General features: G+C 45.0%; 1 protein-coding gene and 1 long non-coding RNA gene across 4 annotated transcripts; one reads left to right on the forward strand and one right to left on the reverse strand.

Moving 5' to 3' along the window:
* Positions 1–17,020: 17,020 nt before the first annotated feature.
* Positions 17,021–57,884, reverse strand: ets1 (v-ets avian erythroblastosis virus E26 oncogene homolog 1). 3 transcript variants are annotated; one of them, XM_030398370.1, is made up of 10 exons: positions 57,773–57,884; positions 56,188–56,388; positions 51,516–51,663; positions 29,894–30,013; positions 28,973–29,173; positions 28,598–28,675; positions 27,389–27,586; positions 25,840–26,100; positions 20,815–20,933; positions 17,021–20,508 (listed from the first exon to the last, which is right to left on the reverse strand). In XM_030398370.1, the coding sequence occupies exons 2-10, from the start codon at positions 56,254–56,256 to the stop codon at positions 20,293–20,295; spliced, it is 1,410 nt and encodes a 469-aa protein (XP_030254230.1). In that variant the 5' UTR covers positions 56,257–56,388; positions 57,773–57,884; the 3' UTR covers positions 17,021–20,292. The 3 variants fall into 3 exon arrangements, with proteins under 3 accessions (XP_030254230.1, XP_030254222.1, XP_030254238.1); XM_030398362.1 differs by having other exon boundaries at positions 27,389–27,634; positions 57,773–57,882; XM_030398378.1 differs by lacking the exons at positions 51,516–51,663; positions 56,188–56,388; positions 57,773–57,884 and adding an exon at positions 41,763–42,272 and having other exon boundaries at positions 27,389–27,634.
* Positions 22,468–25,909, forward strand: LOC115570109 (uncharacterized). Its single transcript, XR_003981701.1, has 3 exons — positions 22,468–22,549; positions 22,856–22,994; positions 25,808–25,909. It is a non-coding gene; the product is annotated as an uncharacterized LOC115570109 (long non-coding RNA).
* Positions 57,885–72,089: the final 14,205 nt, after the last annotated feature.

Below are 72,089 nucleotides of genomic sequence, written 5' to 3' on the forward strand. Positions count from 1 at the left end.
TTTTTTCAAATTACACTGCCATCATAATAATTATCAGCAACATGATGTAAATGAAATCACTTGTTGTCAGTGCGGCTCAGTGTGAAAGCAGCTGCTCAGCCGGTGTTGTGTTGTGAAGTCATGAATATGCAGCACTTTGAACTTTCATGTTGGCAAATAAGATCCCTTTTATTTCAAGTCTGACTCAATTACTAAAAGTAACCTTTAAAACAGGAACTGTCAAAGCGAACCATCATAGGCTCACATGACATTATGCTGTGTTCTGAAATAATCCTGCCTCCTTGGTATGATACAGTGCAGTCTGCGTTAGTCAGTATTCACTGACAGTGTCAGTCTTATCAGTCAGATAAGTTCAATGAAAACAAAGCGCGTGTTGGTTTGTGTTTTTCTTTTCTGCAGAACAGTTGTTCTGGGGAGGATTGTGGTGATGGGGAGTCACAGCACTAATATTTTAGCGCTGGCTGAGGGCGCTTAGCTTTGCAGAGGCAGCAGAAAAATTACTTGGAGGGTGGAGTTTCTGATAAAGGTGGTTTCCTGTATTTGCTTCTTTTAGCGAGAGAGTATGTTTCTGTGTGAGTGTGTGTGTGTGTGTGAGAGAGAGAGAGAGAGAGAGAGAGAGAGAGTGTGTGTGTGTGTGCGTGTGTGTGTGGGTGGGTGTGTGTGTTTGAAAGAGAATGAGAGTTACTGAGGAGAGCAGTTCCAGCTAAACAGAAACTGGAGAAGACTGTCAGATCAGCGGAGTACATCCCCTTGGTCATTCAGTGTGTGTGTGCGTGTGTGAATGGAGGTACATGTGCGTGCTGATATGCATGCGTGAACACTCCACCTCTAATGCACTGTGTTTACAACTGTAGAGCTTGTTGCTAATGGTTGCCTGGTCAATGACCCTGGAAAACAGACCACCTCCTCCTGCTCACCAGGCCTTATCTCGTCACAGGGAGGGGGTGACTGACTGTCTGACTGTGCAGAAACTGAGAGTGTTGTTGCTGCTTTGCACACAGACGGATCATTCTACTTTAAGAACCTCAAGTCTGTGCCCCTCACTGTGAGACGTTTAAGGGACGTGAGACTTTAACTTGACTTTTATAGTGTTTTATCAGTGAGTAAGTTTCCGTCATCAAGAGTCATGTTGGACTTCCATCGGGCTTTTGATCACATCGGAAAATTACTCATAGTAATCTCGATATTTTGCAATGTAATGAGGCTGGGAACAAATTCAGTTGATCACTCTCCAGATCTAGATGAACTTTATGCACATATCAGACTGAATATACCAGTCATACTGTGACTAGAGGAGTGCACTCAGTATGGTCTCCTCCAGGTGTGTCAAACTGGAGCAGTCGTTGAGTGATCTCTTGTGTCCGCTACTGGCCGGTTAAAAAGAGCAAGGACTCTGTTGTTAATAGTATGAAACAGAACAATCCATAAAGGATTCGTGAATGAATGAAACTGAAAGAGGTCCTTGAACAGGCCGCCGTAAATGTGCACAAAGAATACAATGCTGATGGGTCCAGTAGTGTGTTAGATTAGCCGTGGGCTGCGGACAGATGCACACACGACACGACGCACGATCCCCTCCAGGCTCACGCCTGGCAGAGATAACAAGGGCAACTCATAAACATAAATGGTTTACTTAATCCCTCCAGCTGCAGTCGTGCCCACAGTTTGGTTTTGAGATTGTAAACTGCTGAAAGACGGCCGCTGTGTTTGTGAGGGAAAGGCAAACGGTGTGTGAATTACATGCTGTCAAACAACCACAGGTTATGCTCTTCTGTGCTGTCTGTCTGTGAGTGAGTGGTGTTAGTGGAGCATCTGAGAAATATACAGTATGGTAATAACAACAACAACAAAAAACTACTACTTTTAAATTGTAATTAGATCTAATTTATCAATTGATGCAAATATTAACTCTTTACTTCAGTCTTTGGGTCTCCTTTGACGGCATAATAATAAATACTGAGTTATATGTATATATATATATATATATATATATATATATATATATATATATATATATATATATATATATATATATATATTTATATATATATATGTATATATATATATATATATATATATATAGATATATATATATATATATATATATATAGATATATATATATATATCTATATATAGTGCAAAAGAATATATAGAGTTGGAAAGTAATGAGAGTTAAAAATAGAGAACAGAAAGTGCAAATAGAGGAAGCAATGAGTTTTAATAGCAGCAGCAGTCTTAGTGCAGAAACAGTCAGAGGTAAACAGTCAATATAACTCCTGAGGTTATCCATCCAATCAATTAGAGACTGACAAATAAAAACTGTTATTCAGCTGACACTAGAGTACTTTTCATCTAATTCTTAGGAAGTTGACTTTTTCATCAGTCGGATATACTGGTGCTTTTTCATCCAGATCCAACTTGAAGTTTATTCCTAGAACACGTTGAATCCATTAATACCCTTCGCAAAACATCATCGCATGTGCAAACAGCCAATAACCGGTAAGATTGATGAGTGAAACAAATGTACGCAGAAATGTGAGCACGAGGTCCACATGTTGCGTAGGCACACTCGGTTGTTAATGTTATGCAGCTGAGTCACTTGACAGGATGACTACAGTTTAGCTTTGGATACGGGAATAGACATAAACACAACTTCTACGACAGCAAAACATTGACGTTAATCTAATTTAGTTGCTATCTCTCCGAGATCACAATAAACACGTTTCCCCCACCACTGAATTCAACAGGAGAGTCTCTTTTTGCCCATCACTCCGCTCTGCTTTGTGTCGCTTTGTTATCACCTGACAGCGAGTCCCCCTCCCACCACACGTCAGCTGTCCTCTGACTCACCAGTCTCCGATTCTCTGGCCACACATTTGCCTCTGGGTATCTCTTCCTCTCTCTGTCCATCCCTCTCCCTCTCTCTCCCTCTCTGTGGGGTTAGTGACTACAGGGGGAGATGGTGAGAACAGTGGGCCATTGCCTTTCCCAGCCACAGCCCACAAGATTGCTGTGGAGCGAGGAGCCCACCTCTCGCCTCAGCCCCTGCGCCCCCCCTCCCCCCCGGCCCCCAGTGATGTGGGAAAAGCCTGGGAGGGTGTCCCACTGAGTGCGCTCAGGCACTCGTCCCAGGCTCCAAACCTGTCACTGCAGCCCTCGTACTCGTAGCAGCAGTCAGGCTGAGCCAAGCTTGTTAAAGATAGCTTGCCTCTTGAGTGCCTCTTTTTTTTTTTTTTTTTTGCTGTGTTGTTTCACCTTGCCTCAAACCAAACAGAAAGTGCCACACAAGTTGCAGTGGGAGTCAGTGAGGTTGAATTGCACCAGTGAGTCGTGACTTCTTGTTACCACTTTAAAAGATGTGTGTAAACATCTGTTTGGCTAGCCTGAAAGAATCACGAGAGGGCTATTGATCGACAGTTGTTTTGCAGCGTTGACTCTCTGGTTTCTACGTCTTTTTCTCCAACTTGTCACTATTGTTTCTCTTTCTTGTGGGGGGGCTTGGTCTTTGGTTTTCTTTGACTGCTTTTGCAACAAGCCATCACTGCCATGGCAACCACTTGAAATATAATGACTCCTGTCCAGCTGCATGGATAGAACTTGAGAATTGCACAACGTCCGTGTGGATCGAGAGGGACTAAATGGTGGCTTGGTGAGTAATCTCTGGCTAGCCCCCCGTGTGTTCAACTGATAACGAGCAGCAGGATCTGCATAGTGTCAGACCCTATAACAAGCCAAACACGCACATGCACGCACATGCCACGATAAAACAACTTTGCATCGCTGCAGCGGGCGAGGGCGCCAAGATATGAGGCAAAAGAGAAATAAAGAGAGATCATTGACCTTCGTCTAAGCTTAGAGAGCATTATCATTCTAAGATCCTTGCATGTCTCCGGCAGAGGTTCTTGCCATGGGAATGGATATTGCTCCACAGCTCACACCTCCTCTGTCACAACGCTCTCATGTGAAAGGAGATCAAGCAGAGTAAAACCTCCAGATCCAATGATTTTTTTTTCTTTTTTTTTTTTTTTTATCTCCTTCACAAAATACACAAAGAGGCGTAAATCATGACTGCTATATGTCCACATGCAAAACCTCAGCCAACCTATTACACTGATTCAGCGACCATATGCGAGGGAGCAGATCTTGGTATGGGAAACTCTGTGACCTGAGGAGCGCTCGTCTCCTCTGCAGCGTGTGAACGGCCGGCGTCCTCCCTCCTTTTTCCCCACGCCCCCCGTCCAACCCTTCATGCTAAACACAGCATTATATTTTCCTCTTGTCATCGTATGTAGTTTTCATCGTCTCATTGGAGCGTTGATCACTTGGCGCCAGACCAACATGCGTCTGCTTTACATTAGCTGTGAGTCACCGGGAGAGCCCTGTTTACAGAAGCCTGAGACAAGGACACTTAGGAAGACAGCCAGGAGAGAACTTGTCCTATTTTTATTTATTTTTTTCTCCCTTAAAGTTTCATATGGGATCTTAGGATATTTGTGCACTGTCAGAGTCTGGGGGGGGTGGGGGGGGGGTGGGGGGGGGGGGGGGGGGGGGGGGGGGGTGCTGGCAGCATAAACTGGGATTGCCACAGTGTGTGTTTGTGTGTGATTGCGGGGTGGGGCGTGGGGGAATGGTTTGTGGTTATATGAGCAAGAACCTCTTGGCATATCATCATATGACTTTATCCTCTCTCACCCGGTGAGAGGAAAGGGGATGTGCACACACAGATTGTTTTATTGTGGAAAAATCTCACTGTTGCACAGTCACAGTAAACACATGATTACATAGCAACCACATGGAGTTTTTTTTTAAAGCAGGTTATGTAAATGTAGGTGAGATGCTATTGACTCTGTGGGTTTCCAGGATATTAAAAATACAGTAGTGATGTTATCCTGCGGCTGTCGTTGCAGGAGAAATATTCTGCTGATACCGCTTACAGTACACTGCAACGGAAAGGCACTCACAAGGAAGGCGGTCATGTAATTTCATCAGTGTTGTAGACAAGACCACCTAAACTGAGACTGAATCATGACCAAGACCTGATTGCATCGAGACCGACACAAGACCAAGACTTTTAGGGGTTGAGGCCGAGTCATGACCGAGACCGAGGAAAGGCGTACTAAAAATACAGTGGTGATGTTATCCTGCGGCTGTCATTACAGGAGAAATATTCTGCTGATACCGCTTACAGTATACTGTAACTGAAAGGCACTTACAAGGAAGGCAGTCATGTCCCACACTGCATGACACACTTACAATAAAACTGTGGAAACTGCAAACCGTAGGCTCTCCTTAAACTGATCTGAAATATCTAAAAGATACATGACAGCACTCACAGGAGACAAATGCAAATTCATCTTTATTTTACTCTTTCTACAACGCAGAATTTTATGTCTTGAATTTCGGAACTTTAGTTATTGAACTTCATTTCGTACAGTCAAATAAAATAGAAAGAAATGAGACAAAAAGGGCAGTCAAACCCATGAGGACGCCAAGTTAAAGTATTTACGGGAGTTGAACATTCTTGATGCCTGCTTGAAGATCGGCGTAACCTCTTAGTGAAAAGTGATTCCTCCCACTATCCAAAAACATGCAAGTTAGGTTGACCAGTTACTGTAAATTGCCCGTAGGCATGAATGGTTATTTGTCCCTATATGTCATCCCTATGATGAACTGGCGACTAGTGCAGGGTATACATTGCCGCTCACCCAGTGCTGGCTAGGATAATTTCCAGCCCCCGTGATCATGTAAAGGACAACCGGTTACAGACGATGGATGGATGAATGGATGGATTATGTCATGTGTCATTGTCTCTGCAATTAAAAGGGTACAGTAGAACTTTTGTCAAGGCTTTTACACAGTAGAACACTTTTTTCCATGGTTTGTACATAAAGAACACAAATTTGCTTCTTCAACAACATTCTGTGTCAAACAGTGTTGACACCATTCTTACAATAAAATCTAGAGGCTTACTATTGGTCCCACATCCAAAAAATGAAAACCAAACACTCAGTCACAGATTAATGCTACACTGGTTTTCCCAAGATCAGTTCAGCTCAAACTCAATTTAAAAATGTCTCCTCTACCCAGCATTCCCAGGGGCTCTCTGTTTTCTATAAAATCACAGACTGGCTACTTCTGTCCTCAAGTTCCTTTAGACGAATTCAGCTGCCAAACACAATTACATTTCTAGAGACAAAAAATATTAGCACTGGAGACTTACATGATATCACTGAACCGTGTCTTACCCAGCCTGATATATATCAGGCCAGCGGTGACTGTACATCAGGGGATGGTGTTTACGGTGTTGTTGGAGAAGAGTGGAGCTGACCTTGGTGCTGCACAGGTGAGCTCTGCAACACACCTGCTTTAATCTGCCCAAGCTAATGGAGCGCTGAAGTCTCCATGGTCACACAACACTCAGCTACACATGATTTGGTTTGCTAAATTAAGTTTGAGTGGATATTGTTGAGGTTATGTAACAAATCATTCACTGGAGCGTGGTCAGACTGTCTGCTTTGGTAAATCACAAATAATTAATCACAGACATTATCAGCGTGGGAAAGTTTCTTTAAATGGCTCAACAAAGATCGGAATGACTAGGTCTCTATTATTATGAATAATTCTACTGGTGTCCATAAAAAGCTTAACCAACGATCTGTAAAGAACAAGACTATGGCCAGATTCCATTTCCTAGTTTTACCCCTACCCCTTGTTTTTCAATTGAACCTATTGCCCCTTAGAACTGAGGTTCAAGGTGTGGTAGAAATGCCCCACTATGAAATGGGCCAACTTTTGAAGACCCTCATATCTCATCAGTTTTTTAAGACCGGACATTCCCAACATGGCGTCGTCCATTGTGGTGATTCTTTTATTAATGTTGTAATACTGGAACCAGTTTGGTACACATGTTCTGCCAGTATACACTGCTATTAGAGGAGTGGTACCAAGTGCAGAACTAAGGCATCAGAGGGGGGAATGCAATATTGTGTGAAAATGCGGGACTGTCACGCATCAGTAATAACGATGTAACTTTAGCAAGCTAGCTTGTTAGCTACTGAGACATCAGCAAAGTAGCCATGATAGTGTTATGCTTGTTCCAAAGAAAAGGACTATAATACATTAAAATGACACGTCGTCACCTGTGCCCTCAGTTTGAAGTGCGCATCAGAAAAAATATCTGTTTGGAGACACTTTGCCCTACCCTGCTACCCCATCGAGAATCTGGACAACCTACCACTTCGACATGAACATGCAAACTGGAGTGGTAGGGCTTACTGCTGGTGTATTGGGATTGGGCTACTACACTAGCTGCTGTCTGAGTCTGTTTGCCACCGTTGTGTTTTGCGCTAAATGGTAATATCAGCAGGTCAGTGTGTATACAGAGGCAATACTAGCATGCTAATGTTTAATCCATTTATTGATGACTGTATTCACCATCTTAATTTAACATGTTAACATGTCAACAATTAGCTTATTAACACTAAACACAAAGAACAGCTTTGGCGACCCATCCATTAATAATAAAAGATACAATGACTGCACATTTTTATGTTGTCAAGTTATGTTCTTACATTATCCCAAATGTTTCCAACTGTAAAAAAAAGAAAAACCTTGCTTAACTGCTCAAAAGCATTCAACTCGTATGCAGTAACTAGAGAACATTTCATTTTCAGAATTTTATACTCTTGTTTTTCAATTGCCCTTCTATCATGGTAACATCTCCTGACCTGTCCACTTCTCAGGTCTCAGTGACCTTCCCCCCTCTGAGCACAATGATAGCTGCTCCTCTCCTTTCTCCTCCACTCCCTTCCTCTAGAGCTCATAGCTCATGTACTTACTGTGTTATTGCTACAAAAATAGTTCATTCATGTTGTATACATGTGCCTTCACACAAGCCCGGGGTGCTGCTGTCCTTTCCCACAAAACCTTAACCTCTTGAGTGCCAAAGGTCCAAACAGCTTACTTCACTCACTGTGGTCATCGCAGAGGGGGCTGTGCTCAAATTCCTCATGGAGACAAGATATTTAGTTGTTCTCTGGTCTGTCTAATCAGAACGAGTTTTACAGGGGTTTTTCCAAAGCTTCCAAAGAACTGGAAGGTTTGATTATAAACCAAACTATCATTCCCTTTTTCCAACCTTTGGTAGCTCAGATTTATCTTGTAAAAATCCTGGTCTGAGCTCATCTCTATGAGGCCATTACTCAGCCACCTCCTCTACAAGGTAAGCCAAAACAAAGCATGCAACACATCATGAAGCACATCATCGGCCAGTTCTCATGAGTCACTGCAAACAGTGGGACAGCAGGTGTTGAGAGTTGGCTTTTCACAGTCTCCAAGAATTTTGCACCGAGCATGTTTTATGTTTTTCTGTGTTTTGGGTTTGCTTTGCTGGTCCCAGCGAGCCGTGTCAGAAGAAGCAAGTCAAACAGAGTCAAACTTTGCTTTTGTCCGGCTACAAATACTGTATTCATGCAATACCTAGCTTTTCACTACTTCTCTTGACTTCCTCCTTTTCAGCTGTAACAATTACTACAGACACTAGAGGTCACCGCCCAACAACAAACATAAATATGGGGCATATTAAGCCACTTTGGGTTTCAACCTATGTGGCCATTTCTGTCTGATGAGGACTGGTACACATACTTTCATGTCAGGAGTTGGAAAGGATCGCTGTAGTGTCACAGCTAGGCGAGAAGGCTGCCTTGCCGGGAGCTAATGTCAGAGACTGGTTATTTTAATATATGACACAACTGGATGTTTTCTAACAGGATTGCAGGGCGTTTTTCCGGCTGCATTTGTTGTTTTTTTTTGTGCTTAAACCTAACCAGACCATTAGCACAGCATGCTCACAACATACAATTTAAAATTCAACCTAAAGAAATGCAAAGTTTCACCATATCCGTGGTCTGTAGACACATACATTGCAAAAAATGTAGCCTGGCAATTGGTTTGGAACAAATGAACGTATGTTTTTTTGGTCTACAGTAGGCTGGTAGGTAGATGATTTAGAGTTGGTGACTACAATTAATGCACAGTGCTGCTTTTGATCTTTTTTTGCATTCGCTTGCCCATTTAAGCAAACGTAATTGTAAGGTATTTTTTGTTACGCAGGTAATAGAAAGGCTGACAGACATATGAAGGCTTAATGTGTAATTGGTACTTACATGCTGTTCTATAGAGCAAGTAGCCAGCTGGGACATCAAATCCCTCCTTGCACCACTGGGCTATTAGCTTTGATTGGCGTTTCCTCTGTAACTGCATTGTTGATTTAGACATCTTTTCACTGGTTACATCTGTGCATTACAGAACTTGCATTTTGACACCACCCCGACTCACACTCTTGACAAAAGAAGTTTCATTTTAACACAATTATGTTTCACATCCATTAAACGATGTTCTTTAGATTTACTGGCACAAACGCCTGTCCCCATGTAACTGTAAAAGTGATTCTTGAATACATAAAGGCAGTCAAGACCAGACATTTAAACCAGTACATTTTTAAAAGCAGGATAGTGCAAGAAGGAAATAAGGACAGCGAACCCATTTCATGAATCCTTAGGGCAGCAAACTTTAGGTCAGGCTCACCCTCTCCTGGAGTGGCACGCTTCAGATTTATTAGCACGGTCTGACCCCGGATTACTCCTGAAGACCAGTCAGCACTACTGCGCTGTAAATCAGGCCTTGCCCAGCAGGAGCAGGACCACAAAACCAATGGTGCTATGGGTCAAAGGTGAATGGGGAGGAAGCTCAAAATCAGGCAATCACTGGTAATATCTTTATCTACTCTGGAGGTGACATTGCTTTCGTCAGCAACTGGTTTACAGTGTGGTTTCTGACTCTAATGATGGTTATTTATAGTAGTGAGTATAAAAGCAGTAATTGGTATTCAATTCGAAATATCCTGGAAGCAGCATTTGTTTTATCGTATAATTAAATAAAGACATGACTTTCATGTCTCTTATTTCTGTCTGTGAGAAATCTTTGGAGGGCTAGCCTAGCTGTGATGCAAAACTGTTTGTAATAACTCCCAAATTTCACTTGACCAACCTCATAACCTCCAAGTTATTTCTCCCATGATTGTTTAGCCGTGAGGGCCAAAGCCTATTAAGCAGTTTGCTGGCAAAAACAACACAGTCAGCCTTACTGATAATAGCGAGCTGTTGCGAAGGACTGAAGAAAACTGCTGCTTACAATGTGTGTTTCTCTTTGGCTACAGTGAATCATCATGCTTATTTCTGAATATCTGTGGAAAGTACCTGCTATAATAAGCAGGATTTTCTGCAGTTTGTTGACTTGTTGTAGTTGAAAGTCACACAAGAGGCGCAATGACCACACAGGAAAGCCCGAGCCGTGAATGAATGAAAGAAAGTAAGTAAGAAAGAAAACATGACACTTGTGAAAGTTGACCCTTGCTACTATTTTCTCATGGAAAGGCTGGGATGAAGTGCTGCAGGCAGCAGTTTACAAGTGGGTTTCAGTGTGTGTTTGAGTGTCTTTCCGTGTGAAAATATTTGCCTCTTTACCAATCACTGCCCTTTTTGCTCCCAGTCAGTCCAGTCACATCTGATTCATGAATAAAGATGCATCATTCATGGCAGTCAAGTGTTTAGAAGTTGCATATGAGATCCCTCACGTATAAAGACCAAAAAATATATATATACTATACTATATACCAGTCAAAAAAGCAGTTGTATAAAGTTACATCTAAAAGACACTGTAGATAATGCCTGTATAATTTTCCTTAAAATGTCAAATATTCTGACAGTTACAACAAGAAAGCTGTAAGAAAAAGGTTGCCTGGTGGGTGTGTGTGTGTGTGTGTGTGTGTGTGTGTGTGTGTGTGTGTGTGTGTGTGTAACCCAGACAGCAGGGAGAAAGAGAAGCGGTCTTTTCACTAACGTTGATTAGAAGCAGATGTTGGCGAAAGCCAAGACAGAGGAGAAAATGTTTCGGAAAATTCTCAGGGCTCAGCCTTCTCTTTCTGGGCCCTGGCCCGGGCAGCCAATCACTGCACAGCACCCGCTGGTCTTAGGGGTGAAGGAAGCACTCCTATTGGACGGAGATTCAAACGTGGGCGTCAGGAGCAGATGTCCTGGGAAAGTTGCTGAATCCCAGTCGACTCACAGTCAAAGAAAAGCGAAAACATTTGCTTGTTCAACTGGACAGTGACCAAAGCCTGTTTTAATCCAGCTGAACTCTCCCTCCCCCTCTTCTCTCTCATAGTGCCTGTGCAAACACTACTATAACATGTCTGTATGCCACAGCTATGGATGTAGACCTTGAGATGGCAAAATAAATAGCTTTCAAATAGTTGTTTATTCAATCACATCACAAAAGGCGCTAGACTTTTGATAAGATTCTGCAATAGAAGTGTTGATTCAACATCAAGGCCACTTACGTGGTGTTGTTGGATTGAGGTGTACACACCAAAGACAAACCAGTTGTGTGAAATGAAAGCTGACTTGAAGATCTCTCTGTTTTCTTCTGTCCCCTTTTGTCTAGTTTGAAATGAATGAATGCAGTCGAGAGCTTTCACACCTTTGCCATCTCCCACCGCTCATCTCCCCATCCCACCGCACCTCTAAACCCTCCACTCCTCCTTTGCTCCGTCTCACCCCCTAACCTTCACCCTCCCGTATTCAACCCTCCATTCCATTTCTCATCTCTCCTCGCCTCCGTCCCCGAGCCCCCTCTTCCCTCCTCTCACCTCTCCCCTCCCCCCATCGTCGGCACCCTGATTCAGTCACACTCTAGTTCACACACGGCTTCACCTGCACACAAAGCCCCATCTCACTCCTTTATTGTGCCAGTCTATTGCCTATTCACAGCAACAGCACGGCACAAATCAATCATCTTTCCTAATGGAAAGTCCACATTAACATGAGAGGACACTCCATTTCCGTCCTAGAATGCCAGGTCGACTGGTACCTGTGCTGCAGTCGATGCAGATCCGGGGGCCACCAGGCACTCTCATTTCAGGTGGGATAGCAAGGTGATGCCGTTAGGTCCAAGGGTGGCTCTGGGAGTCAATGGTGTATTAACTGAGGATGCGACAACGGCAATAAAAATGCAAATTGCCAGCCAAAGCAGGGGACGGCCTGGATCTGCCCTTCATAAGCCTGGATAATACAGTCGCCACACCTGCCAAGACATGTGGTTCAACACATCTCAGACACAACAATACATTGAAGGGGAGGAGGGGAGGGACAGGAGAGCCATAGACTGTGTGATAAACCTTGAGACCATAGGTGCTAGAGCTAAGACACATGCTGTTTTATCTGTGACAGCCATTATTGGAGTGTCAGTTAGCCTCCATTATGTGTCATTTGTACTCCGTTAAATAAGAAAGTTAATAAATGCCGTTGAAGACACTCCACTTTGAACGTCTTTTGTCATTCTTTCAATCCTGCGTTTTATAGAAATTCTAGCACTTGTCAGTCACTCGAGCTGGCGTTTCTCGATTGACGGACAGGTGCTGAAACTAATGAAGTGAAAGCTAAGACTTCAGCTGCCGAATTACAGGTTGTCAAACGTTACTATTTGTGAGAGAGCAAACACCCCTGAAAAACTTGTTTTAACAGTTCGGCACGTACCTCGGTTCTGGAGTCACATATTGGTTAAGATCCAATGTGTGTAAAGCTAGGTTTCTTTTTACCTTGAACTGCAGTGTTTTCCATGTAGTGTCCTTCAGTCCTGCCGCAGATAGTTGTGAGAGCTTGAAGTGCATTAAGCGGTAAAGGCATTTTTTACGCAGGGCTGATAAAAAAAACAAATCAAATGGCAGTGTGGATTTTGTGTCTTTGGCTCTGTCTGCTTTCACATCTAAAGGCTTGAAAACAGTGAGGGTAAGTTGTTGTGATGTGCGCTAGCACGTACGACGTGTTCGACTGCAGAGCAACGCCGACACACCGCCATCGCCAGATTCACCACTTGCTGGCATAGTTCACTGGGGAAAACTGATTTGAAAGGGACCAAACAGTTCTTTTTACTAGTGTCTCAGTTGAACATGCCGCAGTGCATAGTCAGTCATGGCGTCTTCTTGTTTTATTTTTTCTTCTTCTGCTTTTGTTGTTTAGTGGTCGTTGGAAACACAGCTTGTAGATACATTACTACCACTTTGATCGGATCGCGTATCAGGTCTTGCCCTCGTATGACTGACTGAGTTAGATATATTCTTTGTATGACTGCATGTAACGCAGTACAGGTGTCCTGCACTCATATACACATGAGATGAATGTGCACACCACTTGTTTTTTTTTTCCGCTCTGACAACAAAGAATACCAATACACTCGATCTATTTCACATCCACTCAAAGTCATCCTGCCAATCAGGGGAGGGTGCCATGTGATGAGAGATTTCTCATCCAAAATTGACAATCCATTGTCCTTAATTTTCATCTTCTTTCATTTTTAACTACTTATATGAAAAAAAAAGTATAATGGTAAGTTCATTTATGCTCTTAACTGAACTCATGTAGCATACTGTATGTCCATGGCCTTAGTATGATTAAAGGGGTAACAGTCATGAGAAGACACGGTAGATCTAACAGGGACTAACTCAAGTTTGTCCCTGGACACCGCTGAGGTCCACACAGGCCAAAGTCAGCACAACCATGACGGACAATAGGACATGAATGTATCCCCAGGCAACTGTGTCTTAAGTTGGGCCATCAGGGCCCTCTGGGACACACTGGTCATATTTCACAACTTCTCTGCGTAATGGAACCACTGAGTCTGTCTCTTGTGCGTCACAGAGATTCTCTTTTTCTGAAGAGGATGTTAAATTAGGCCAGTGAAGATAGATATAGTTGCGTTTCATCCTGAACATAGCAGGTCCTTTAAATCCAACGAGTGTAGGCTTTCAAAGCACAGCTTCTTAAGTTAAAAGCGGACAGAGGTTTTGCAGTAATGACATTTAGACTGTGTAATATTGTGTCCTCCGATGTCTGATCCTTGTATCCATTAATGTCCCTTGAAATATAAAAAGCTATATTTTTCCTTCGGAGCCAGAGGGTGGTCAGCCTTTAATTCAGTGCCATTAAAATACCAGTTCTGCTGCGCTGATCTTTACAGTTCATGTAGATGACATACACATGTACTGTAACATTCTCATATGGAGATTTATGTAACTTTCTGTGGAGATTTACGGTCTACATACACTGTAGTTTGACCACAAAAGCAGTTTCCTCTGGTAACATTCACGAGCTCTGATGAGTGTGACCGGTTTAAAAGATACGAGGACAGATTTACTAAATCTTTTACAAATTACTGTCAGAACCACAAAACCTTGTGCTGCCACATGTTTTCAATTTAGGGTCGAGAATTTGCTAAGACTGATTCTGTAATTTGGCACAGCCACAGAGCTGTCTATTATTCCATTTCGAATGTTATGCTACTAATTAAGACTTGATCCAAGGCAAAGGACGTGTTGTGTGCATGTCAGGATAGCAATTGGGCATAACAGCAAGCTCTGCTACCGAGCTTCAGATATTTAAATAGTGTTAAATGATGCTGCAGGCTTGATTAAAAGGTTGAGTAATTGAATTTAAAAAGTCCAATAAGTGGCGCTTCCCAGACGCTCGATCAGAGATGCAGTTTGCTCTCCTAAAGTGATCAATCATCGTTCATGCCCTCCCCATGTATTTTTCCACACACAGGTAAGTTGTTTTAACTCAAAATATCATTTTACTCTGTCGTGTAACCCACATTAATGCACCGAAACGCGCAATCTGACCTATAAACATCAAAAAAGGTGCTCAGCAGAGAAACCCCAGGATGTAGGCACAGTATTCAGTACAACCCCCCACCTCTCTTCAACTTTAGGGACTGGAGTGTAGAGTCTTTAACAACAGAGTAACAATACATCAAACGTACAGAACTCACAAATGCTCTTTGAGTCAATGTAGCAAGATTGTGGCAGATTACAGTACGAGTACAAGCATGGGAGGGGACCTGCACACTTTAGTTAAGTTACTTAGATGTGAGGCTATCTTTAGCTGAGCATTAACTATGCTAAGAATAGCTTTAACATTTGCTGATTTAAGAAATTAAGGGAAATCAATTGATCTGTGGATCACCTTTTAAATAACACAGACTACTTTTTTCTAATCTCTGGGCTTGGTGGCAGGTATCAGGTAGGTTCAAGTCAAAAAGCTGAAGTCCAAGTTAAGTCATGAGTCATCGATAAAGGCCAAACTGAGTCTTTCACCCCCCAGCTGAGTCTATAGTCATCAAATTTGTGATTTTAGTCCACACCTCTGAGTTAAACTATATAGAACTTCTGCTTTCTGAGAGCTGATATAGCTCAGTGACACTCGAGTGAAAACAGAATGGCTAAATAGCACATAGAGCGCAGGCCTTACCATCCATGCGCTGTTAATGTGATAATGGGTTCTGCCTGAAATAGGTTGTGTGCCAGCGTAGAGAGCCTGGCGCTCATCAGTATCATCTGAATGCTCAAAACGCTGTACTGGGAAACACATCTTTTCCATGCCACAGACTGAGACGATGCATCCAGAGGGCAGCTGCGATGATTTTTTCGATTTCACCTAATACATCACTCCAGAGGTTTTAAGTTTTTCATGCAATTGCGTCCCTATATACTTCCAATCTTCATGGCTACACCGGTGGATCATTTAATCTCCCTCCCTGTCTTCCTCAGTCATGTTAAGACTCCATGCAGGAGACAGATGTAGCTTGGTAAGACCCTTTAGATAAATATTTAGGTTTGAAATCTGACAAACGGGCCGCATTCCAGTGTCGAGAGAGCTGTAAGCTGCCGACGACAGGAGGTGATACTTTCTGTCGAGAGAGGCAGAAATCATCTGACATCTTTTCTGCGACTGCCAGGTGTGACAGTTCTCACTTTCTGCATAGACTTCCTCTTCTCTTTATGTCGCTCAATGCCGTCTCTCACGTTTAAACACTGCTTTAAATCAGTTGAAGCTTTCTTTGAATAAGGCAGAGCGTGTAAAAGTGTGTAAAAGTGTGTCTGCGCGAGCAGGCTTTGAGTCTGGGTTCAGACGTGGAATACGCAGGTATGAGTGGTATCATAATGGCTTGGATGCGGTTCTGTGTCTGTTGGAACGTGTGCTGTCTGGGCAAGTGTTTCAAAACCTTCCCAGCGATCATGTCTGGCCTGGATCATCAGCCCAGCCGGAGCGAGGGCGGTGGAACAGGAGAAGAACCACCTGGGTAACCTCAGCCTGCCCCCTGCCAAGAACACCACCAGCAGTCCAGCAGGAGAATGTGGGTTTCATTTTAAGGAGACTGCTCTATTGTGTTTGCACTGGGGGTGATTTGCAGTATGTAAAATCACTCATGTCAGTGTATTCTGTTTCATGTTATTTATACAGTATGTGTGTCTCATTTGATCAGCATCATTGTCATTTTCACATTGTAAGAAATTGCGGTTGTCATTTATGTCAGCTTGTCCCAAAGTAAATCTCAAAAGTGGCGTTCAAGACATGTTCATGCGCATTGTGTCTGTTTTGTTTCTACATTCACACTGCAGTTTTCTGAATGTGAAAAACAGCCCACTGGATCTGTATTTTTGGCCGTATTGCAAGGCTGCTGCAGTAGGGCCAAACAGCTGTGCTGCTCGGGGCAGCAGGCCACGGCCCTGTATGTTTTCTATCGACAGTGGAATTTATATGAGCCCGGAGTTACAAGCACATGAATGGGCCCCAGTGTGCTGGTTCTGTTTTGACGTCACCTCATCAGTGCGCATTGGGGCACTCGTTAAAACTGGGACACACCATGGCCCGCATGCATTTCAAAGGGAACCTAGGCGCCCTTTGAAGAAACCCAAGTGTGGTGATTTGAACAATACACAGATATGTTGGACTGATTTGTGCCACTACGAGTTTGTGACGATTGCAGCCTCAACTGTGCATTGGATCCATCCATTGATCCATCTATGATAGTATACAGTGCTATAATAGCACTGAAACATGTCAATGGCATGATATAATTAGACTGAACATACATTCGTCGAAACAGTAACACCACACGCAAATATGAAATCTTTGTTCACATATATTTTATAACATTTTGAAGTACATTAAGTACATTTTAGAAATAGAAGCTACAGTTTATAAAACCTTTCCAGCAGAAATCATTGATGGGCCAGCATCAGCCTTTTTTCTCTAGCAGACAGGTCTATTTTATGTATAAAAAAGAATTTTAAAACAAAAAAACAAAAACAAAAACAAAAAATTCGCTACATTATTTTTTGTCCTGCGCTACCTTTTAAATTCCCATGAAAGCACCAGCTGTCTGCGTCACTTGTCTTTTATAAAATATAAATTATTGAAAAATATTCAAATGTTTGTGAACTAAATACAATAAAAATGATCTCATAACAAAAATACAGAGACACTATAAAATATACAAAAAAAAAAACAACATCCAAAAGACAAAAACAGAAAAAGAAAAAAAGAAATGGTTTTCCTTCTGAATCCATTCTGAGATATGCATATGCCACAAACTACCGGTGTGTACACACTTGCCCGACTAAGGTTCATTAATACATGAGACCTGCAGTAGATTGTAATCTGTGACATTTAACAATAGTATATTTTCCTGACAAAATAAATTTCAAAATATCAACATTTTATGTAACACAATGTTCTGTTTTAGCACATTAATCTTATGAAGCCAACCGTACTAATATCATGACCTTGTGTGGGGGGAGGGAGGAGAGAAAACATTTTCCAGGGCACTGACAACCATTACAATTATGTTAAAATCTCTTCTAACAGAAAACACTGACACCAGAAAAGGAACCTGAACAAAGAAACAGTGTTTTGAAACATTGACATCAACATGCAGAAATGAATGAAAGTACAGTGCAGCTTATTACTAATCAGTTTCTTTTTTTTGTTGTTTTTTTGTCAGATAAAGAGCATGAGGGCGAGGATGAGGGTCAGTGAGTCAGTGCTTGATGATTTTTTTTGGGCGGACAAGCATTTTGTTACCAATTACACATTATGAACACATACAGCATCTCTTTTTTTTTTCTACGCTCCGATCGGCGAAGGCACCTCTCCTTGTCCTCGGTCTGTGTGCTTTCCGACATATTAACAAAAACATGAGAGGAAACGTCAACACTTTCCAATAACGTGAGAGCATTCTGGTCCCTGTCTTCCAACATTGTGGACGATACCCGAAGCACCGTGGCCAAAGACCTCACATGGGCTTTGGTTATTATTCCTGCTTTGTCTCTTGCTTATTTGTGTAATCTGGGTCTCAATAAAGCATTATGAAATACAATCTGTACAAATAGACATCTCAAAAAGCTATTTTCATCCATATGGGTAACATTCAGCCACTGTAAACAATAACATTGTATTCTAAGATGATATTCCACTTTGGCATTTCCCATAAGGCCAGTGTACAGCCACTGTTCCCACTGCTGCTGCCAATTTGCTCGAATGTAACCAGTGACTCTTTATGCGTGTCTTCTGAGCAAACTGCACAAAATATATATGGGTGGAATCATACACGAAGTGAATATTATTTTGGTCATAGATAAGTAGCACATTAACGTAAAAATTAAATACAAATGTCTGCCTTTTGTCCTCGACGCCTCTATTTTTCCGATGAGGTTTCATGCTGAACGCTGCATCCAACCACGGTGGCGGTGGAAAAACGAGCACACAACCCCCGTGTAATGCAAACCTCCGAGCAGTGCCAACTTGCATCTTTCCTGTCAGACCTCACAAGTGATCCACAGATTCCTTTTCAGTCACCTTCCTCTATCCCGTACACTTCCCATTCTCTCCGGTCAACACTTTTTCTACCGCCTGCCCCTGCTCCCACACTGTATCTTCATTCTGTACTGCAGCCGCTTCCTTGTGACAAAAAAAACGAAACAAAAAAAAATGTACTACACAACAAAAAAAAGAATAAAAAATTAAAATCTGACATTCTTAGGATTTTGCTAAATCATCCCCTCAACTTGTCCCACCTGTGATTTTTTTGTATAGAAGGACAGACGGACGGACAAGACTATTACAAAACACTTCTAAAGCAACACCAACATGGACAGTGAACCGACAAATGATGCATCTAATCTGCACATCAGAACAACTCCTCTTACCAAAAGGCTCCTGATTTTCCCCCACGATAAGATTGTCTACAGTTTCTTAATACTGGTGGTATATGCAAAAATGCATAAGTTTCAGTCACAATATGTGTCTCTAACAAGGTGGCGAACACGTACGTAAAGGTGAAAGCGTCAGTTTCAAAAGCAACGGCTACTTTCAGTTGTCTGTCTATCAGACACTCTGGCTATGAGTAATCTCAACAGGTCCTCAACGCCCTGCAGAGCACAGGGCCCCGTGTGTCTATAGTGTTGTCTGATAAACGAACCAGCACATTTCAGTAAAAAGGCTCCTCGAGAACAGAACTGTTAAGACTTGGCAGCTAAGGTTTGGTTCCATTGTAATACCTTCATTGACAACGTAAGAGAAAATACCGTTTCCAATATATGCCGGGTAGGTTTACATTGGGGTGTTCTGCACATTATTAATAATAATAATAATAATAATAATAATAATAATAATACTGGCACAAGCATACGCTCCTCAAACAACAAATTAGAAACAACACTTTTTTGGTCCAAGCTGAAAAAACTCACTCTTTGCCAAAGAGAAACTGTGAGCATGTATGTAAATATGACATTAAACCTTCCGTAGCTCGTTTTTTTTGTTTTTGTTTTTTTCTCATATTTTGGCAACCGTTGATTTTTCTAAGCGGGAACTTTCCGCCTGCTCTGTTTACCCTAACAACGGAGTGAATCATTTTTATTTTTGCTCTTCTTTCTTTTCTCTCGCTCCTCTCAGGCTCGCTCTCTCTCTCCCTCGGTCCTCCTCTCTCCCCGCTGTGCTACTTTAAGGCAGAAGGGAACCTGAACTCTACCCAGCAGCGCTCCATCTGCCCTCGAGCTGCTAAATAATACCGGTACATAATCACACATACGCACGCTCACACACACACACACACACACACACACACACAGATGCGCGCACACACATCTCAAATGCAACAGGGTGTGGATACAGGCTTTTTGACTTGCGCCCTCTTTTTTAAAACACGGTCCGAGAGACTGGAGCTTGAAGTTGACAAAGACCACAATTAGTCATTAAAAACAATATTTGGTCCCCCCCAAAAAAAGTTTGTTTTTTTTTCTTTTTACCGACTCTATCAAACAGTTAAGACCACTTTATGAGCCACAGTCCACGTGGCTAACTTCACTTTTGTGTCCACTTTCGTTCGCTTCTCGGCTTTCACTCGTCTGTATCGGGCTTTACGTCCAACATTGCATGGAGCTCCTCGGGAGTGTAGCCCAGCAGGCTTTTTAAGTCACAGACAAAGCGGTAGACGTAGCGTTTCCCTGATGTCTTGTGGATGATGTTCTTGTCATAGTAGTAGCGCAGGCCACGGCTCAACTTCTCATAGTTCATCTTGGGCTTGTTTTTCCTCTTTCCCCACCTCCGAGCGACCTAAAATAACAAGAGGCAAAATCCCGTTAGCATGATTCACAAAGCACTTACAAATAAGATGCTTCATGTGTAACAAATTACTTTCAAAGTCACGTCCACATCGTGTCGTCATGTGAGAATCATCCGCATTGTGAAATGAAACACCACTATTACAAAACCAGCAAAGTTTGAACCCTTCCCAAAAAAAAAGACTGATGGAGCCAAACAAGGCATGCAAATGTTTTGAAGACATCTTGTTCATCTGGCTAACTGCTCAGGACCTCCCAGCGCGTGTGCCAGGCGACCAGCGGGGTCGCGACCTCTCACCTCATCTGGGTCGGAAAGCTTGAACTCCCAGCCGTCGCCTGTCCAGCTGATGAAGGACTGGCACGACTTGTCGGTCAGCAGCTCCAGGAGAAACTGCCACAGCTGGATGGGGCCGCTGCCTGCGGAACAGATGGGAGAGGAGAAGGTGTGCGTTTTAGAAGAGAGCCAATTACACTGAGGAGAGACAGCGCTGTTGGTGTGGACGCTGCACGGTGTGTGGATTTAATTTAATAAGGGTGAGCTCAGGGAATAGACATGCAGATCCAGATCCTATTATTAGTTAATCGCTTCAAAGTGCTAAATTTTATATACATGTATTTTATATGAAAAATATGCACAATCTATATACGGTTAATGCACTGTAAGGATAAGAGGAAAAGTACAATCCAGGTCATAATTTTGCTGTGTATGAAAGCGTTCAATATTCATAGCAATTATTCACTTGTGTCTGAAGAGGGACAAAGTAAACCTTCTAATCTGGGTCAGACTCAAGTACAGCAGTGGAACCAAATGTCCTCCTAAATACAACAGTCCCATTCATCACGTAGTCCCTTGTCTGCCAGTTGCCCTATGCAGTATGTGACTCTAGAGTCTGTGTCTCTGTGAGTTCCACACTGATGAAATCACTAGTTTAAAATAAGAGGGGCTGCCTTCAGGCTTCAGCAGCACATCTTAGGGACTGGAACAGACTCTCTGTGTGTGTGTGGGTGTGGGTGTGTGTGTGTGTGTCTGTGTGTGTGTGTGTGTGTGAGAGAGAGAGAGAGAAAGAGAGTGGTTGCTAAGTCATCTGTAATTTTATAGTGGATTTTCTATTTTTTTTCACAGATAAAGAGTGATATAATAACCTGTTAAAAGTGAACTCCAGCGCTATTACGAGAGGTTCTAACATCTTGCAGACCAAAAAAAAAATTTAAAAAAACGGAGGGAAAGCAGAACAAAGACAAACATAAAAAAAAAAAAGGTTGGGCTTGTCTCTGAACTAGATTCACTGCAGCACACTTTGATCTTGTGGTTTTTTTTCGGCACATACACTAACCCACCCACTTTTGAGGCTCGCATGTAGAAATCACACCTGCCTATGCAAGCGCACCGCCTCAGCAAAAAGCTGAAGCTAAGCAAAAGTCACCTCTCTCTCTCTCTCTCTCTGAAAGACCAAATGTACCCTTCTACAACACAAACAAAAGCTTTCAGGGAAACAGACGCGTGGGCTGAGCACTTGAAATGGCGCTTTGCGAGCCCTCTCTGCTCCTGTTAGGATCGGTGAAAGGTGCACGACAACAGCCAACCCGGCCTTTTCTTTTTTTTTCTGTTTCTGGAAAATGAGTGGCGGCGCAACACTGGGGCTCTTTCAGACAGAAAGCTCTGACTTCGCATTCCAAAAGTCTGCTACTGTAACAGCGAAACCCACATAAGGGAGATACAGTGCCCCTTTACCAGCCCCCCTGCGTTCTCACGCCAGAATGCAGGCGACCCTTTGACATAAAAAAAAAAAAAAAAAAACTTTCCAAAAATATGTTACGAGCCTCCGCGCACAATGGGCCTCATTGAAAAAAAGCAAAAGAGTGTGGCAAAAGGGTGGGTGGGGTGGGCGCTCGCATTCACAGCAGCGTTAAGTATCTGACCCGCGGCACACTGAATGAGCACATGTAGCTACTGCAAGAATGCTGGGTGGAGGCTGCGGCCGCGGCTATGGATTCGGAATGATAACATAGGTACAGCCTGGACAACTCAAAAGGTATTTGAATTAAGAATTCCAATATTTGAGATAGGAGGAGCCAGCTAAAATGTCCACCCCAGCAATAAAAAATACACATTTTCCCTCCCACCTGTAGAGCCAGCCGTGTGTGTCCGAGAGGCTTGCTAACTAAGCTAGCGTCACACCTCAGCCGAGGAGGGCGTAGTGCGGCGGAGAGAAAATAGTTCCCGCGTGAAGCCATTTAAGACAATATCCGTGGGTTACGTTGAGAAGCCAGGTTGTGCGTGATTTCTGGAAAGAGACATTTCTGTTGAGCTTCAAAAATGTATTTGTTTGGCACTCCAGGCACCACGAGCAGAGTGCTTTCTCCATTACATCAGAGGGAAGGCAGACATCTCTACGGTGCACAAAACGTCTGCAACTCTGCCAACTGCGCCTTCAAGAATTATCAAGACGAACACATCTCCCCACTTCTGTTTATGCGGTAACAAATGCAAAAGCTGTAATAACCGTGTGTGTGTGTGTGTGTGTGTGTGTATATTTGTGCTCTTAGAGAGTAAGCAGAGTATTGATAGTTCATCGTGTTTTTTGAGCTGCCTGATGTTAATGTAGAGAAAAAGGGTGTAAATGGCAAATTGTCACAGGAAACCACCGAGATGAAAACCTGAGCTTCACTTATCTCTCGGCAGCCTTATCATCAGGCTCCCTGTCCTCGCCTCAAGTGTCACCTGTCACCCCGTGACTGGGACAGGAAGCCGAGCAGAGCGAGCTGTCGTAAACATCGATTTGGAATTTTCTAAGTCTGTGTTTTCATTTTGAGGTTTGATTCTTTTGTACTTTTTTTTTTTTTTCTCTCACTTTGGTTGAGGTTTCTCTCTCTCTCTCTCTCTCTTTCTCTCTCTCGCTCTCTCGCTCTCCCTTTCTTCCTGTATTTCTCCGTCCACCCACACATACACGCCAACGCTTGGCGAAAAAGGCTTCCAATCTCTGAAGGACTACACTCTCCTTATAATAACAGCCGCTCCTAACAATAGCTGGGACCAGAGTAAGGCTGCTTGACGTTTTTCCCTTCAGAGGGAAATTGGGGGTATTCTAGCACTTTTTTTTCCCCCTGTGGTGCTCTTCTCCCATTGGGTAAACAGCTGTGAAGGAAGTATATTCTCCCTCAGTGGGACTACATTACTATGCATTAGGCAGCAGCCACTCGCCAGGCTTTTGATACGCGAGCTCTTCAGAGTCATCTGTCACGCTGCAATAACCGATACATGTCAGACGTCAAGATCGGAGCAGTGAATTGCGTCAGGATGTCATAAAAGAGGTTAACATTTTGAGAGGATACAGAGTTTTTTCAAAGCAAGTTTCTAAAAAGGTCTAATTTATGTTTTAGCCATTTGTCTTTAGTTTCTCGGTTTAGTCCAACAGGGTGCAGGGAGCAGCGTCTAATGGTTACCGGAGGGGCTTTCAGACCGTCTTGCTCCTCTTTATTTGATTATACATACATTACAACATCTTTCCAACATCATTACAAATGAATGACTCGTTGTTCTATAAGCGCCTTTTCAACCAAGAACCGTACAGATGACCAATTAGGTGGCGCATACCAACTTTGGGGCAGTCTGCTGGTATCTGATTTATGCATTGTTAACGGTGCTGAGAAATCTGCTTCGGGTTTCCCCTCTCCCCACATTGGCCCGAACGCCGCCGTGTGACTACAATTTAAAACGGGGCTGAGAAAGTCCCAAACGCTTTGGCGTTAAGAGGCGATTCAGTGTCTCCACTGGAACCGTTCGGCGCTTCTTACAATCCAGATTTCGAAAACAGAAATGTATGTCTTGAGCGCCCAACACAAATAAAACCCTACGCTCACGACGAGAGCTGCGGCGGGTGATCGAGTAGTCGATTGAAAGAATTTGCCAACTATTTTGAGAACCTACTGTCAAACATTTGCTGGTTCAAGCCTCTTAAATGTGACGTTTGGCTGCTTTTCTTTGCTATTAATGACAGTAAATGATGAGTCACTTGGTAGATGTCATTTTGTGCTCTTGGAAATTGTGACAATCCATTAAAAAACACTTTTTTTTAAATACATAGCAAGAAGATAGATGGAGGGAATTGTGCAAAAAAAACCCCTCAATTGTGAAAATAATCAGTGATGAAAGTAAATGTTTCTTGCAGTCCTACTCATGACTATGAAGGCTTAATATGCATCTTATTAAAGAGTGCATGATTTGGAAAGTTTCATGTTCACGTGTCAACACAGTATCTAACATGAACAGGCACACCGCACGATGCAAGAAAAGTTTCCGTCTCCAGTGTTCCAAGGTTCATGTTCAGCGATCGAGGACAGAAGCAGAATTTACGGCTCTAACGTGTTAAATGTTAAAAGTAGTAACAGTGGTAGTATCTTCTTTTTTTTTTTTGTGTGCACCTTTTTTGGACCAAAAAAACCATGACAGATGCCAAAATAGTGCACTTGCTTTGTAAGACTTGGATCATATCTCTACATCTCACTGAACCTGGAGAACATGCGTAAACCGGCTCTTTGAGCATGTACAAGTATGCGATGTAGAGATAATTTTACTCTCGCGCTCTTCGCACAGGCGGGCATCATTTCTATATTTCAGCCGCGTTGCTAGGACGACCTGGAAAAAAAAAATAGGTTGAGATGCGGGCAGCAGATAACAAGGAGGTAGATGAGAAGTGAAGACAGAGAGAGAGAGTGTGAGCGAGAGAGAGAGAGAGAGAGAGAGAGAGAGAGAGAGAGAGAGAGAGAGAGAGAGAGAGAGAGAGAGATCTATTGTTTCCTGTTAAGTGCATGACTCGGGCTGGCAGGGCTAAAAAGGTGTTGTGTTTTTTTTTTCTCGTTCTGGTGTAAAAGCTGTGCATTTAAGGCGCTGCCACATCTGGGCCTTTTTTTTTTTTGTGCAGAGCATCAATGAGTGTTACAGCTGCACTGAATTTCATTCCCCACTGAACGGGTTTTCTTTGCATGCATTCCGTGAAACAAGTCTACGCAACCTTTTAATGAAGCTCTCTTTTTGTTTTTATGTTCACTGAATCACATTTTGTAGCACAGGATCTTAAATCTAAAATCAATCGGCCCTCGCGCCGCGCATGCTGCCTAGCTCAGTGGTGCACTTAAATGGAGCCGAGCCATGATTGATGCTTTTCCTGCTATGACATTTGAAAAAAAAAAAAAAAAAGTCTGCTGCGGAAAAAGGTCTCCAGAACGCTGCGCCACTTTTTGAGGTTGGACTCATGGAAACATTTTTTTTTTTTTTTTTTTTTAAATCACAGCGTGTAAAGCTGCGACCTCTACACGTCCTCACCTGTGTATCCTGCCAGCGCCGCCGCCGGGATGACGGGTTTATCCTTGCTGAGGTCCGAGCGCTCCCTCACATAGTCTTTGAAAGTGCCCTTGGGCTTGTGGCCGTGCAGGGCGGCGGGGTAGTCCTCCGAGTCGAAGCTGTCGTACGAGGGTACCCGCTGCAGGCTGCTGAAGGAGGACTGGCTGCTCCACGACTGGGTCAGCCGGTCGCAGCTCTCGAAGCTCTCGATGCTCTCGAAGGAGTCCTGGCCGCCGAGCTTACCTGCGAGGAAAGGATGAAGAGATAGATTTGTACTGTTTGTCACACTTTCATGCTTATGAATAAAGCCTGGATCTTTACTATGTGTACTCTCTTAATCTTATTTTCCTATGAAAAAAAAGAATGGATGTTGAGCAATGCATCACTGTGGCACTTCAGTGCATAAAAAAGGTTAAATGTAACTCATTCTCCTTCTTACTACGCCACATTGTTCCGTATACAGTGCCTCATCTCTGTCCATTTCACACCTCATTTCCCTTTTACAACCACCATTCGGATTTGATCTTAAATGGAAGACAAATTGCCTTTGCTATTTCTGACCTTGACAAAGATAAGAGGAGTCTTTCAATAGCGAGTCATTATCAACTGACTGATAATGCAGCACCTCCATCGATGCCCAAATCTTCCAAGTGCTGAAATTGAAGCCACATGTGGATACCAGTCGTGCTACAGAATACTTTCCCACGTTTGGGAAGAGCACGAGCACCTCGGAAAAAAAAGCTTGCTGCGTGTCACGCGCGGGGATCGGACCTCATGCCCTACAGGCAAATGCTTAAAGCACTGGGAGGGGGGGGGGGGCTTGTATAGTGTACACGGCACATGCTATTCATTTATACAGCTGGGGATTTGTGAGAAGAAAAGCCCGGCTTTTATGGCTATAAATGTAAACCATGCTGCTAATTCCTCTGTAAACCATCACTGGGAGAGAAAACAAGCCTGTGCATTCAGAAAAGCAAACAGTTTCATGAGAAAACCCCCACGCTCGCTAGCTGTGGATGACACCTCTATCTCCTTACCCAGAAAGTTGAGTCGAGGAAAAAAAAAAACAATTCTTGAAGGTTACACCACTTGAGCTGTTTTACATAAAGGACAGGCAGCGCGAGAACACGTTGTGGCTTTGGTTCGTGTAACACTCAAAAACAACAGAGTTTTTTTTCTTTTCTTCCCAACACAGCCTCGAGTGTACGAGACGGGTTTGCTGGAACCGCAAAAACCAACCTGAGGGCCTGCTTTTTCTTCTAATACGTGCACGCTGATGTGGCACGACAAGATTCTGGTAGCTTTGGCGCAATCACACGCGCGGCCCGACACCCACACAAGCATTCGCGTCGCACTCACACTCACGCATGCAGGGACATGTGGACACATTTATCAAGCAATCCAAACAAACTTTTGATTGCGACAGTTATGCAGCACATTTTTTCAATAAGCAGCGTTTCTCCCAAACCAATCCTACGCTGTGCTCTAATCTCTACTTTCATTTCTGGTGTCCATTGCGCGATCCCCTCACCTCTGCTGAGACGTCCCACACACATGTTGTCGGGGGATACGACCTCCTGCTTGACAGAGAAGTAGTCCGCCTGCAGCGGGTTGAGGGGCGTGTCCCGGAGGATGACGGCGGGGTAGTCACTCTCGTACTTGAGCGTCAGCAGTTCCTCCGAGCTGATGGGATGAAGCGTCTGGTAGGACTCTGTGATGAAGCCGGGCTCTGAGTATTCAGAAGGAGGGACACACTGAGCATGCTCAACACCGTAGCCTGGAGACACAAAAATGGAAACGAGTGTAGATGGATGGCAGGGGAGGAAAGAAAAGGAGCCAACAAAAAGAAAATAAAAAATAAGAAAACAGTAGAGGAAGATCAATCAGAGGAGAGGAAAGCCATTATCTGTGCTGTGCTGAGCTGCTGCCCAAATGCTTTGTGTTCGAATGGAACATAAGAAGAAAAAAAACAAAAAACTGCTACGAATGCAAGAGATGAGTCTTGCAGATTTGAGGCAGGAATATTGATTAGATGTGTGCCTCGCTTCAGCAAAACCAACACTGAAGCCGTATCATTTGCTAAGATGGGCGGAAGCCGAGAAAGGCCAAAGGCACAGTTAATCACTCTTCGGTTACTCTAGATGAAGAGATAAATCAACCTGTTATCGCGTGAAAACAAGCTTAGCTGTTCACCAAAAAAAATTAAGATCTTCTTCCTCACTGTACACGATCAATGAAATGTGTTCGGGTATAACTCTCTCTGCGCGTGAACAGCCACACTTTTTAAATGAAATGCTTTTTTTCTCAATACCCTTTGTATTGTATAAAAATAAAATCTAAGTAATTCTAAATCTAAATCACAAGATCAGGGCATTTAAAACATAATCACTGCATTAAAGACAGTATGGCTGTTCTGGGCTTCCGTAATTTTCGCATTGCTTGGCTACAGGTTATATGCAAACATGTTTTATTAACGGGAATAGATCTTTGTTATTCACTTTTTTTTCACAACACTAAAAACCACTCCTCTCCTCCTTTATCTTCCCATTCATGCTTTACTCACACTTAGACCCATCACCAAGGATTAAAGAAAGAGAGAGTGTGTGTGCCTGAGAAGCTGTCCAGGAAGAAATGTGTACAATGCATTGAATTAAATATTTTATGAATTTAAAGCTGGCGTGGTGCCTGAGGACTTAAAGCCCCGTGCTACGCACGGCGATTGAGTGTGACGAGTACTTACTGACAAAGTAGTCTGAGGTATAACGTGATTCCTGGAAGTTGGAGGTCAGTCCATTGATGGGGTAATGCTTTGTATCCTCTTCATGAAAAATAGATAGAGAGCGAGCGTCAGTGACCTCGCCATTGATTCCATGTATCGTGTAACTGCATCCAGCATTATCAAAAATTAATGGCCCAGAGCTAAATTGCGTCTTCCTGTTTTGTCTCCTGTTACTACAGCAAATGCGAACAGTAGCACCTAAACCGGTGCGAGAAGTGATATCAAAAACTGGGTGCGAGATAAAAACAAGTCTCTTTGCCTTAAAAACCATCTTGTAATGCACATAAATTATGAAACCGGTTCATAAACATGTCGTCAAGAGTAATGTTGCCTTACCTTTCTGAAGCATTTCTAAATGCTCCCAAAGGATGTCGCCCACGAAGTCGGGCGCTAGGTCCAGGAAGCGATCCTTCCCCATCGCACACAGGGTGGCTCCGTTCATGCAGAACTTGTCGAAGTCCACGTTCTTCAGGCTGAACTCGTTCACCGTCCACGTTAGCCACGCGGCGACGTGGTTTTCCGTCCACTGCCTGGGATCTGAAGCGGATCAGGTTTGTTATTTTCACAGCTCAAGTGCAGTGTTATGCTGATTCAAACGCTCGCCTCAACCTGCGCGACCAGCGGTGACACTTAAAAGGCTCTTAATTATCACACTCTGCGCTGCGACGCATTCTGTAGTATGCGCCGTTGTCGCCGCGAGAGGATCCTTCATTACGCCGGCAACTATCACGCCGCCTCTCTGTGGTGAAGATACCCCGTCCACCCATAACAAGTCAATCAACAGCAAACAGCGTGGTGGTGGGGGGTGTCGCAGCAGCAGTAATGACAAGCTAGTCTGCAGATATAGTATGATTACACAGACACATATACAAAGTCCTGCGGCTTCCAAACAGCACGAGGAGGCCCTGTGGTCAGCCTCCATTTAGGCAGCTAACTCGTTATTTTCACCGTCTGTCTCCGCGGCTACATTCTCTGGATGCTGCAGTCAGTCAGTCTGCCCGGAGTGAAATGTATGTAATGTAAGGGCCACTGCTGGGATAACTGGGTGTCTCCTGGTTTTCAGCGAAACCTTCAAAAGAGCGGGCCTTCGCCGGATGATCTGAAGCAGGCTACCATGCGAAGCATTCTAATGAAGGCGCAGGCCTGACATGTGACATTTTGGGGGTCGGTTTTTTTCGAGAGCCCTTGCGTCGCTTATAAGATTTCCTTTTCCCCCCCGATGAAAATGTGAACTAATGAGAGTACAAGCAGTGTTACCTTTGGGGATACCCAGCCGCTGCTGTTCCTTTGTGAAGCCGCTGAAGGTGGCCTTCAGAGCCTGCGACATCATCTCTTTACTTCCCGGAGTTAGCAGGGGGACATCTCCACACTCCGGATCTGCCAAGCACACATCCCAAAGAACATTAATTACGATGCTAATATCATATACCACCATAATTATTATTGACAACCCACGCTACGACAAGCCATCCTGTATTGTATTTCATGCCAATAAAGCTCGCTGAATGGAAAATTGAATTGAGACGGAGAGAGGGCGGGAAAGAGAGACTTGTGAATGTGGCTCAGTTAGATATCCACACACACACACACACACACACAAAAACAGAATCAACACACTTGTATCTGACCGTGATCAACAACATGGCTCGGCAATTACATCCTGTCTAGACAGACACTGTCTCCGTATCAGAGCCAATCTATTTAAACAAGAGCTGTCACACAGTCCGATCACAACTGAGGGAAACACTGCACGTGGACACTGACACACACACGCGCGTTTTTTTTTTTGTTTTTTTTTGGGCTGTTTAGCAGATATTGGAATTTTTGGGCAGCTTAAAAGCAGAATTCAGAAAACGTCATCCAGCCACTTTTTTTTTTTTATCTTCTGGTGTTTCCTGCGGCGGTCTCGAGGCGAATCCGAGTCATCTGGCGCTCTGCATTAAAATAAACACACAAGTCTGTTTGCAGATACTCCAAACACTAACCTCTCTCCTAAACATTCTGGGTGGGAGCGCAGCGCCTGGTGCCCATCAGTGACACCGTGACCCCCGCTGGCCCTCCTACCATGTAGCCCCTACACAGTGGGCCTACTGTCGCCGGGCCGAGCACAGGGTCAAACATTCTGAGAGGTCAGGGGGTCGAGGGATGAGGTGATGATGTCACCGGGCTGCTGGCGGGTGGCGAGGCGAGTCGGGGGTGGGCCGTCTTGAGGGTCTCGCTCGCACACTGGGGTTACTGTTTCCCCGCTCACAGCCAGTGGGCACCCAGTGTGGAACAGAGCTCCCTTTGATGACTTTAAACAGTGCCTGATGACTCGCACTCATCTAATTAGATTGACCAGGCTGCAGAAGTTTGGGATAAAGGGGAGAGGGGAAAGCAAGGGCGATGACAAGGGGAGAAGGGGAAAGACCCCCGGGCCACTGATACTAGAATAGATGGCTGAAGACTAATCCGGCAAATACTCAACAAATGACTTGTAAATAGACACAAAAAGGCCCGATGGAGATCCGATTAACTGGCATGCCTTTATCATTTAATCTGCAAAGCACCCACAGTCATTTACACATCAAAGACAGACATATATCATGATCTGTTTCAGACTGCAGTATGACATAATACCATGTCTCTACTAATCAATCAGCGGGCAGTGGGAGGCGGGGACTTCAACAGACCACAACAGGGCATCTTTAGGCTTCAGCAAGTTAGGATGCAGGCGTTTTCACTTCCCCGTCTTTCTCTGCGGTCATCCACGCTGCAAGTCAGTTAAAATAGTTACAAACCAGATCACAAAGAGGACTCGCTCCACTCGCGACGAGGAAAAGTTGTGTCACTCCTCTAACACAGCACCACCCTTCGTCGAACCCAGATGTTCTGGCATCTCCTCCAGGCCGGTGGTTTCATCTGCCTGCGCTACACTGGGGCAACATACAGTTCACGCTTGTTTTCACCACTCGCTGACGTCTCGACCTCGTCTGGAATGCGCGGCAGCTGTCCCTCCTTCGCCCATGTAACCAGTGTCTGTCTGGCTGTTTGTAAAATTAGGTCTCCAAGTTTCTTTTTTTTCCTCCGTTTTATTTTTTTTTCTCCCCGCAACAGGCCCAAGACAGAGGACAGACAAGAGGCTCTTTGCTTCTTCATGTGATTCGATTAGGCCTGTAATAATATATTGCTCTCGGTTACACTGGTGAACAAACAGAAAGTTATTCATCCGAGTCAGAAGTCAAAGCAAAGGTAGGCGAGCTGAGAATAAACACCGTTTTACAGCCTCACCTTGGACCTCGGTTAAACTATTGTCTGACACAGTTCACACATCAAAATAAACGGTGCAGTTTCACGCTGAAAATAAGACCTGAGCGAAGCTGTCTTTGTGTACAAGTTAACCCCCGACAGCGCACTTGTGTGGGCCTCCGACGAGCTCAGCTTTCCTCTGAGCAGCATTGGTAGTGCAAGAAAAACCTACATGTTGCAAGCGGCTGCAAACTGAGATGGGACCGGGGCTCAGACTGTCTGCGCTTTGATGTGAAGGCAAAGGGGGGCGAAATGAGGCCGTTTATTTAAACTGGATTGAGCGGAGTTTGTCTGCACTTTCGAACCGTTTACGCCCCTCCCTCTCCATCACTTTTATCAACCCAGCCCCAGCCTGCATTTGCCCGTGCGGACTTGAACCCACTTAAGCACTAAATCCTGCATCAAAGACACCCGACACACCATCGCGCATGAGAACCACCATTAGGGCCCCTCCGAAGACAGAAATATGCGTGCCATGATTATAGAGCAAATTAAAATGTGTACTGCAATTTGTGTGATTTCCTTTTGTTTGTTTTTTTTACAAATGAGTGAGTTGAGTTTGAAGTGGGATTTCTGTTTACTGTCGCGCGGCAATCCAAAAGCACAAAAGTTTTTCTTGAACGCAATTTTTTTTTTTTTTTTGGGGGGGGGGGTGGTGAACTGAAATCTTAAAAAAGTCAAGCAGAAGAAAAAGCACAACTAAAAAAAGGCAAACAAAGGCGCTGAAAGCGAGGCAGTAATAGAGCAGTCTGCACGGGCGAATGATCCATATGAAAGTCATCTGCGGCAGGGCTAATGTACAGCGCGCATCCATTAGCGGGAGGGTGCGCGCTCGGATCGAGACGATCTCTAGTAAATGATGAAGTCCTGATAGGATTTCAATGCCTGCGAGTCCCATTAGATACAGAACGGTCAGTGTGTACCGAGAGTTAGAGCATCCACAAGTCATCACTTTCCGCATTAGACGGTGTGGGTCTGTCCGCAAAATGAGTCCCGGCCACTTAGCTCACGAAATGTGGGAGTGGGTGTAAATCACATGCAACATTATGGCGTTCGCATCTCGCTAACAAGGCCCAAACTCAAAAGAGCGTCTGGGCTGAAAAGTATGAAATGAAACCAAATTTTCTCCTAATGATGTAGAAGGAATATGCAGGCAATCTATTCTAGGAATCACTGATGAAGTGAGACTGATGTTTAGTCTGGATGTACAGTAAAGAGGTATCGATTAGCCACTCCCCTCTCGCCATGATATGAGTAATGGACAGGCTGCTGAGTGTGACGACGATATTTTCCCCCCGGGGTTTCTCATCGACGGGCCGTGCACCCTCGCTGCCCTGCCCTTGTGACCGAGCCCCAGCCCAACCTTAGACGGAGGGTCTTATAAACTGACAGAAATATAAAACACATATACACACACACACACACACACACACACACACACACACACACACACACACACACAAACTAAATTAGCAGGCGTCTTCGCCTGTGCGCCAGAGCGTGGGCGTGAAATTGGGATTTTTGCGACTGGGGCCTGGAGTCCACGGGGCTGAGACAGGCAGGGCTGGGCAGGGCAGGGCAGGGCTGGGGAAGATAGCGAGGGAGCATCTCGGGTGGGTGAGGGGTGGGGATGAGTCACCAGCCTGTAATATGAGCCCATCACAGGACACAAGAGCACCGGGGGTGGGCACAGCGGAGAGGGGGAGACGGAAGAATGAATGGGAGGTCTCATAAAGCTCCCTCTCTTCTCCTTGTCTCTGGAGTGACATCACAGTGGGATCAGCGCCATCTCCCAGCCTCTGGCGGAGACTCAGTTCATTCATAAAGCCTGGACTGCTGCCTCCACACAGAATGATGCAATGACACAAGCAGAGCAGGCAACCAGACTCAACAAATAAGGGACAATATGCTTTCTATCATGTGATCGGGCTATAAATAGCCCTATATTGCCCTATCCAATGAGTGGGCGTGTGTTGGTGCATGGAAGAAGACAGTCGGCTGTGGAAAAAAAAAAAAATATTGAGGGTGTCATCTAAAAAGGCTATTCAAGGCTGGGCTTTTGAAAAGTGTAATACATTAAGTAAGTTATTTATATCAGTGTCAAAATCTTGTGGTAATCCATGTGTCTCTCTCTGTGCCCCTGAATGTTTGGTGGGCTTTTTTTTTAAATCTGCAAAAGAGTCAATTTCCTGTGGCTAGATTGCCACTTCCTGTGGGAAGTGAGGTGAGTGCTGGGTTCAGGTGAGGGTCAAACTTTTCAGGACCACTGCTGACGCCTCACACCCATCCTGAATTTCCCAAACTGCATACAGGTACATATCAGCAGGGTCACGACACAGCACAGGGAAAAAAAAAAAAGAGAGGGGGTCTTGGCTACTTGCCAAGAGGCTTATAATTGTCTCTTTAAGGCCGACCAGTCTGCCCACAGCAGACCAGAGGTGACAGTGGTATCAGAGAGAGCCTTTGATGGAGATCCGTATCTGGACCCCTGGTCTGGGAACGCAGGGTCATAAACCCGACCGACATGAAGGGGGCCCATTCAGTGCCACAGGGTGATAAAGTGGTAGCTGAGGGCTTCAGTGGAGCAGGAGGAGGAGGACGGGGTGGCAGTCTGGTTTTGAGAGGGCTGCTTGTTCAGCCAGCCGCTGCGCTGTTTAGATTTCCATCTCAATGCCAAGCACCAGGAATAGACGCGTAGGCCTGGCTCGGGCCAAATGTGAAGAAGCCGGACCAGACCAAGACCCAAGCCTGCACCAACACAGAGCAGTGTTAACCAAAAGAGACCCAGCGCTCAAACCAGCACCATCCCACTATCACGGATAACTGTGCTGAAACACTCGTTTTATTCTTAGGTCTCCACCGCTGGCTTCTGGCTGGCCTCTTGAAGCACAAGCCTGTGGTGGTGTAAAGCAGCTGTACGGGACGAGGCCACTGCTGCTGACATCTGTCTCTGGCCATGAAACTAGAGTTGTCCAGGATCATCACCACCACAGACATACCGGCTACTGAAGCAGACTGTAAGTGAGACTAATACCCCATAGCTGCCTGGCTGTCTTTCTTTCTTCCACTCGCTCCATCTCTGAAATCATATTAGCCTATGATGTGAAAGTGCATTAACTCTACTGTTTATGCCAAAGTCTCAGCGCTTGATACGACATTACCTCTGAGCTCGAAATGATACGCGCCATCACCGACAGACGCTAAACATATCTTTTTTGCTAAAAGCTCGATGGAAAGTCTTTCCTTTCCAGAAGAGTGAGGCGAACGGAGACAAGGCAGAAAGATTTGGCTGCTGCTCGTCGACTGCCCCGCCAGCTTTGTTGTTCTGTAATCTTTTACACTGCTGGTTTTTAGGTATGGCTCAAGCGTTAGAGGTTGAACAACAGCAATGTAGTTCTCACAATAGCCCATTGCGCAAGCTTCAATGTCTCCATAACTCCGAGAAGGCACACTAATAATATGGTAAGAAGCTTAAAGCACCGCACGGACAGCAGAGATCTGTCAAATCTCACACAACTTGAGGGCTGTCCTTGACCTCCGTATATGTTAAATATTTACAATGATTGGACCATTAGTCCAAAAAGGTTTTGACTGTCTTTGTTTGATCCATAAGCACGAGGCACAGCGGTGAGAAAAAGGGAGGTGACAAGCGAGCACAGCGCTGGAGAGCGCAGGTGGCGTTAGCCTAGCTGCTTCCAGGCTAGCCGCCCTCCCAGGCTCCGTGCGTGTTGTAAACAGAAAGGGGATGCTCTGGGGGAACTGTTTAGGCGTTAAACCAAACACACGACATATCTGACAAACAGTTTACTCTCCCCATTGCATTTTTTCCACAAAACATGGTGCCTGACCCATTTTTAGTCCAAACCGGCGCATTCCACAACCAGGATCCCGGTGCAAGTGTGACTTAGGCGGGACGGTGCACGGCCACGCGTTCACACCCAGCGGCCGGATTGGAAGCGAACCCAGCGTTCTTCAGCGCAGTACATATGCATGTTAAGTGTTGTAGTGGCTGGGTCTAATTATACATCACACACATATGAGGGCTTGTTGCTTGTTTGAAGGCAAGCTATGGGCGACAGATGGATACTTGATAAATAAATTCCCCCCAGACCGCAGTGTTTTCATGTTGCGTGCCTCGCATTCCACCTCTGTTTTACAATCGCTAATGTGCTTCTCACAGCTTTCTTGTTTTCCTCTAATGTGACCAAAAATGACTTGTGGTCCAAGTGGCAAAATGGTTTCAGCTCAATATGATGAATTACACTTCTATTTTGGGCTCAGTGTAGACTCCATGGCTAATGGGAGCACAGGAGATCAAACATCTGGCCACATCTCCCTTGTTTTTATCTTGTTCAAGATATGTGTGTTATTTTTCATGACGCTGTGAAACACCTCAGCTTCGGCTGACTTGGCTGATTAGGAGATGGAAACCGCGATTTGATAACTGGAAAGTTACAAGTCAGGGTTTTGCAATAGGACATGGAAGTAACTTTTAAATCATGCACATAGCACTGCAGATGTGTAAAAACTTGTGTTCACCTCACACTGACACTCACACACACACACACACACACACAAACACACACACACACACACACACACACACACACCGACAGACAGGCTCTGACTCATTCGATCAAAGAATGACTGGACTTTGGGGGATATCGTGCTGCTTCATTTGACGGTGTGACTGGTCATGATGAAAGCAATGACCATATCTTGTAAAATTCCTGTGAAGTGACTCAGACTTTGTCACCATGAGCTGTAACTAGGAATAAAATAAACACAAGTTTATGACAGCTATTGAGCATTTATGTAACAAATACATTTCCAGCCGACATAATGGCATTCTTGACACCGAATATTGAAGTTCAGCTCTGAACATGTTCTGGATGTGTAGACATCAGACATTAAAAAAGGAAACTATTCAATATGTGCAAAATAAATACCGAGCAGGTCAGACGAGGCAGGCAAAAGAATCCAGCTGCTTTTACTCATGTAGCTAAACTCCAGAGGCAGTCTGAAAAACTTACACAAAGTCCTCTTACTCGACCTCCCCCGTGGCTGCCAGAACACACACATGTGCCTCCCATTTGACTGCGTCACTGAGGCCAAACTCATCATGAGCGCCAAAGAGTCGCACCTACACAGCAGAGCCGGCTCCCCTCCTTTATCATTCCTCGCTTTGGCGGGGCCGATCAATCAATACGACTCTGATGCTGTAGGTTTGACACACATGAGGTCTGTGGCTGTGCCCCATTTGTTCACCTGATTACAAAAGCAGCGTGTGACGCATGTTGACTCCAAAAACAGGTGGTGTGCAGCGAAACACAGACAAAAGAGAAAACAAGGGAATAAAATCTGGAACACGGGCTGTAGGAAACGAGCGGCATGGCCTCGCTGATTCTCAAAGCAGGCGCGTTTCTAAACCAGCCCAGTTTTCATTGCGTTATAGGAAACACAGCTCCTAAATATGGAACAATGAAAACAGAAACAGCAACAGAGGCAAGAGGACAAAAAAAATAAAAATAAAAAAGTTAAAAAAGCACTCAGGACGATCTGGGGATGAGTGGGTGGCGGCGGAGCCGTTTTTGGGGCAGCGTCAGGCCAGTACGGGTTCACAGTCAGACTGGTAATGTGGGCCTGTGGTGGCAGAAAACCAGTAAGCGAGCCAAGAAGACGCACAGACGGACAGCCAGTGGCGTGTGGTGCAGCAGGCGTCTTGTGCCATGACTCAGGGATTACAAGCCAGGAATGACTGGGGATGGGACAAAGTGCACTCACCAGGAACTCACTATGCACCACATCAAGGGCGTCGTGAGAGGAACCCATGTGGCCGACAGAGAGACATTGGAAACAGAGGGAGAAAGGGAAAGGAGGGGGAGGAACACTTGAGGAGGAATTGGGTGAGTGGGTGGGTGAATGATTGAAAAAGAGTCGCCCGTTGCAAAAAAAAAAAAAAAAAAAAAAGCTTGTAAATGCCTTATTTCCCCATCCAAGAACATATTTTCCTTTGTTTTTCTTGTTGGCTTTTGGTGGAATGTGAGTAAAACAAGAAGCTGTTGAAGACAGCTTGTCCTGTAATCTTTTTCTGATCCCTCATTATTGTTTCACAGCCAGAGCTATTCACCATTACATCGGCCACACCTTGAAAAGATCTCCTTCGCTCCATCCCTCCATCCCCCCCTCTCTCAGTCTCCCTCGCCATATGCTTACTATTTAGCCCGACTGCTGTATCTGGTGCTAACACGCCTTACTTTATGACTAAGCTTTACAAGCAAAGATTAAGGCGTGTAGTCACCAGGGAAGCGCTCAGATAGGACCCACGCACTATAATTGTTTTATGTTTATATGGGCGACACAGCGGATGACGAGCTGAATGAAGGAAAAATGAATGAAACGCTGGCTGAATGGGGGGGGGAATAACCCATTTGATGCAACACACTGGCATCAATGGGAAAGAAAGAAAGGAAGAAAGAAAGAAAGAAAGACGAGGTCATTGTGGAAACACACAGGCAGCTACTTCACTAGTGTCCACCCACTCTGTTGACAAGTCTGACCAGCACAGGGAGGCCCATTGAGTAGGCTGGTATCTGTTGCCCTCTAGGCACAGACACGGCCTTGTCAAACACTACCTAATGATATATGGGCAATGCCCCGAACACTGGACTGACTAATCGAGTTTTGATCCGGCAAACCATCTTGTCCTTGGCCTGACACGGCGCACATCGGATGAAAAAAACGGACCGATTCGCTCTGTTTGGCCCGATTCATTGACACACCACATCAAGAGAGGCCTGGATCACCCAAACAGTGTTTGCACAGCTGCCAGGCAGCCACGCACACTCAAATATTGGCATATATTACAGTGCTCCACTGAAGGAGTGCTGACACAAACACACCGAAGCAAAAACCTGAGGCTTATGTAACCACCCTCTGTTCTAACACGGGCTACCGCTCTCCAGCATGGGAGGCACCTTGGAAAAGAGACTCATCGAAAGCCTCTCCGAGAGTCACCTTCTGCGGGGCGGCCTGTGTGTGCTTGTGCGTGCAGCACTGTACGTGGCGGGCGTGGGGCGGGATACCTTATAAGGGCTCACAGCAGAAGCATCAGGCACGGCAGTTACAACAAACAGCAGCGATTTGATCAGATAAAAAAAAAAAAAAAAAAAAAAAAAAAGCGGGCCTCCCACTCATGCTCCTGCTATGCCTCCATGCATGCCACCCAGCAGGGCATGCTCACAAGCATTCCTGTCAGTCACTGAACCCTGACCTCCAGGCCTGACGATCAGAACAAGAGGGACGACTCGCTCAGGTTCGAAAAAAGACACACACACACACACAACTTTGCTGGAAATGACAGACGACTCCCTCTTGAGTTTAACCACAGGCAAGATGTTACTCAAGTGCACAATCAATAGAAACTTCAATAACACAAGGCCAGAAGAAACACGAGGTGCTTGTGCTTTCATGTCTGCCATTTCACAACACCTTCCCCCGTTAAGTAATGCTCTCCCCTATCTCCAAAACCTGTCTCTGAAAAGTTCTGTTATGGTTACATGATGCTTTCACAGGTCGCTACCGTGGTCTGAGTTACGCTGAAGCAAACCACGCGCTTGTCAGCCAATTGGCTACTTGAACCGCGCGGCATTAAAAAAAAAAAGAAAAAAAAAAAGAAAAGCTTTTTGCGGAACTTTAGATGCCTTGTTTGGGTGCACCTCTGACCCTGGCAGCGTGTGAGCACTTTCAAAGGAATTACCTCTGCTGCAGGGAGAGAGGACAGGCCTTGGGTAAGCTGACACTAGCTTCACTTCTGTCGCAGGGAAAACAAACAATAAAGAAAAAGGTGGGCTGGCAGCCACTTAAGCCTGTTAGCGGGGTATGTATGCATGTACAGTCTGCGGCTGCAGGTGTTCGGTGAAAGAGAAAAAAAAAACAAAAACAAGAGAGAGCAATCTCTTGCCTGCAAAAAAGCAGAGCAGCCTTGTCCACTGGGACCGCCGCTGCTTTCACAATCCCAGAAATCTACGAATGCATTCTGATGCCTTGTGTTGGAGCACTCATCTCCATCAGCGAGTTGTAAGTTAAGAGTCTGTCGCGGCCCGCTGTCATGGCTGCGACACAGAACGCCCCTGTCGTGTCCTCCCCTGATCAGGAACAGCCCCGCGACACCCGGCGGCACGCTTATCTTCCAAGCATGGGAAAAACCGAGGAGCGGACGAGAACAGCGCGCGAAGAGTGTGTGCCAGGGGGGCCGCGGAGGAAAAAAAAGAAAGTGTTTGTGTGAAGTCTGTTTTCTCGAGCTGCTCCTTGGCAGCCTCTGCTTGACCCGGGTGCACCCAGAGTGAGCGCGAGCAGGAGCGCGCATTGCGAAACGGTTTTGCAAGATAGCGCTACGCTTTGGCAACTCGACTGCAGCTGTCAGCACTTTTTTTTTTTTTCCTGTGCATTCGTGAGATGTGCATGTGTGAATCTATGCTCTGCAGGTACCGACCCTGAGGAGAAGGTGGTGAACGCGGTGAGTCACAGCCTTCTTTGTGGGTCAACACCGGCAATTAGTATCAAATTTCCATGATGCACCGACGCTGCTTTGCAGCTCTACTAACGCCACCTGAGCTGCAAAAGCACAGGGGGATTTAGTTCATGTAAATACGGACAAACAACAAAAAAAAAAAAAGCTTCTGAATGCAAATCATCCAAACATGCCACCATGTGTAACATCGCTCTGGGTAAAAGTGAGAAGTGAAACCGCACAAAGGGGTTTTAAAAAGCCAAAAAAACAAACAACACAGCTTCACGGCCGTGGGTTTCCCTGCATGTGCCCTGGACTACCCCCGGAGAGAGCCAAGCCTTCCAGGCAAGCAGGGTCAGAGAGGCAAGCCTCAGGACTGCAGAATCATCACCTCAGCCTGCCTCTCCTTCCCTCTGGAAAGTCAGTTTCAACCACTGCGGAGGAGGAGGAGGAGGGGGGGGGGGGGGGGGGGGGGCAGAGGAGACAGTGGGGTTGGCGAGGGAGGGGAGTGATTAGGCACTACTGCCTGTCTCTCCCAACGCCGGCTGGGCAGAACGACCTGGCCTCTCCCAGCGTGGCACTGAAAGAAGGGGGGGGGGGGTCAGAGACAGGGGGAATGGGGGGGGCGGGGGGGAGATGGAGACAGATCCCCAAGCGAGATGAAAGCGGGATGAAAGAGACGGGTGTCACTAAGATAAAACCTCAGAGCCGCACAGCCTGTGAGCAGCGGCGGTGTCATTTGGAGCGACACAGACAAAATGTGAGAGGGGGGGGGAGAAACTTACAGGAGGGACACAACAAGCAAAACCTGGAGGGAAAAAAAAAGTGGTTAGTGAGGACCAAAACATGCAGCGCCTGAAAGTGTGTCAGACACCTGAGGGGATACCTGGACACTGGACAACATCACTCACAGTCACTCCCAGGAGAACTCAACATTTGTTCTGTCCAAGTTTTGTTTCCATGTGATCAGTGTCAACAAGTCATCTGTGCACAACAAACACACAGAGGCTGATGCCTTGGAACACAATAAGTAAGGCGCACTGCTTTACAGGAGCTCACTACATGAGTGTGGAGCCTCCGGCGTGATTGCATGCCGTCACAAAGCGCCGCGTTTTGCCCAATATTGAGCAACACAAACACGGTGAAACAACGCTCGGGGACGTAATGTCCCTCTCAGCGCATCTGACCGCCGATCAGCGGCGGGGTTTACAACATCGACGCGATCTGTCACCCGGCCGGTTACGTTACGAAGGGTGAGAAACATTTGGGAGTAGCGCTGTTAAAAGTCTCGTGTTAGCTGTCAAGAGAAGAGTTGGGATTACTCACCGTCCATCTTTTCAGCCTTTATGATTGTTAACGTCGGTTTCATATCGACAGCTGCCGTCATGATCATCAGACCCAGCGTGACTTGGTACCGCCGCGCGTCCCTCTTTTTTTCTCTTCTTCTTCTTCTTCTTTTTTTTTTTTTTTATTATTCTAACAGCTCCAAATAAAAATAAAAAATAATTTTAAAAAAAGAACCCCCTACATACAATATCAGGGAAAGATCTTCTCTTCCGTCGGCGCTTCCCCTGCTCAGTTCTGCCGGCCCTGTTCACCTTCTCTCCCTCTTTCTCTCTCTCTCTCTCTCTCTCTCTCTTACAATTTCAGCTTCTTTTCAACTTCTCTTCCTCTTTCCCTCTCTCCCTCTCCGATGCATGTACACACACTCCCTCTTTTCCTCGTTCTTTCTCGCTCACTCACTCGCTCGCTCGCACACTCACTCCTTCCTCTCTATCTGTGGCTCTATTGGGCGTTGCATTTGCACGGAGCCGGAGAGCGACGACAGCTGAAGGGGGCGGTGTTTAGGGGGCTGACTTGCCAGTTGATTCACAATTCAATTACAATGCTGCCCCCCCCTTTTCCTTCTCACAACCCTTGAACACACACATATTATACACACACACACACACACTACTACTATAGTACCACCTCCCCCGTGTCTCTGTGGGAACCCGCCTGTGCCAAGACCCCCTCCACCGTCATCATACGCAGTTAGGGAGTCTACTGTATGTGTTCCCGCAATCTGCTGGCGTTTTTACAGGGGTGAGAAACACTCTGTAGATGTGAGTGCCTCTGAGTAGCCTGAGAAAACGACTGTAGTAGTGTTTGACTCCTATTGCCCCCCAAATATGACAGTCGAAACTTCCATCCTACCGTCCTTTATGAAGTTTGAAGTTTTTGAGGGGGGCACTGTGTAGTTTTGAGTTAGACATCCGAACTCACGTGTTAATAATGAGGTGATAATACCATCTCAGTTTTTCCACAACTCAACCAACAAGCTGTTTTCTTAGAGGAAAATTAGCTCGCCGGAACACTGTTTGAAGCTAGAAAAGGTGGCAGGGTCCGCCACATATAAACAGAGCGAAACAGTGTGAAATGGTGTCGTCCTTTGGTGTCCGTTTGCTTGTTCAGTTCATTCAGTAATGAAAACAAAGAGAGTTTGTTTTGATTAGTTTTTTTAAGGCCTAAAAAAAAATTCAGCCAATAAATTAAAATGCCTTCTCCAAAAAACTAGGTAATGCACCTTTAAAATTACAGATGACACCATGTATGCCCCCTGAAGGAGCTGTACTGGAATGTTACAGGCACACTAAATGGGACAAAGCCAGCATGCAGTACAATATAATTGCCATATTCGAAACATCGTGAGCCCTATTAGGAATGTTGAAGCAACAGTGTTGTGGCCGTAAGAAAGCAATCTATCCTCGGAAATGTGTTTTAGATCTTCAAATAGCCGCGAACCAACACGTTTAGATGTGGTTCTTGTGTGAGAAACTGTTAACTATCCGAGTTAAAAGGACTGTCCGGGGCTGTCTGAGGCCTGTATTCCGCTGGTCCGGGCTTCCTCATAACTTGTAACTCACCCTCATAAACACCCCGGAGTATTTCCTGTTCACCTTGTCCTGATCAATAAAAGCCATGTCTTTCTTTCTATTTACTCGCCGGCATCATGTGTCAATAGAGAGGCACATCTTCGCGAACGGGAACATGTCTGTCCAAGTGAAATTGTGGTATAAACACTGGATACACTGGATATTGATATCAATCGAACTGGGTCTCCTGTCATCAAGACTATCAATGGAAATTCAGTTTGAACAGGGCACACTGCCTGTTCTCATTCTCTGTCTGTTTGTTTTGTTTTTTTCTTTTCTTTTTGTTTTTTTTTTTTAGACTTTTGTGCTTTCTTATCTGCAATAATCAGGAACAATGACCATGCCTTACTGGAAATTGAATCAAGAATTTGTTCTGCCACTGGAAAAGAACAAAGGCTGAGAGCAAGACTGGGCTCTCGAGCCACAGCAAGGCTCCACTCTGAGCAAACCGCTGCCATTAGGGAACACCTCCCATGGCATCAGAAATAGATTATAATGGTGATTTTCTAAAAGTTCCACTGGAGCCTACTGCTTTTAACAAAAGTGCTCAAACAAGAGGAACTAAAGGAAAAAACTACAGGCTATTTGGTTTGGTAATGACACAATGCGAGGGGTCTCTTTAAGACGTCAGCCCTTTTTCTCCATACATCCAGCCTCATCGCGAGCAACCTCGTTAGAGTGAGTCATATGGCGCAACCCGAACGACGCACGTCAATATGATACTTCTGCATGTACTCCGGTGAATGTGTTTGCATGGAAAATGGGGAGCCAGGGGTATTGATCACACATGGATTTTCAAACCGGTGGTACTTCGGCGGCTCCATTAGCAGCCCCGGATCGGGTTTCATTGGCCTGATAGGAGCCATCGTCTGGGAAGAGTGCTGGTGGGTTCTGCGGTGAGAGGAGCAGCCTCACCAGGGGCAAAGTGGAGGGTTATGGAGGGGGGGGGGGGTGATGGAGGAGAAGAAGAATGGAAGCGGGGGAGCAGCACCTCTCACTTCATCACAGTCAGTCAGTCTCTCACTCTCTGTGACTGGACCTCTTTGTTTTCTGTTAATGAACTCCCTCGTATCTGTTCTTAAAAGGACAGCCCGGGTGCCTTTCGTGCCTGAAGGCGGCCATTAGAGGTTTAATGGTTTTGCTGACTAATATCTGGGCCGGCGTCACTGTAGCCAGTTCCAGTTTGGGTTTTCCTCTCCCTGTCTTTTCTCCTTTACAGTGGATTTTTATTTTAGCAGTGTGAAAAGCACTGAAAGGGTATTTCTTGAACAATTGATTTGCACATTTTGAATATTCCTCGTGATGCACGCTGTGACGTTTTTCACATCGTACTGCACTGTCCAGTTTGTTCATTCAAATAACATATTGTGCATATTTTCCTTTTTTGTTGTTAATTCTTATTTTTTCTATCTATGCTTCTTGACTCACAGCGGTTGCTTCTTATCCTTAACCAATAAACCTAATTGGCAATAAACCTTTAATAAAACTATTAAAAAAAAAAAAAAAAGGTTGGGAGCAAACTGATTACAAAAGCATTGTTGCTTTAAATTCCTGTTACGAAACAACTGAACCTATTTCTGTTCTGGTATCTCAGAACAGTGTGTTACTGTTTCTCAGAGCAATGACCATTTCTATTGCTTAGACAGCCTGCTGTACAATGACCCTGGAGACAAATACATTTTCATGGACGGCACACTGTCACGAGAAAAAAATGATTCGTATAAAAAAAAAAAAGCAACAGTTCAATACCAAACATGCACTTTATCTCCATAAAGATCTCTGTATCAGCTGCTTGTGTCAAAGCTTTGCACAATACGTACCCGAAAAAAACCCAGAAAAAAACCCAGCTATTGTTGAAACAAACTGTGTCATTTCCTATTCAGAGACAGGGATTGTTAATTGTCTTATGCTCGTGAAACAACCGAGGCAGTCTGTCGGCTGAGGACACATGTCCCAGATCAAATAAGTTTTGGTTTCTGTGTCTCTTCTCTTCACCTGGCAAATGCTGTTGCCATGGTTTTGACAGTTAGCCGGCTTCACTCATTTGCGTTGCAGTAAAGCATGCCCAGCTGAAGCAGCTCTCTCCCTCCCTCTCTCTCCCTCTCTCTCTCTCCCTCTCTCTCTCTCTCGCTGTCTGTCTCTCGCTGGCACATCTGTGTTGTCTGCCTGTCTATAATCCTCGCATGTAACCGTTGCACCTGCTACTTTTCACAGAGTTAACTGAAAGGTTACTCCATTTAGAGCAATCCATACAGCTGTCAAGTGATATTCCGTCTTTGAAGCCGGAGCCCTCGCAGCGAGCCAGAAGAGTTTTGGTTACTCCGACTATTGCCGTTTCAAACATGAGACCTCCTTTTCACATGTAGAAAATGTGAAATCAGAAATGATTACGCAGCCGGGACAAAAAAAAATCGAAGAGTAAATCGCCTCAGGACAATGTGGCCCTAACAGGTTTTGGCGTGTCGTGTGAATGGGTAGTGTTTAGCATGTGATCAATCAGTCAGTCATTTACGGACACTCAAGCAGACACACACACACAGACAGAGAGAGAGAGAGAGAGAGGGAGGGAGCAGACAGTGTAACAGTAAAACAGTGGGGTCCTTGTGGCCTCTGTCTAGCAGCTCAGTCTCAGCTCTATCTGTGGTGGATGCTGTCTGAAGGTGCCACAGGCTGGATGCACTCCTGCTGAGATCAGAGGGTTAGCCGGGACAAGAGCGGTGTATCCCTGTGTGTGAGTGTGTGTGTGTGTGTACATCTTCCTCTTGTGCCTCACATTCCAAAATCTCCCCCGAGAGCGCGCACATTTGTGTGTGTGTGTCAACGCACGCACGTGTCTGTGTGTGTGCGCTCTGCTAAATTGTGTGCATGTAAGTGCACTGGGAAAGTAGCAGGGCCTCCCTGAACAAAGGCTCAGCTCTTTTCTGAACAATTAGCTTCGCTAAAAAGGACATCTCTTCCTCCATTAGCGGCACCACGTGCCCCCCATCACTCCATTGTGCAGATAATTCAATTATCCCCACCCCCCTCCGAGTCTCTTTGCCTCCCAGACCTCCCTCTTCTCGTCTTGCCCTCCCTCCTCTCTTTCACCGCCGCACTCTCAGATAAAGCTCCACTAGTCCCTGTAGCTGAGGGGAAAATACATCAGTCTGCGGTTTTAATTTATCTCTCATTGAATAAATGAAGGCTGTACATTATAGCAAGTAAAACCACTCAAAAGACGGGTGCATTTTCTTAAAAGCTAATGATCTGTATGGCTGTGAAAATACAGTTGCTGGTTGTTGTTGCTAACTGTTGTATCAGTGCACGTTATATTGAGTGATTATGAGGAATTGAGCTGTACCCCTCTATAGCACGGACTGAATTCAGCTAGGAACGCACATTACGGGACACAGTAAGAGGTATTCACTCCAACCGTTACTTGTGTACACTCATTGTAGTTAACAGTCTGTGAATATTGCTGCGCTCATGATATAAACATTAAAACAATGGGAGGTCTCTCTTAGGATTCATTAAAGCACCACCTTTCCTGATGAGCTGGCATCTGTTGCATCATCACCCGTCAGTGATTGCATGCGTCTCCAGAACTGCATGTTCTCCAACTGAAGTGGTTTGTAATTAGTCACCGCGCAAAGAGAAACTTGCCAAACGAAACACTTCCTTGAAATAAACCTCGTAGAAGTCTGGGAAGGGGAGGTGTTTGAAAAGTCTGGTGTTTTGCTGATGCTTCAGAGCAGAACATCGCTTTTAAAAAAAAAGGCAAACAGGAAAGTATCTTCCTTCAAGCAGGCAACACGGTCAAGAGCTGGTCGTGAGGGAAAACACTGATTCTTAAGGTCAAGAGTATTTATCGAGAAAAGTGCTCACGAAGTATATTCACCAGAAATTACTCTTTGAGTTCCTTTTAGTACTTTGAGTTGTGGGTTAGAAATTCCAGAGCGACTTTATCTGTGAGTGATTTCAGGGCTCAACGCAACCACTTCTCAGAAGTCCAAACTCAAAATGTAGTAACCCAGATTTCTAAGAATACTTACAAATGTACAGTGTAGTAGTAACAGATTGTCTCTTTCCTCTTTTTACCGACTATAACACCTCTTGCCTCAGAGCCATCATCGCACTGTGCAGTTCAAATCCAGGACCACGGCAGCGGCGTAGCCCATTCCTCCACAGTTGTCTGTCGCTTTTCCGTGTTTCCACTCTTGTTTTGTTTTATTGTTGGAGGGGGAAGTGTGCGCCGGCCTGATTAGCATCACTGTTTCCTCCTTTCCCATAACCCCCCAGACCCCCGCAGGCTGCCTGTTTACTTTTAGAAATAAAAAATGGGCCTGCGCCCGTGAGGACGTGCCCCTCATCAGAGGCGAAAGACCCCCCCCCACCCCCAACCCAAGGCTCCACATCTCAGATCCTCCTCCCCTCGGCTCCTCTCCTCCCACCAGTGCTAGTCCTGTGACTTATCCCTCTCCTTATCCGTCCTCTCTCCTCAAAACTGTATTCCGCCCACTCTCCGTTGCTTTCCGCCCCGTCCCCCCTTCTCTTCCAACTGTCCAGCTGTCAAATCACATCAAATAAAACAGGCCAATGGTCCCTGAGTGCCAGATCACAGCTGTGTCTGCGTGTACTAAATGGGAGGGTATGTTTAAATGTACAGTGAACTCATGAGTGCCTGGGAGTGAGTGGATGTGTGTGTGTGTGTGTGTGTGTGTGTGTGTGTCTGTGCCCGCTTTACTGAATGGGAGGATGCAGTAATACAATACACACCAGAGTGCAGGGTGTGAATTTAATGAATGAATATGTGGAGTGTGCATCACTGCAGGATGTTGGTGGAGTGTGTCCGCATGTGTGTGATATCTGTGCCTGGATTTCAATGAGATTGCAGAGAAATACACACCCATGCTGTTTTTTTTTTCCCCACACACACACACACACACACACACCTACACACATACACACGGTGAATTTCCACAATGGGAGTTTACAACAGGCCCGGTGGTGTGAGTGTTGGATAGTGAAGAGTAGAGCCGGGTTAGTGTAAACACCACCATGGCATGGCTGTTGTCAGGAAGCAGTGTGTGTGACATTGGGCTCCGGGCCAAGCATGCGATGGTCCTTTAACGTCCAACATCCCCGCCTCACATCTGCTGTGCGCTCTTTCTTTCTCACACTCGCACATTTCACTTTAACAACACCCAATCCATTCTCGGAGAAGTGACTTGAGCTTGTTAACTTTCAAGGTTAAACAAAATATGTCAAGCCATATATCCAGGACAGTGGATTTAGTCTGCGAGATACTCAAGGGTGTTGTCAAAGGCTTACCTGCCATACTTGCTTTTAAAAGTAACTGGTTTTATTTTTTCTTTGTGATCACCTAGTAACTATTTTTTGCCAGTAAAAGATTTCCAAACAAGATTGTGTAACTTTTTCACCTTAAAATAACAGCTTCAAAATCATGTTGATGGTTCAGTGTCTTGTAACAGGGCGAATGGTGTCTCTGTCTCAGCCACTCCGAACCCCCATCACTTGTTTCTGCACTATGTAACTTCAGTGAGAGGGGTAGGATCACAGCCTTACATACATGTTTGCTTCAACATGTACGTTTCAACACATAACATTGCTAAGACGTAATGAGTTCTGATTGTAGTTTGCACCTACATCGCGACTGACGATTTGTAACAGACCTGGGATCCGAAAACACGACAGTGGGGAGCCTCAAATTGCACAAAATGCTAATTTTGGTCTCGTTCGAACTTTAACACAAACTTTTAAGTGGCTATCATCAATGTTTGATATAATAACAATGTATCAGGTGGAAATGTTGCATTTATGGAGCTTTAGTTTCAACTCTTTAGCAAAATGTCAATGTGATTGGGGCAATATTTTTCTCTCATAGAGTATTATAAGAATGTAGCGTTTTTTGGACGTTCCCAAAGGTCCTGACCCAACCAAAACAAGTAACAGCACCACCAAAATCCAGATTGTGGCCAAAAAAGATGTTAAATCTGTAGTAATAACAACTATGATTGAGATTTAATGAACAAAAGATAAGTGAAGGTAACTAAATTCTCCGGGCCCCAGCACACCTTCGATATATACGCCAGTGGTTGATCCAGCTCACGAATGGGTGTTTTCCCTGGATCAGCACTCTCATAGCATCCTTTTGGCCAGAGCTGGCATCTTTTTCAGCAAAAACACACCCAGAAAAACAGTGTGCACTACTAGGACAGTTAGCAGTTAGCTGGTAAACCAAAAGAGACAGATATTTCCCCAAGGAGCTGGTGGAGACCAAAAACTGAGTTAATTTTCACCAGGTGGCCCAGAAACACGACTCCAGATTATTGTTGCTTTGTCACATCCGGATGTGTAAATTTTGCAATTGTAGTTCATCTTAAAAGATGATAATGTGCTGTGTTTCCAAGTTGTTTCAGCTGCCCCCATGTTGAAAACAGATCTAATTATGAAAGTTAAATGAATCTTGTTAAGAGGAGTTTGGGTTCATTTTTCAGTTGATTGATTGAGATGTTTGATCAGATGAAATGACTGTTCACTGCTAAGAAAGAAAAACATCATCATAATTAAAACTAGCACAACCTCATTGGATAAGATAAAATACAATAAAATGGATTGTAAGCACGTGTGTCTACAAAGCAGAATTCTCTGAAGTGCCAAATCACTAACACGGCAGGAGGAAGCTGAAAACGGTTGCACCTCTACTTCTAATAATAAACTAATTGAATACGAGGGTTCTGAAATTGGAAGTGCAAATTATTCAAGGGGTGACCGTGCTTTTTCAGTTTGAGAGAAATGAGTCAAAGCAACGGCTACAGGGAGTGGAGACTGTGTCAGAGGGTGATGTAGCCGCCTCTGAGGTTAGCACAGACTCATAATGCTGTAATCTGGTAGCACAGAAAGCTTCAGCAGCTTGATGTGGCACCACCAATGAGAGCAAAATGACTGTAACAACATCTCCAGGTGGCTCGGATGCTCTTAGACCTGTGCTCTGTATTGTGTAGGATTTAGGAGAAAAGGATGAGAAAGAAAAAAAAAAAAAAAAAAAAGGTCATCGCTCGGTCATTTTTTTCCACTCGGCAATGTTTATGTCAACGGTTTAGCGCTGGGAGCAATGAAGTGAGGGCTCCAAAGGAGTGTGTCTCTGGCAACAAACATCAGCAAATCCCATCAAATCCTGACTCCCTCTCACACACACACACACACACACACACACACACACACACACACACACACACACACACACACATACACTCAACCCCCCGCCACCTCTCTAGAGACCAAACCAGAGGCTTGGGAAAAAGATGGCCGCCCTTTGGCCCCCTGTCTTGCCCCCTGCATCCAGCTCAGGGAGGTGACGGAAGAAAGCTTGTGCCCCCCAGCACCCCTGCCCTACTCCCGTGGCGTGCGTCCCAGTCCAGCAGCATCAATCACTTTTGAGGACGAGTAGGGGCCGGAGTCAAACGCAGGCAAATGCACTGGAAGGAATGTTCCAGTTTTAAAATAAAACTCATTTGAAAAAAAAAAAGGGAAAGAAAAAAAAAATAGAAAGAAGCAAGAAAATGCAGGACATTTGGTTGTCCCCAACACAAAAGAGGGAGGGAGACAGAAAGTAAAAAAGAGAGAGAAGGGGGGGGGTATCTGGTAAATGCATTGCCCTCAGGGTCAACAACACCAACTCGCCAAGTGGAAACTGTGTGTGTGTGCGCGCCTATGCTGAAAATCTAAATGAGGGAGTTAAAATGTGTGTGTGTCAAGATCACAGACATGAATGCTAGAGTGTGACTAATCGCCCATTCAGCATTCCCGTTAACACAAAGTCTTTTGTTGGCTCGCAGTCGTTTATTCACAGTTAACAATTGACTATTTTTTGATCATTATGAAGCATGCAGAGTGTGAGCGAAAAACATGGTGAGCCGTGTCGTCTTTTAGCTGCATCAAAGTTGCTAACAAGTCGCATATCTATCATAATTGATGGGAACAGATTAGTTTATAGAAGGTTAACTTTTATATTTAAAAATGATTACATTTAAAAAATAATGTCACCATAATGGTCTAACAAGTACAGTTTACTGAACGTGCATTTTGCCCTTTCTTCCAGTACCTCTTATCTCTTATCTCTTATCTCTTATCTCACGCTACTGTGTCTGAGTCCGTTTCTTACCTGTAGGGCACACGTCGTGTCCGTTGGGTACCTCCTGCAGGGGTATATCCTGGATGTAAAGGGGCTGTGACGGGTAGTACTGCTGCTGAGGGTGAACCACGCCTGGGAACTGGGTGTGAGGGCCCACTGCCACCCCTCCACTCTGCCTCTGGAGACAAATGTAACACAGTGTGGAAAGGCTAATAATGAAAACTGAGCAACAATCGAATAGACCCATGCTGTTATTCCGAATGTTTACATCCGTATGCTTGGTTTTATCTGCTTATGGGTGCTGTTAAACCTCTATTGTACAAACCACCTAGCTCAGTGAAAGGTTTATGGTGCCAGTGTCTTCTTAACTATAGTTGTGATGAGGATCGAGCTCAGCGAGCATCAGATATTTTAGTTTTGGTTGAAATTCAAGCTAAAAAAATGTCTGATTTCAATACAGAACAGATTGAATTCCAATCACAGAGAATGCAATGCAATTTGTGAGCGTTTTAATATTCTGACAAAAAATCAGTGCGTGTTTTGTAAGGAATTTGGAGGCATCTGGTGGTGATTTTGCAGAATGCAACCAACTGAACACCCCACTCTCCCGAATTGGGTGCAAAAAAAAACCAAAACAGAAAATGTCCTCTCTATAGTCAGTGTTTGATTTGTCCATTCTGGGCTACTGTAGAAACATGGTGGTGCTTGATTTCATGGGAGAGGACCAACTACCTCTGAAGATATAAAAAGCTCATTCCAGGGCAATAATAAAACCTGACAACCCTTTCTTTAAGGTGATTCTACACACTAATGAAAACATGATTATGAACATCACATTCCATTTCTGCCCTGGAATCCTCCAAACTAGAGTTTTATTTGTTAACCAGGGAGAAACATTTATTTCGGTGCCCGGGGATGGAGTGAAAGACTAAGCTCGAAACAACTGATGAAACTGTCCAGTGGCTTTGGCTGACAGCATGACCTTGGGTTTTGAAAACATTTGTTGTTTTTTTTCATTGTTTTACTGCGCAGATAACCCTTGCAGCTAAATTTGACTCATTCAGTTTATCTTCGGCGTGTTGTTTTATGCCGCTTATCACAGAAGTGTTCACGGAAGAGGCTGCACTAAAGGGGAAGTGAAAAGTCAGCAGTTGAAGGGGGGGGGGGGGAGCTCGAAGAGATATGAAATTCTGTGTGGATACAAGAGATAGTATAGGAAGAAGATAGCCACTCGGGCCATTTTTAGCATATCAAAACCTTCGTATGACGACAAACAAAAAAAAACTCAATAGATATTGTTGGATGTTTGTGTTTGACAGTGGTGTGAACATGGGGTTCAGATTTTTCTCACAGTCTCACTAGATATAATGTGCTCGTTTGAACTTACCATGCAGAAAACGTAATAAAATCTATATCGACATGTATGTATATCGACAAGTCTTGTTCTTTGAAAGTACATATTCATTTCACAGAAGTTTCTAAGACACTGTCATTCAAAGAGCAGCAATTGATCATTTCCCTTCAAGGATGTGAGATGGCCTGTCATATGTTATAGTATTTCATATGTAAGTGATAGACTGGCTGACAGAGTGACTGCCGATCTGATAAGGCCGGCCCCGCTTAAGCACAGCAGCATTTATCAGAAGCCGGCCAGCTTTATGGATGGCAAACACGACCGTGGGATCATGGAGGCCAGTTTACGACGTCCTTTAGAGGGTTTTGCGTGGGACGCTGCCTTATCCTATCAGTCCAGGTCCAAGTTGAATAGGCAATGGACAGATAGACTGAAATAGATGCCAGTGGAGATGTTATCAACACTGTAATATTTTTGCTCAGATCAAGTCTAGAATGACTTTGAAGTGGTGGTCAGTTAACATTTTGTAAAATGAACAGGGACCGCTAATGATAAGCTTGAAGAGGCCTTAAATGCTTCATTTTTTTTTTTCGAATTTTAACTAAGTAATGGTACACATATAGTGTACAATGGTCCATTCACATATGCACTTCTAGTCCACTATTGCATATCTTCAAGGTGCAATTTCGAAGAATTTTAGTTGAAAACAATCAAAAATGAACTAAAATGATCAACAGAATGTGAGGAAATTGGAGTTTTGACGTTGTCTTTGCATGTGTTGCAGAGAGATCTACTGTAGTTTGCATGCTAACCAGCTAGCCCCACCCTGACCCAGTTCAAAGCTACCCGTGTCACCAAAACACCCCTCCCAGTGCTCCCTAGTTCGCCGCCTGTACCACTAGCTGCAAGGCTAACGGCGCTTACTAGCTAATGCAGCTACAGTTAGCAGCAGTAAGCAGCCACCCATATGCTGCCTCCTATTTCTTTTGAGCATGAGTTTGACAGGTGAGCACTTTTTGCCTGTTGCACCTTTAATCAATCTTAATCATATCAGCATTAGCCACAGCCAGACCAAACAGCATCATTGGTTTGATTTGATTTGATTGGCTCTGTAGTTGTTTGTCCATTTCTACCCTGTAGTGCTAAAGTAATTAAAGCAAACACAGACACCAGCGTGGTCTTAAACGTGATTACAGCTATAAATTGTGTTTTATATACACGGAGTGTATTACTTGCCAAACGCTTGTGACAGGATAAGTTAACAAAGTCAACATTTGAATAAAAAGAAAGCCCAGCAGTCTTCCACATTTCAGTCCATTTCAGACATCTGACTGGGCTGAGACATTGATTACATGCTTTATCTCCGTGGGATCATCCAGCAATATCTTGTGCAAGGTCAAATGATCTGACGGATTGACGCACTAGGTCTTTTGTTTTTTTGCCTCCAGTCTAAAAAACTTTTAGAAGCCTATATTAAGTCTTGAATGCCGTAACAGATAAGCTTACTGACGTGTTTTAAATAACACTCCCATGAGGCAAATAGAATTGTTTTTGTGTTTTTTTTAAAGTGACTACAAGGAACTTTCAGTTTTTGTTGATTCTAGTGGCCCCTTTTGACAAAAACGTCTGCTGTTGTAAAGAGTAAACAGTTAATTTCAGTTCACAGGTCTGACATTTGCTACTCTCTGTTCTCGCATAGTGTCACATGAATATCCTTTATCAATTTGTTCAGTCGTCCATTCGTTGTCAGATGTTTTTAGTATATCCGTCCCCTTGTGGTTCTAAAAAGAAACTGCAGTGTCCACAGTTAGCGGAAGGTGTAATTAACTGCAACTCTCTTTTCAAGGGAATCGTACAGATGTGAATAATACAAATACTAATAGGCTGCAGTTTGTGCATGTTGGCTCTGAATCTTTATGTAACTTGTTAATATCAATAAGGATTTCCCGCATTGACACAATCAAATATTTGCAATTACAAAAAGGCATAGGTCTGCAACAATACCTTTTATCATTTCCAAACTCCCCGTCTCGAGAGTCTGCATCAGTCAATTATGACCCGAAGTTATGCAGATTCGTAAATGAGTGAGATCGCGATTTATTACTCACTTTTGAGTAAGCAGCTTAGTGTCGTACTAAGAACTACTCATTTTGTCCTACTTACTGTGGAGGGGAACGGCTGAGCGTAAGACTGATCTCAGACACAGCCCTAGTCGCGTTCTGCAGTATCAATATCTGTAAAGAAAACTAAATCAGAGGAGCTAAAAATCAGTTGCTTATAGTACATGTACCGCAGTACTCAGCGGTGCTTCGGGCTGCTTGGACGCCCTGAATTTGTTGCACTGTTCCCTGCATGCAGTCATTGCGAGGCGTGTAACACACCGACAATGACTAAAGTGTAAACACACCAGGCCCTGCTGCTTTTTTCGCTCATATTTCATGTAAATTCAAGAGAATGGTGCCACCGGGCTGACCCAGGATCACCTTTTTGACCACGTCTGCCCCGGTATACAGTAGTCTCAATTTCAAAGGCAAGCCCCACCACCTGAGCCAATTAGGAGCCAGGGAGCTGTATCCTTCTATGTTCTCTATCAGGCCAGGGTGGGGTTGCCATTTGCATATAACCTCAGTCTCTTATCCTAATGCGCCGGCGCTCTGCATACAAATGGAGGCATTTATTTTGCCGCTCCTTGGCCTTCACCCTTCAAATGCTCATCTGACAGGAATCCCAATGTTCCCGGCCGCCACTGTCTCTGACTTTGTATTCGGCTCTCTCATTTGGAAAGCGTTAAGAGCCTTGGTGTTCTTGCAAACAGGCCGCTGCAGAGCACCGCGCGGGTGTCTCAGCCGGGGAAAGTGTTATTCAGCAGGGGTGGTCGGACTCCAATTTGATTGGTTAGTGGCAGGGTTGGAGGCCTACGGGCGTTTACAAGATTACCCGCTAAAGAGAAGTTCATCTCAGCGCGGGGTGGTTGTGCAACACAGAGGATTTCACAGCCTTGTAGAGAATCGTCTTGTTCAACAACTGTTTCCTAAATTTTGATGAAATCACGAAGAACAGCGTGTACAGATACCCGGCTCTGTTAGTGCAACTCTGCTGGACCAACCTCAGCAGGAAAAACGCTCAGATGGAGCGTGTTCCCTGTGAGGTGGTGGGATCCAGAGTTGCTAACAGCACACAGCTCACATGCACCTCCTGCACGCATTCCTGCACTGCCATGTGGCTGAGCAGCACACACACACACACACACACACACAAAAAAGTTCATTCCCTCACGCTCCTGGCCGGCTGTGTGGCAGGTAGCTGAGGCAGCCCTAACACTGGGGTAATTTACGAGGGAGGTCTTACCATTGCGCCCAGACGGTCACAGGGGTGAAGGGCCGGGTAGGAAGAAACTGGATCCATGTAGTAACTCATCACGGACGCTGCGGACAGGAGAAGCAGGGCCTGCTGAAGGGATCAACACGCAAACAGAGGAGGCAGGGTGGAGTGACCTATCTATCACAAGCTGTTTACACTCTGTGTGCGAGTGTGTGGTATATATATATACTACGAGTTTGTCCGTGTGTGTGTGTGCGTGTGTGCGTGTGTGTGCATTAGGTGTGTGGGAGAGGAGGAGGGAGGGGGGAGAGGGTAAAGAAAAAGAAGAGGAGACAGAGAAGGAGAGTGAGAAATTTGAGCTGCAACATCAGCTGCACAGTGTCAAGGCAGAAAACTGTTTAGTTTAGTTTTTAAGGCAGCATCACGCCGCCGCATTCAGATCCGCTCAGATTTAGGTCACAGGTCCAACAGGAGTGTTTTGATTCATCTCATTTAAAGTAAAGCCCGCTGATTTTCATGTAAGAAAAAAAAAGAAAAAAAAAAAGAGTTTCGGATGAAGCATTTCCATCACTTCTCTCCTCCTCCTCCTCCTCCTTCTCATCCTCCTCTCCTCCTTCCTCTTCCTCTCCTTCCCTCCCCTCCTACACACTCCCGCTTATCACTTAACATTGTTTACTTGGAGCAGCGTCAACAAAAAGAGAGTGCAAACTGAGCTGGAGGATTGCATTAGAGGAGGGTGGGGGGGAGGTGGGGGTGGTGGGATTGGTGTACATGGGCAGTGGCAGGTCCCATCCTCCTCACATTCATATGTTAAGCAATTTGGCATATCTCAGTTTGGCGGCAGCTGCTGACAGATTGAGGGGAGATGCGCAACTGCTCAATGCGTGCAGATGTTCACGGGCTCAAAAAGACTCGGATGCTCTTGTTGGAGAGGGAGGGGGGAGAGAAAAAAAAAAGTCCCCCATACAGTAAGTGAAGAATGTGCAAATCAGTCCTGTCATTCAACTGCACGCACGCACCTTTGGGGCTTTGACAATGCCATTGATTTGATGGAAGAAAAAGAAAAAAAAAGAAAGAAAGAAAAGAAAAACAAGAAATAAAGGAGAAAAGCATCCATATGGCTCCAATTATGGATCTGATTTAGCTTTATAAATAGATCCTACTCACACGTTGTGTGTTTAGAGTGCTCCATTTGAAGGCATGCCTCACGCTCGCAGAGTGAAGGGAAATAAAGAATGAAGAATATATAGAGAGAGGTAAAGTTCAGGTTGGAAAAAAAAAAAAAAAGACGTGGAAAAATGCGCATGCAAGTTCACTTTGCTGCGGAGAATTAAGCAGAGATGAATCAGGTCGAAAGCGGCGCAATTAAAAAAAAAAAGAAGAAGAAGAAGGAGAGAAAAAGGCGCGCTGCTGCTGCTGCTTTGAGAGAATTCCTGACGGGAAGAAAGCAGAAAAAAAAACTTTACAAAAGCCAACACTTTTTAACCCTTGCGCATCAAAGCAGCAGCAGCAGCAGCGATGATACCACTCATCTCCTCGCCCTCATCAGTCCATTTTGGTATAATAGTAATAATCATGATAATTTAAAAAAAAAGAAAAAGTTTGCACTTACCGACCGCGGCGGAACGAGAAGTTTCCTTGTGAAGCTGACGCGCCGGGCAGCTGAGCGGTGTGACAGCTGAGGAGCGGTGGACTGCAGAGATGCTGTACCTGCTCGCAGCGAGTCCCACAGAGCAGAGGAAGGAATATTAAGCACACTTTTAGTCCCTCCTCCCTCAATCACACGGTGAATCCTCTCCAAATGTCTTGCTCTCCTCGCTGCGCGTGCAGCCCCGCGGACTTTCACGTGTCAGCCGCGGCACAGGTGTGAACTTGCGAGGGGAGAATGCAGTGGAGTGGCCAGCACGGTGTGGATGTAGTGCAGATCGAACTTTACCCCCACCCCAAGTCTAATATCCACAGATGGGTGAAGTGTATCCATCCAGTTGGTCAGTTGGGAGGGTTTGCAGGGAAGTTAAACAATGAAACCCAGTGATGTGTCATTTTAGACTCAGTATTTAAGTGACCCAAAATGGTTTATCCTCACCTTGTTTTGGGGGCAACGGTTTGTTAAAACTGCCTGTTTGAAATGGAGCAAAATTTGAATGAGGTTTGGTTTATGTGTTGGTTTGTTTTCCTCCCACGTAAAAAAGTCTTGCTGTGGAAAATAGCAGGAAAGGAGGCAGGAAAACATCACAGGGAGAGGAGGGGTGTGATGTTAATGATGATGGCTGATCTTCCTGTGAAACATCAGTGTGTGTGTGTGTGTGTGTGTGTGTGTGTGTGTGTGTTGGTGCGTGTTCCACAGCAGGTAGAGGCGTGGACATTTCTGTTCATCCGTTTTTCAATCAAACCATCGCAGTTATGTTTTACATTTTTTTCCTGCTGTATATCTCCCGGTGTAGATTCGAAAACAGTCCTGCGTGGTGAACCTCTAAAATCTGGCGTCGAGGCAAAAAAAAAAACATTTGAAGGACTGTCACTGTCAGATCAATTTGTTTCTGGTCTTGCCAGAATGCACCTGAGGAGCGTCTGCTCCTTGAATATGTATTTACTCCACATCACTGGCTATCATCTCGTCCTCCACCTTGTCTACCGCCTAAGCCCAATCCAACGGCGTGCGGGCCGCTGATTAAAGCTATGACAGAAACGTTGACCACTCTTCTGCGAAATGAGAAGTCCCCCCACCAACCCCCATCCCACCCCGACTACAACACGAGATCTACATCCACCTGCTGTGATAGAAATAAGCGATAACCGGGTACGAGTGAGGAGCTTTATCTATTTGCTTATTTATCGCTTTATTTGTTTATTTATTTCCACGCTGCAAGGTCACAAGGTTTCCGCTGCAATGCTACCTAACAGCACAGAGTGCAGTCTCTCTCCCTCTCTATCAGCTAAACACTCAACACTTGCGAGTCATCTGAAACACCTTGTGACTCCATGATAATTCCGTGACCCCAGCGCAGCATTTGTTTGAATTAGAAAGTGCACGGTTCAAACTTCCTGACAGCCCCTGCTCTTAACAGTAAATCTTGAAAGCAGGAGTAAGGAGGTGTGTGTGTGTGTGTGTGTGTGTGTGTGTGTGTGTGTGTGTGTGTGTGTGTGTGTGAGTGAGTGAGTGAAGAGTTGGGTGGGGTCAAGTCCAAGGTGAGAGGCGTGAAGAAGTACCATAAGGGGCTCAGTGGCAGGGAGCCTGCATTTTCTCAAGACCTCGTCTGAATCCCTCTGCTTTCGGCGGGCCTCAGTGCCTCAAGGCCCCCGGGGGACACAGATGGGCAACACGTCGAGGGCAAAAGGCGAGGGTATGACTTATTGCCATGTGGAGAGAGAAGCACAGGACGCGCCCCTACGATGAGACCAAATTGAATAAAAGCGCCGATGAATGCGATCCAGATCTCCAGCCGATGCCCCGGCAATGCTGTTTCAATTAGCTGGCTCACCAGTTCAAAGGCGAGGCCCTCGATACACTTCTGCTCCGCATGAAGCCACTATCATCACGTTGCCCCCTCGCCTTCTCGCCCCCCGATTATGGGAGAATGGTGCCACCTTTTTCCGATCAGAGCCCCCATCTATGCGCCGGCTGGGGCTCATGTTCTGCATTAAACAGATAGTGAACGCCTCGCCGTCACCGCCAGTAAAAGCCATCAGTCAAAAGACCTGCAGGGGTTTTTATGGCCTCCATCATCACTCGCTTGGTGAAACCTTACAGCACTCTCGAATCTACATCAGCTGCGAACTTAACCAGCCCAATCGCTTCAATCTGTTTACAAATTACACAACTTTAGAAGCGCGCCTAGTAAATACCAAAGTCCAATTTAGCGTGCAGGTGATACACCGATCCTTCTCTTTTGGTTATGTGGAAAAACAGATGTGTACAGATATGAGGCATGAGACATGTCAGGTGATGTTGTACAAAGAGCGAGAAACTCCAAACGGGGTGGAGGTGGGGGTTGGTGGATGGGTCAGGACTTCCACTCAGGACGCTGCTGTTCATGTCCTGTGTGAAACCAAAGGACAGTGTTGATTTATTTATACTCAAGGCCGTAAGATGACCGACGATGAACAAAACGTCATCTTTTCCCTAAACCTAACCAAGTAGTTTTGTTGCCTGAACCTAACCACAACTATTACATGTTTCGTTATGTTTAGTTGCCATGACAACAAAGGTCAACTGTCCACCAAAGTCAAAGGTTAAGTTAGTGGTGTATCACCTGACAAATGTACTGCACCCGATTACGGAGTTGTTTCCATTGCGCTTTTCGAGTCTACTGACCGCTCGATCTTTACAAAACTTGTGACACACTGATGGCAGAGTGCTGCCGTGCAAGTTGCCGACCCGCTCTTCAGAAGTGATTTGGGCTCCAGTATCTTGCTCAAGGATGCTTCGACACGCAGTTGGATGCGCCAGACACTCGAACCAGCGACCTCCCCATTAACGAATGATCCACTCCTGAGCTACAGCTGATATGTCATTTGTTCGCTGATTGATGAGACCTATTCAGCTGGTATAGGTCAATTTCTTCCTGATTATCTAAAAAATCTTTAGAGGTCCAATTTGTAAAAAAAGTTGATTTTTTTAGCCTGATTCCAAACTCATCAAATACTGACGCTTTGGCATGGCGGTTGACCAACCTACCATCCAAAGCGTCAGCGTTTGATGGTTTGCGACTCAAAAATCAGCTTTCTTACAAACTGGACCTTTGAAACAATGCTTGAATAAATGATTACCTGTACTATGTTTGACAGTGTTCAATGCCATATATTCCTCAGCTGAAACCACCAGGACATAAACATTTTGACAGAATGTTTTCATGACAGCTTCATTCTCTGCCTTGATAGATACAGTACCTGGAGTCACGTAAGAGGTCATATTCTTATTCTTACCATCTGTTCAGGGGTGACAATCCCACCAATGAGTGCACTGCTGAGTTCAAGCCCCATTTGAGGGTTGCCGAAACATCTCTCAGACTAAAAGATAAATACTCTGAAGTTGCTTTAAACTAAATGGTGAACGGAATCATCCTGTAGCCCCCGTGTTGTCTTTATCTTGGAGGACTGATGGATTTCTGTCATCCCAATGCTTTATTTAGATCGGCACACCAAACCATAGAGCTGTCGGTCCCCTACTCGTTCCATGCGTCTCAGTGAGCAGCTCCAGACTGTGAATCCCTTTGTCTCATTTTCTCATTTTGGATCTTCCAAAGATAGCGCTGACAGGTGATATTAATGGTCTTTTATTAGCATCATCCTGATTGCTACAGATTTTTTGGAAGCGGGAGATAGAGGGAAAGAGCAAAGATGGAAAAAAAGAAAAAGAAAGAGAATATGGAAGTCCTCCGCCCACCACTTCTCACAGGAGATCGCCTCTCTCTTTGATAGCCTGCCCGAATCTGTTCCCCCCATAGAAACTGCCCTGCAGATGTTGTTGCTGTATGCCGACTACAAAGAAGGAGCCCTTTATGAGAAGAACATCTATTTTGGGCCTCAGTGTTTCCGAGCTGTGGTGCTCAGCGAGAGGAGCACAGGCCTAATCTTTCTGCCGCTGAAAACTCTGTTTTATTCTCTGCCCGTGATATTTTTAGATTAAAGCGCAGTTCTAATGAATAAAGTGAGGATGAAATATTTTATGACAGTATCAATATGCCATCACCGCGGTGGGCTTGGGCCTGAAGAAAGCCTGCGTTGCTATTGGCATTGGCTGAGAGAGAGTTGGGGGGGAATATGGGGCAGTAACCCCAGCGAAATAAAGAACATGGAGAAGCCTTTGTATCGGGCCTGACTAGATTCATTTAGACGTGTTTGTGGTTAAGACTCTCACCCTCGCCCACAGAGCCGTGACTTTGTTGCACTGTTGACTGCGAGGCAAAGGTCTGGGGGCCAATATTAGCCCTTGATATTATCTTTAATTAAAGCACCAATCCCTCAGCCAAGTTGTCCAAACAGTCCTAAATAGGCCCTGTAAATCAGACAAACATCCTCGATATTTGATGGGTCGAGAGTGTGCACTATAGCCTCCAGATGGTTTGTGTTTCTCAAGCGTTTCACAAGGGGATGGTACGGGACAGCGATCTTCTGTCCGAGTGCGCCTCTTGACAGAACGAGTTCCTCCAAACCACATGCTGAGTCGCTGGATCTCTGCCTAGGTCGCTCTCTCTCCCATTCCTGTCTCCGCTGTGTGTGGGTTTATGTGCAGGCTACGCGCGTGCAAACGCTGCAGCTTTTGTCCGTGTTGTGTTTTAATTAATGCCGCGCCCGTGACCAACTGATTCCGCTGTTGAAACAAACACCGCACATTTAGCAGTGTTATGCAAAGAGCCGGCAAAGCGCGGAGGCCAGCGAGCAGTGACAGATCATGGATTTACATGTATTTTACAGCACGGTTCAAAGACTGAGAGAACGAGCGCGCTTTTTTCAGACCACGCGCCACCTTTTAATGAGTGTAAATGTAATGCCGCTTGAGAAATAAACCCCTGATTTTTGGTGGGAGACAAAAAAAGATGAGTTTAGTCAGATGAAAGGAAAAAAGCAAAGACGAGGAGGGAGGGAGGGAACGAGATGCTGAGTCCAACATGCCCCGGTTGATAAGCCGCTGGACTGGCGCCAGAAAACTACACCCCCCCCAATAGCACACACACAAATGCACACAAACACCCCACCCAGTGTCCAGCTTGACCCCCCATAACAACCACCACACACACACACACACACACACACACCACCACTCCAGTGGCGTCTACCACTCGCTATTCCTCTTCATTAGTGTCCCAGAACGAGATGCTTGTCATGTAATTAGCCGAGGAGGTTTTCTGAATGCCTGTGTTACACACACGCTCATTAGAGAAGTGAGAGCGAGAGGGGAGAGGTGGAGAGCCGGGCCTGGGAGGCACGTAGGGGGGAGAGCAATCAGTGAGACAGATGGGGGGGGGGAGAGTGAGACAGGGGGACATAGGGAACATGCCAGAAACAAGTGTTGAAAGCAGCAGGAAAAAGAGAGACTTACAAGATGAGGGGCGAGATTTTTTGACTCGAGGGCGCCAACTAGGGGCGCGAGTGGCGACTCATTATGACAAAGTTTTGTCGTTCTGCTCAGCTCAAATCGTGTACATCCACTCCGGCTTTCTCTCCACAGTGTTAATCACCCATACACCTTCAGCCTGACACAACTGCAGTTCGTAAATCTGTTGAGTAATTAAAGAACCGGTTGAGCCCCTGCATTATTCCAGCAATTCCCTGGTCACCTGTTGTGAGAGAGAGGTATCATTAGCTCCACTACATCCCCATTGTGTTCACACTGATAACGACATCAGCGCCGCTAGTAGACCTGTCGGCTTCACTCAGTCCAGCCAGCCTGTGATGAGGTGTGTGGCTCAGGCTGCAGAGGAGGGCTTATCAGGGCGATGAGAGGGAAGAAGGAGCTGCTTGTCAGTGGATGGTTTTCAAGAGAGTCTGTCTTGTGTCCTGTGTCTGGTCTCCTTCCCTGTCTGACATACTTCAATTTCACCACCCCTTCCAGGTCACCAGACCCGGGTCAAGAAATATTTGAGGTTACCTTTACGCTTTTGCGTAAATCCATGTAGCAGAACGCTGTAATGTGCAAAGTACCTGATGAACTTAAAGTAATATGAGCAAAGTCCCAGGAATGCTCTTACTTATATTGCTGAGCCTGGAGTAGGCCGCTCTCGAACAAGCTGTTTTTAAATACAACTTGGCCGAAAATTCAACCTGATCCGGGATCAAAACAGCATTTTGATGGATTTAGCTTGAGGGCACTGGACTGAAATCTGGATGGGATTTCTTCCAGGTGCTGGAGATGTTCGCTGGAATAGCAGCTGTAAAATGAGGACATTATCCTAATACGCTGGGCAGGTTTTCCACGGGATGCCACAAAGTACCACTGGCATAACTTTAAAAGCGTAAATTCCGCTGCCTTTTTTCTTCCATCTCAATTCGCCGATAGCCATGTTGAAGATCCATTGAGGATCTCCTGGGTGGAGCTGCATCGCATACAGGTGAGGTTGTAGGGCCCTATGATTTCCGCGATCACGGAATCGCGGACGGAATCGCGGAATTGGCCAATTAAAACGGAATCTAGTTTTTAACGCGGAATATCGCGGAATTTGCCATAATTTCACTGACATGCTGTTTTCGTGTGGAAGAGGAACGTATGTCTAGGGATAAATGCACGGAGGGAAACAAATCTTGATGGCACAAAAAGTCGCCGTCGCAGTAGCTGCTGTTAGCTAGCTAGCCCCGTTAGCCACAGCCCTCTTAGCTGACTCTGCCTGGGCTGGGAGCTCAGAGGACAGGGGGATGGTTGGTGTTTTCACTGCTAGCTGGTTAGTATGTTATTGACATAATGTCACGAGTATAATTTCTCATTTAGCTGGTTATCTTTGCTAATTTTTAAAAATATTTACAACTTACATTTTCAGAACAATTTTGGTATGCGAACATTTTCTGGTTCTGCCTGAGAGCTGACCAGGTTTTTATTTCCAAATTAAACCCATCAAAACACAAAATATACTACTGTATGAAGACATGATGAAGTCAAAATGTTTTTGATGCACTTAACTGCACTGTACGGTACAGTATTGAGGAAATATGTTTGTCACCTCAATTAATTTAAGGTAATTTCTATTTAATTTATGTACATTTTAGTCATTTACATTAAAAACACACTGTTTTTGCTAGTATAATAAGTGTAAAAGGTAAAAAAACGGAATTCCCAAAAATTAAAACGGAAAAAACGGAATTTGCGAAAAAATAAAACGGATTTCATAGGGCCCTAAGGTTGTACTTGACGCTGTGAGTTAGAATCTTAGTGGGTGGTGGCTCAGGCACGTTACAGCCGGCGGCCACTTCGTGCCCCTTTAGGCAATATAGGAATTTCCATGCCCCAGCGGTGCAGTGTTTTGTTTGTGGGCATGGTGACTTTCCAGGAAATGTGGACCTAATACGACCGGCTGGTAAGTCAATGTGAGAACTTTAAATTCCTGCTACCATGCCAGTTTTCCAAGTCTGATCCCAAGACGTCCAGATGCCGGCCACTGACCGATTGAGCTGGCACCACTGAGTGTCTGAAATACGGACAGAGCTCTTGGGTCTGAAAAGTAAAGCCAATGTTCTTTCTGATGGCCACCTCCACTGGTTTCAAAAAGAAGTCTGATTGCATGTGAGCTTATGAGGAAATGACCCTACTTCTCACTTTATTTGTTACCTCAGAAAACAGTTTCTTGTTAAGTTTACGGACCCATGTAGAGTAAAATGGCTGATAAAGCAGGGGTTGATTTAGGGCGTGGGCTACCTTGTGATTGACAAGTGGCTCCCACTGCATGGCCTCCCACTTCTTCCTTCTCGACAACCATAATGCCAAACTCAAGGCCACAAAACAGTAGGCAATGTCACAATGGGTTTACAGTTGGCTCGCACAGAGGTGGTCATGAGGTGGTTCTCGGGGGGCAGGAGATGAGTTTTGACCAAAAAAAAAGCGATCTTTGCTCACAGTGGGGACAAAAGTGGCAGTGAAGTAAAGTGCACACTTTCATGCCTTCAGAACCAGGTAGTATGTATCAGGATGAGGGAACTGGTTCGTCAGTGGAGCAAATGTACTTGCTAACTGCAAGAAATTGCTTATAATTCCTAAGTCAATCAACAGGTGAACAACAGGCCTTTTCTTCATCAAGGTTGTTTCAGTGTTCGAGATTACTTGAAGTACAGATGACAGACCGTTATAGAAAATGTGGTATTTTCTAAATCGTCATCATCTAAATCATCATTCGAAAAGTGAAAGTCCTGTGACAACTCGGGTTTCTGGGGTCGAGGCCAGCCTTCTCTCTCTCTTCCACTTTCACACTTTGACTCCCACTCTCTATCTCTCTCCATCTCTCTCTCTCTTTCTCTCTCCCTCCCTCTCTCTCACGTACATGCACAAGCAGTCACGCAAGCTCTGGCCCATCTCTCGCCACCACTGTCTGGCAGGCCGGCGTTTCTTTGTTTCTCTCCAACTCCTCACCCCAAGTCTCATTCCCATTTCCAACCGCCAGCCGCCCCCACTCACCCACACCTCGCTCACCCCCTACTCCCACTCCCACCTCTTACGTTGCAGAAACGGGGGGTTATTTTTAGAGCTCAGTTGACGGTTTAAGGATGTGAAGTTCACATTGTGCCGCGGATTTTCGGGGGAGGAAACAGGCTGTTTCTCTTTTTGCCCCCTAACCTCCATTTCATTTCCTCCTCTGCATCCTCTCTTTCCTTCTCAGAAGCCCTTTCTCCAAAGTGCCCCCTTACCAACACACTTTCTTTTTTCCCTCCCGTGCCCCAGCCTCGTTCTCTCTCTCTAACCACCCGACTTTCAACACAACACCACTGCCGCCGCCATGCTCTCACCTCCCTCCTCACACCTACACACTGCTCTCATTTTCTCATTCTCTTTCTCGTCTTCGTTCTCTCTCTTCCTCGCAGCGAGCTTTCTTTTTTTTTTTTTCTTCCTCTACATGCAATCTGGGCCTGTCATCGTTGTACTGCTCACCCACACTGATGTCTGTCTATGGATGGAGGGCGCTTTCACTTTGCTTTGCTACCGAGCTTTACGCTATACAGCGAATGTTTGGGATGTAAGGGACGTCCATAAAACAGGCAAAAATGTGCACGCAACACTGAATATAACACACCGAGACAATGTTTTGAATCTACATTTACGTCAGCTGACTTCATTGGAAGCATAGTACTTGTTGAACTTGCTGAACTTGTTCAACCCTTATCTAGTAGATACTACAAGGAGTGTTCATATTGTGTCGCTTCCGGTGGCCGCTGTGGACAAAAGACGACAATGGTGAAGCAAAGTGAACTTTATTTTAGTGCCATACCACCACACTACTGAACATCTCAGGCTGCGCGACTCCTCAATTCATCCTCAGCACTCTGCAATAAAGGATGGTTTAAATTTCGCGACTTATCCGAACCAAATAAGTCCAAATCCAACCCTGTGTCCGGCATTTAAGAGAAACTAATTGAACAGGAATAGCCAATCTTCTCCATGGTGGCCTTGTGTGCTTATGTAAGTCATAATAGTAGCCTCACTTTGAAATTGAGACTGACTTATAACCAGTTTAAAGTTCCTTGTGGTACATAAAACCAAGATAGCCCCCACTGAGATTCAAAAGTTGTCTTGGCCAAGATATACAGCGGTGCAGGATAAAAATCAGTGGTTACAACAAAAAACAAAAGACACAGATGATCCAAAAGTTCTTTTTAAAGGTTTGTCACTTACTGAGAGAGGTTTCAGTCACAAGCCTGACACAACACACTGCTGCTGCTGTCACACTTGTTTCACAGCTCAACTCTGCCCTCTATCACTGGATCTCTGCAGTGCACACACAGAACATCTGAAACTAGTATTTTTAGCAGTAGCATGACACAAACCAAAGCTAAATGCCTGCCTGACTTACATTGTGAAAACGGTGATGTTTTTTGGACACTTTATCGTTTGCCGTCACTTTGCCAGACTGAAACACAAATCTCTAAACCCACTTGGTTTTTTGGGGGTTTTTTTCATGTTCCTGAAACACTACCTGACGCTCTGTTGGAGCTGATGAGGCCTTCTGTCAGACGGCAATCAGAGAGCTGGCACGGCCACCTACAGGCTTCTGTGCGTCTCACCAGCCGTCTCAAATAGCCATCACCATATGTTAACACTTTACTCCCCAAACACGACGACAGCGTCGCTCTGTCTCTTTAAGACTCGGCGTGGAATGCTGTGGTTTGCCTAGGCGTTTGGGGTAGTGCCCTCACCCACACATAAACACAACCCTAAAAGTGACTCACTCTCCCTCTCCATCTCTCTCCCTCTCTCTCTATCGCTCTCCTCTCTCGTTCTGAGATGCCTTCCCTATCTCCGCGCGGTCCTGCGAGGATGTTTCTCGGGTTGCTTTTGTGGCCTTTCATTGTGCTTCGCCTGAATGCTAAAACAGAAAAACACAATGCCCTGCCCTCATCTGGCAAGCTCCGTGTGAGCGCACGGCGGCGTATGTTTCCTGTTTCACATGTTTGTTTGTGCCACAGGTGAAAATGTGGGAGGCTGTTGTTGTCTTTGGCCTCAATAACCCCACAAGGCCCCCTTTAAAGCCTCAAACAAGGTCAGAAGAGGAAACAAACATCTTATCTTGCAGATGTCGATCTCTTGAGGTCGCATTTGTCAACAGCGTGTTGTCTTTGAATAGGTCGCAGGCAAGCATCTGAATGTTTAATACGAGTGGAGAGATGTTAACTCCACACGATGCAAGATTCAATACCGTGTCGCCAGATCGGCATGATTGGTGGGAGCAAAAACATAAACATTGAAATAAAAATAGTAACATCTCAGCTTCATCAAGCACATAATGGGTTAAGCAAGGCAAAGCATCTATCAGTTACTTAAATCCTTCTTTTCAACAATGAATCACCTGAAGTAATTTGCACAAACCAAATAATAATAATCTCCCCAGCTCGTTCATAATGTTTCCCTTTTTGAACAAACGGGAACCACAGTCCTCACTGAGCCGCTCCTAGCTTGAGCCAGAGGGCCCTCCAGTGGCGACAGTTGGCAGTGGCTCCCTCCATGAATAGGATCAATAGGCAAGCTCCCTTTATTAGATCCAGATTTGACCGTCTGAAGGCACAGATGAATGATTTTTGTAGTCTGGTGAGCAGCCCACATCGAGTTCAGCCTGTCAGACATGTCTGGGGGGACGTGGGGGAGGAAAGAGAGACGCGGCCTCAAAGTAAAAGCCTTGAGAATGCGGGACAGGGGTAAACCCTAAACCTGAGAGCTCAGCCCGGGCCAGCAGCCTTCCAGGGAACAACACTTTTCTTATTGAGCCAGCGGGCCAGACCCAAATGAGAGGTGACAGCATATTCATTTCACTCGGTGTTTTTCTTTAAGGGCTTTTTAAAATGCTGCTGAATGATGAGCGGTCAGTGGATTTATAGTCCAGGGGATGATTTAGGCTTTCTAAATGGCACTGCTTTCCTCCTAGCTCCCGCTCGCCCTGCTTTTTTCCACACGAGCAGCCGTTTTCAGGGGCTTTATTTCAGCCCCGTGTTATTCATGTAGGTATGACTTCCCCACCCCCACCCCAGCCCCGGCAACCGAGATTGATTTAAACTGTAAAGTGAGCACCTTGCCTCCCATGCCCAGTCTGGACTCCGAGGCAAGGGTGTGTCCACACTTGCAGCTGAATCTACATAAGATAAGTGGTCTGGGAAATCCATGTGTATGCCCTCAGAAGAGAGAAATTCCCTGTAGTTTGTGGTGCTGTGAAAAGTGATTATATGGACGCGGACTGCAGTTGCACAGAGCACACACGCACCCTCTTTTCCTTTTGATTAAGTGCATACCAGAGCATATTGTATGCAACGATAACATGCGTTTTGTCTCGACACCACATGTCCCTCCACCTCTCCCAAGCTCTCATCTCAGCCTGACTCCCCCCCCGGGGGCGAGAATACCCAGACTGAGCAGATGAGGTCACACAGTGTTCGTATCAGCGCTTTGCTCTGGACCTGATGAGTGGCAACACATCAGGAGGCATTGGGAGGTCGTTAATTTATAGGGATGCTATTACCTTCATAAACGCTTGCCTCATAAAATGACTGGCTCGCTTTAATTTAATACTTCCCCTCGCTAATTATCACCGCACACACGAGTGGGGCGCTGTCTGCGCTCTGTGGGAGACATTTTCAACGGACAGGCAGAGGAAGAGTTTTGATAAGTCGGTCCGTGCTCCAAGTTGTGTTGTTTCAGCGAGCCATCACAACTTTGAGGCTCCCTTCCGACCTTTTCCTTGCAACAGAAGAGGCCGTACTGTCATCATCACAGTTTGTTATGTGTGAGTGTGGAGAGAGGCTAGGTTAAGGCTTCCATGAGGAGTTAACGTGTAAAGAAATGCATCATCACCAGGCCTCGTTTAAATCTTTCAGACTGTAATTCAGCACATGAAAGTTACACAAATATTAGGTACTTCCAGTCGTTTGAACACGAGCCCTTTGCTTACATGCTGCTCCATGTCTGCCCAAGGCTGCCTGGAAGTTTGCGTGAAAAGATTTGATATTTTGCCCTGCCTTCCCTGGTGCCACACTGCCATTTTCTCTCTCCCCGAGGAGCCAAAAAAAAAAGAAAAAAGGGCTGGAATGGGACCGATTTCCATCTCCAGATCATCTCTCGGTAGCCCCTTCAACTAAATAAATAACTCATTACAGTTCAGAGTAAGGAGCTTCATTTACTCTAGGCGATGTAATCGCAGATGTCTGTATGTTGCCCACATCATCTCAAATACAAGTGTTTTTGGTTGAATCCCAAGAGAAGGAGCTCTGAAATGTTAACATACCAGTGAGGAAAGACTGGCAACGGGCTGCATATGGGAAACTGTTGATGGCAGACTGTTTGGCTTCGCTGCAGATGGGATCAGGTTTGCTGTAAAAGTGCAGAAGGAGATTCTGTTTGAAACAGCATTAAAGCATACACATATATATATATAAAAGTATACATATATGTGCTAAATAATCATGAAAGACTACTGAGACACACCAGAGTTTCACCAAGAGGCATAACCACCTCACAGCCACATTCCACATTTAATGTCAGTACCATGGCAAAAACAAGAAGTTCTGCATGGTGTAAGACTTGATGAAACAACCAGACAGAGGAGCTCAAGCATTTGCAAATATATTCTGGGATTTTTGGTTTTTTTTCACCTCCTTATAAAACACAAGGAGCAGTGTTGCCACATAAGGCCGGGCCATCAGTGTGAGAAAGTTTGAGTCAACTGAAGCAAAACCTCTGACAACTGACACGGTGCCACTTGTAATGTCATTACATAACTAAGTACATTTACTCAAGTACAGTTCTATTTTTTCTTCTTTTTTTTTTTTTTTTTTTTCATTTTTAGGTACTTGTACTTTACCTTAGTACTTCCATTTCCCGCTTCTTGGTACTTTAAAATCTTTAAGGAAGCCGGTTAAACAAATACTGATTCTGCCGAATTTAAAAAAATGCGGAATCTCAAACACAGTGATCGACCAGAACAATTATGGGTTGACCCGCAGTATACAGTACATACATGTAATAATGGTATCATTTACTTTTACTTGTCACTGTCCTTTAATACTAGAAGGTGCAACATGCAAGTGGCGGCCACCAGATGAGCTCTTTAACACATCACCAGAGAGGCTTAACCGCTGTGAACTGTATTCACGTTTATGACTGTAGCTACTGTTAGCTTGTTAGCTCAGTTAGCAACACAGTTAAACAGAGATTTGGTGTTTTGCACCCCTAGCACAGGACCTTTTGACCTCTGGGATAAAGAGGTTTTTAAGCCCGGGGCTAGCTGGTTAGCATGCTGACCCCAGTAGATCTCCACAACACAACACACTGACGTGTTTGTTATAATGTCAAAACAGTTTTTTTTTTGTTTTTGTTTTTTTTACATTTTGATAAAAACAAAATTGTTGTTAGTGTTCGAATGTTGTAAGCAAAAATTCTCACATTATTGCACATTTAAGTACATTTAAGTACAGAATATGACTTTTGGCACCTAAGCACATCTAATATCAGATACTTTGAGACCTTTACACAATTACTCTCTCTGGGTGAGTTTCACTTTTAGTAAAATGTTATTTCAGAGCAAGATCTTCACAATTCCTCAGGCATGACTCTTGTGCAGGCTATTACAACGCCGTCTTCGTGCTCGATGATATCCCGAGGTCGAACAAGTGCAAACACTCCCTAGCTTAGTGTGTTTCTAGAACAGTGGATCCCATTTTCAAAACAGATCCAGGTAGTTTTTCTGCCTTTTTTATTTATTTATTTTTTATGAATCATCTGATGCTGCTGCAGTTAAACCAGCTGACCT

This window comes from Sparus aurata, chromosome 2 (genome assembly GCF_900880675.1).
Source record: "Sparus aurata chromosome 2, fSpaAur1.1, whole genome shotgun sequence".
Taxonomy (NCBI): Eukaryota; Metazoa; Chordata; class Actinopteri; order Spariformes; family Sparidae; genus Sparus; species Sparus aurata.

Bases quoted from the DNA above. Each gene is read 5' to 3' on its own strand.
- ets1 (XM_030398362.1), bottom strand. From the start codon at position 56,256: ATGAGTTACTACATGGATCCAGTTTCTTCCTACCCGGCCCTTCACCCC. The intron at 51,664-56,187 runs GTAAGACCTCCC...ATTTGTCTCCAG, and splicing joins GTGACCGTCTGGGCGCAATG to AGGCAGAGTGGAGGGGTGGC. The intron at 26,101-27,388 runs GTGAGGGGATCG...CTTTCCTCGCAG, and splicing joins TGTGGGACGTCTCAGCAGAG to GTAAGCTCGGCGGCCAGGAC.